Source organism: Papaver somniferum, chromosome 7 (genome assembly GCF_003573695.1).
Source record: "Papaver somniferum cultivar HN1 chromosome 7, ASM357369v1, whole genome shotgun sequence".
Lineage (NCBI taxonomy): Eukaryota > Viridiplantae > Streptophyta > Magnoliopsida > Ranunculales > Papaveraceae > Papaver > Papaver somniferum.
In genome coordinates, this window is record NC_039364.1 from 234395051 (window position 1) to 234467139 (window position 72089).

Sequence of the window (72089 nt, forward strand, 5' to 3'; positions counted from 1 at the left end):
AGCTCTTTTTGAAGAAGTTTTATTCCGCCCAGAGGAGAGTCACATCAATATATTTGGGAAGATGCACCCAGCGGGTTGGAGAAGAAATTGGGAAGTTCATCACTCGCTTCCGGGATTTCATACTTGAATGTCACGAGGACATCCTAGAAGAGCGCTTGGTGGAAATTAATATTCGAGGAATTGATGCAATCTTCCGGCTAAGTTTGACAAATTTCAAATTCCAAACTTTCGTTGATGTAAAAGAGGTTGCGGCCCGGATATCAGACTGCGCGGACGTTATGAACTCCGGAGCAGGTGGACACAACTGGAAAACACATTCCGTCAATGCTGCATCAAATGATCAGGGAGGTGACAGAGGAAAAGCTACTGCTTTTGGCCCTTATCGGAGAGGACAGTCGAGCAAGAGAGGTGGAAGAGCGGACGGAGGAAGACCAAATCCGCGACCACCACTACCATGCAGCAGGGAGAAGATAGTATGACTTATTGAGCAATGGATAACTAATAAAGAAGATACTCTGCCACATGTGGCTACAGAACCTACCGCGACAGATAAGTTGCATGAGCAGTATTGCCATTATCATCAAAGAGTCCATCATCCGACCGTGGAATGTTTCTCTCTACGTTATATAGTACAAAGAAAACAAGCCAGAGGTGAACCGAAAATAGGAGAAAAAAGCATTCAGAAATATCCGCTCCCTCAACATCAAGTCATGATGATTTCTCATGAACCCGTAGAAGAGGAAACCTGGCGACCATGGGAAGGCGAGAAATATGAGAAAGCGTATGAGGCGACTGATACGACCATCTTTTCAGATACAACCGGAGTTGCCAGCAAATTCTCCCAAACGGTCTTGGCCCATCAATTCTTTGATTCTCTTGGTTTCAGCAAGGATCAAATTCGCGAAGCATCTAAATTTATCGCATCAATCGCGTCCATAAAGGCGTATAACCCGTTTCCACGGGAATCTATCACCTTTACTAACGAAGATATATGCTATCCAGGAGAGCACCTCCGGACCTTGTACCTCACAGCCCATATCAACAAGCATCCCCTCAAGCGAGCTTTCATAAATGGCGGAGCATCCCTTAACATGATTTCCCTGCATATGCTGGAGTCTTTAGGAGTATCAAGAGCGTCAATCAAAACAGGTGCAACAACTGTAAGGGGATTTGGAGGACAGACTCAGACGGCAATAGGAATAGTACATCTGATGATGAAGATTGGACCTATCAGAACGCTTACCCCTTTTTATATGCTCGAAGATGATACCACCTTTCATGTATTGTTGGGCCGAGGATGGCTCTTGAATCATAAAGTAGTCGCGTCTACATATCACCAGTATGTCAAGACTAACATTGGAGGAAAACAATTCCAGATTCCAGCTACGAACAATCCGTTTGGACCGGAGGAGGCCTATATGGCGGATGCATTTTTCTATACACAACCTATCGTAGACCAAGGAGAACAGTCGGAGCAGTTCACCATCCTCCCTAAGTGGTTAGAATTTCTGCCCCAGGTGCAAACGAAGGGAAATACCAAGTCTGTTTTTAGCCCACCTCGGATGAGACCTGTTGTCGGGAATAAAAGGACTGCGGTCCAAACGAAGAATACCCAATTCAAGCGCTTTTCGCGACCGGAGGGCGAACATGTTTACCGCTTGTATAAATTAGCCGGGGAAGCTTCCAGTCAACAACACGACTGTGCCATGTCATCGACAGACTATGAAGACATGATGGAAGCTTTGGAGCGACCTGATTGGTCGATGGGAGTGGGGCCGACAAGTAGGGGCCCAACCACAACTTATGTGTGTGTGGCTAGTTTAGAGTGACTTGATTGGACGAGGGAAATATGGCTGGTTTAGGATGGGGTGTGGCCAATGGCAAATGGCGTCAGCTGGGCATGGCTACGCCTATCTTCGTCGATGCTCCTATCATGTGGTTCCTTGTTTTCTGATTCTGGGAAAGATTTTGCATCTACTAATCCATGGCAGATTAATTACCTAGTTTGCCTATACTTGATTTCGACAAGAAAGGTCTGATATATTGCGCAAGGCGCAAAATCCTAGCTTTTGCAAATTGGTCATGGTAATCGATTGAATTATATGTGTTGACACAGAGTTCTTTCAAGTTCATTGTCAGAGAGCAGCATGCTTTCTGATTGAATACCTTATGCAAAGACCTTATCCTTGATATTTGGAAATACGTGCTACTCTGCTGCGAGTGAACACAAATTGTCATGCCATACGAACATAAAGGGTTCAGCCGGGGAAGATAGCACAAAAAGCATTCAAAGAAACTTATATTAAGTGAATATAGGCAAGGCGCCGAAATTTACAGAACATGTGGGATGGTTGCTACATTCGCCAGTCTGGATAATTTTCATGTAAATATATTGAAAGGCTCAATAAATATGCATGTGGAGAGGTTAACACTCATGGCTCCGTTTCCTTACAGAGTGATGTCACATCAGATGCAAGGTTTTACGATTTTAACCATAAGCTAAAAACCACCATCAACAATAGGTATTGGACCTAGCACTTCTGCAAAAGTTGGTTGGACCAAAGCGTTTAAAGAATTGGATGTGGCACCAAATCTTGACTGGGCGTCTGTAATTTTTATTCCACATTGTAGATGTGCTAGTTACCTAAAATCTCATAGAACTCCCACTAGGATTCTCGACCGCTATATTGAGAAACTGGAACCTTGTTATGTATACTTACATACTAGACCAAACTATATACCTGAAAATAAATCTCAATTTTTAATCTTTCTCGGTAATATATTTGATCTCGAACCTGTCTAAATCAGGTCTTTGAATCACCTTAAGTTGTATAATGCCATAAAAGTTCATTAGCTTAAAATTAGGTCTTAATTTAGCTTTCATTGGAGCAATAATACATACTATTCAGTAATCTTATTAACGATTTTCAATTTTTCATCTTCTTGTTTTCAATCAAAATCTGTAAACAGGTAAATATAATGCGGGCCGCAGGCGGCAACAAAATTTAACTGCTTTGTAATTAAAATGACCAGCATTATCGTCAACAAGTCAAGAGCTTATTAATTCCTCAAAAATTACATACATAACCATAGACTCTTTCTGATCGAGAACACTCTCCCGGACTCGACTGAACTTACACAGTAGCGTGGATACCTGGGAGCTGGTAGTGCTTCATCTGAGAAGCATCTTTTTTCACACTAGGTTCACTAAAACCCAAACTTCCAATCTTTAGTGGAAGCAAAAATAAAAACTAATTTTCCCTTCATAAATGAGGAAATACCCACACATTCAAAATACAACAGAACCAGGGAATCCATTTTTTAAATGCATCAATAGACAATATGAAAACCATACTTGTGCAAGTGTGATTTGACTGCCGAATAAGCTCTTGCAGCATCCTGTCCATGATGACACCCATTTTTCCTACCAGTTATGTTGATGCTGCATGAGGTGTCTAACCGATGCCAATAGCTAGTTGCAGAAGTATAGCTTATTGAGCAACACGAATAGGCCACTCAGTGGTCGCTGGACTTGAACTATTAATGAAATAAATATCAATATAAAGCATACAACAAATCTTTTCGTAAAGCTTTCATTTACCTCGTCTTCTATCCTATCATGTGGAAATAATATATAGAACCCGTAATTTCTCTTCCTAAGCGAGGGAAGACCCACACTCTCAAAATGCAACATAATCCGAGATTTGTTTCTTTAAGTGCACCAAAACCTCCATCCTACGCCTTCAAGATTCGACATAACTACAATTTTGTCAAAAGTCCATTCATTCTGTTTTTCGAATCGAAATGGGTGGGAAAGTCAAAAAAATGGGCTAAAACAGCTCAAAATGGTTTGGAATTGAACGAAACAAGCTTCTCTTTATGCATAATAACACTCCGTCCAGATCATGAGATTGCCTACACGAAAGCTTAGAAGGGTGCCCGACAGGTACTTGAATAAACAAGAAGTTCAACGACAAAATACACAAAATGTGCATTGGACTGTGCATCCAAACCACTCAGAAAAATTCGCATCTTAGAGAACCGATGCTCCAACGAGAAAGAAATTAATTGATAATTCTAAGCCGAATAATGTTATTAACAAGAAAAACGAAAAGAACAGAAAAGAAAGCAAACAAAAGACGCAACAAAGAAGAAGGGCTAGTGCAAACACCCACAAAGTCCAACCAGCCTTACCGGCCTGACACAAGTACTAAGACTAAGAAAATATAACCAAAAGGCTAGAGTTTCGTGAGAAGATAATCTTGTTGATAAGGGATCTTGGTGCGGGATCCATTCGAGTCGGGTGGAGTCTATGAGTGTTTGTTTTTCGCTGACTCGGCGTCTGAAACTGACCTGGTCCCTGACTCGGCTCCAATCAGATATCAAACACATTGTTTTTTAGATTGACTCGAACTAACCCTCGATTCAGACTCATTTGAATAGAGGAAAAAAATGTTCTTGATTCATGGGACCAAGCCATATATTTTTGAGTCAGGTCTGACATAAAAAATAAACATATTGAATCAGATTCATTTGAGTCTGATGATATCAGTCAGATCCAAACGAGATAGACTCAGACAACTCAGAAATAACAAACAAGGTGATGTATAACTTTTAGGCAAAAATCAAAATGATAAACCTTATGATCCTGTCAAAGGTCCTCCAGTTGCACGGTAAAAATGTCAAATTTGGTAAATTTAACAGACTACTCACTACAATCTATTGGTAAAAACTATCGGGTAAGAATATCCGGCTTTGATTTTCCAAGACTACTAGTGGGGGTACCGTTTTGTTTGGGATGTACTAATATGCATGTAGGACAAAAAAATAAAGTAGAAACTCCTTTAATTAATACTCGATTATTTAATAAATTCTCTTAAATAATATTTTTAGCCGGTCCCGAGTCGGGGACAACGTGCCAAATTAATGATTCGCTAAAATTACTAAATAATATTTTTTGATTATCTATGTAGTCCCATATAAGTTATAAATTAATAATTAATAATTCATTATATATCTTCAATACATTAATGACTTGTGAAGATTTTTTAAAACCGATTCAGTTGTCTTCTGTTTTTTGTTAAAATTAATATCACATTGAATGTCATCCCTAAGTTTTGTTATCATTGTAAAAGTTGAATTTTATCCTTAAGTTTTGTTATCATTCAATTCTTGCCGCTTTAACAACCTCGTTTCGCGAAGGAGGGTCTCTTGTATAACCTTCATCATCTTTTTTCCCATCTATGTCAGTTTCATACCGCTCTCAATTATTTTTTTATCAGTCAACAATTGCGTAACTTCATTTTCTTCCAGATATTCGGGATATCTTGACATTCATTGAATTGCGATTACCCATCTTATTAATCAAATTTTGCAAGTCTTGAGTGATTTCACCGTCTAATTGTTGATCTGAATTGTCTAAACTTGTGTTATATGTTGATGGAAGTTTACAATTAAGCAAAGTGGGAGATTGAAGGGTGCTTTGAAGAATTTAACATTATATTTAGAAAATTATTTAATAATAAATTTCTCTATAAATTAATAAGCTATTAATTAGTATATAAATTAATAGTTATTATTTTATCGGTTAATTAATATCTCACTTAATTGGTAATTTTCAGTGGTCTCAACCATATTAATTTATGGAGTTTCTATTGTACTTGATTTTGGGTTGGTACACCCCCCATCAAAAATGGTCCCCCATTAGATGTCATTTCCGAAAGAACAACAACAAGCGACCTTAATTTCAAAAGAAAAGAAGGATTTTTATTGGACACCAAAACCATAAGAATGATTTTTATATCAAAAACTCAATCAAATTAACCATAAGTAAACCCATGATTAATTTAATGGAATAAGCAATAAAATAAACACAAAAGGTGATCAATTTAATTGATTGTGTCAACATAAGTAAACTTACGGAGCAACGACTAAGTTAACTATACGAGAGTGATTGGCTTAATCGAACATATACTCAACACAGGAAAAAAACTTATGGAGTAATAACTAAATAACGAAACAAGATGATTAATTTAGTTCAAAATGCTCAACATATAGTATCTTACGAAACAACCAACAAAGCTAATCATAAAATGATCAACTCGGTTGTATCGTTCTCAACATAAAACACATTACGGAGCCTTACAGTAATACATAAAATATGGATCAATGAAGATCAATATTGTGGAAAACACAAGGATTCATTCTATCTTCAATCATTATATGCATAACAATAATTAATAGACCTCATCCTTGTACACAGAAGATTTTAACATATCTTCCATCAAAGATTGACAATATAGGCTTAACTTTTGTGTTTGTCAAAAGTCCATTCATTCTTTAATCAATAAACGAATACCGATTATAAACGACTTTACCTTTGACAAAATATGGGACAACATAGTTCACGGGCGTAAACACCAATATCCCATAACAAGTTGCAATATAAAAAATAATAAAGATTAAATACTGCAAAAACATCATCCTCCAAACAGTTTTTAGAAATTAAACTAAAAACCTAAAAACATGAAGATGAAAATAATAGCTATGTGTAGTCACAATCATTGTTATTCCAAGCACTAGTTATTCTTCCAACTAAATAAAAAAGAAGACATACTAGGCAACAAAAAATAAACTCAGTTTTCCTTGATGATTTCATACCTCTGAAATGGTCCATCAAAATAGGAATTACTGATATCCTTGATCTTGTTAACAGTAGAGACACCATGTTCAAGAGTTAGAACGTTAGTTTTTCGATCGACAATGCGAGCAAAATGTCGAGCCTTAGCGCAGTCAAGGATAACTTTCTTTTGATTCCTAATCAAGATATTCTGAGTACCAAGGATTTTTGCCTGTCCATCAATAAGCTGGTTTATCTGCAGTTGAAGGTTAGGAATTTCGTTCTTTATTCAAGTGCACCCTAGATAGAAACCCTAGAGTTCCTCAAGGAGATATGGACATTCGTGGCCCAACCCATACGCCAAAATAAATGGACCCAATCAGAAACACTGCATACTGTGTTGATTTCAAAGATACTCCATCCCCAAAAGGTCACAGTGATGAAGGAAAGAAATACTAGAAACTTCATAAAATATCAAACATACAAAACGATGAAAACCAGCAAAATACTTGAGCATCTCTCAAACATCATCCTTGTATCTCTCAAGTTAGATACAAGAATGAAACTCTCAGATACTAGGTAGCAGAGCGAGACATAGTCTCACCATAGGTTTTGAGAGAATAGTTGTGATTTCCACTAGGATATCTGATCTCAGCATTTCTTGTCTTCCCTTGGCAGTTTCCAAATTTAGGGAAATGTCGCACATCCCTTCCTGGAATCACAGAAGAAGAACCCTTCTGATTATAAAGTCTAGGACCTCTAGAGATTGGTTCTAGGGGATTTTCCAAAATGGGTCTCCATATTCTAGACTTAAATTTACCAGAGTTGTTCTTATAAGCACAAGACATGCTTTCATTGGTAGCACAAGAATTTATACCACTAGAATGTACCAAAGTGCTGTAATGATTTCTAGGAAAGAGATTATTTTTATAAGATTCCTGGTTCCCTGTGAGCAAGAGGTTCACTGCAGTAGTCGTCTGACTATTTACTCCATTGACAGTGGAAAGAAGCAACACTAGTCCAGAATGCGTAATTTAGGACAGGCAAAATCTATCGTAAATTGAGTTATAAGACTAGTACAACCCGTCCTAAAATCTGTCTTATTTTTGGTGTACTATTTATTATAGGATGGTTCATATCGGTAAGAAATAAACAAGGTATTTTTTTTGTCCAAGAATACCGACTATTGGTGAGTGTCGAAATTTTATAATCAGATATTCAGTCGAATCTGGTTCAGGTGAGTCAGTTTCAGTCGAATCTGATTCAGGTGAGTCAGTTTCATCCAAATTTTCCTCAGCTGAATCTGATTGAGCTACAAGAATTTATTTTTTTCCTTTTTATTGTTAGATTAATACTACAGACAAAGCAATATATGAATTTTGTAAGCAAATGCAACCCATTTTATTAAAATTAACTTTGAATTCAATTAACAAGTTAACAACCCAAGCATCTCTGAATTCAACAATAAAAGCCGCGTCATGTTCAGAACAACAAAGAAGAAGAATAAAAAAACAGAAAAAAATAAATAGTAAATCGATTCCATATTTATTCCTTCATATTGTTGGAAACTTTCTTCCAATCTACAATCTCAGGTGGGACTACTTATCAAGCAATAATTCCAAGTCTGGTTCAAAATTTCTCTGACACAATGTCCATGGGTAGTCCATGCTATACTCCATTGGCATGAGATGATTTGAATTACAGATGTTGCCTGTTTTGTTTCTTACAGGGTCATTCTGCGATGATGTGTGAACATTACTATTCTCTTCGGCTTCGGAACCAACAAGCTGTAGTGATCCAAATCCGTAAGAGACGTTACTTGGAGACCTAAAGTTATCATCCATGGTTCACCATAAAGCAACAAAGAAACAACTGATGAGTCACCATACAAAAGGGATTATATAAGGCACATAGGTCCTGTAACAATTTAAATTATAAAATAGAAAGGAAACTGTAAACAAATTTAGCAACCAGAGTATGTTTTAGACTCATAGGTTCTAAAAGATACAAAAGGGAATTTTAGGAAGGGATTCTTTACGCCTTAAGCCTCATACATATGTAAGGATAGTTGGCTATCTCAAACAACAAAGATATTATAATAGCAAAACGGATTGTGAAGAAGAAAAGTCTTAATAAAAAGTTAGGATCCATACGAACTGTGAAGCTTATTAGTTTTCATGAACATGACATCCCAAAACTATAGCTCTAACTCGATTGTGTCCATGATTCATAGCATGTACAAATTCTAAAATTACCTCGTCTTTACTCTCGTGCCTACAACTTAACATAGAAGACCATGTCTTCAATTAGGGAACTTACACATGGCAAGCTGATCAGCTACCTCGTATTTCTCCACATCTCCTGTTCTTTCGACACTATAACGCAGGTTTTGTGTCTCCCTCATGGATAAACAGTAGACAAGTGGTAATGGTACGCAAACTCTAGATTGAAAAATTGGTTCAGGAGTTTCATTTCCCTGGCAGACGAAAACCCTTTCGACAACAAATTCAAAATTACCAAACAAAGCCTAAGAGGCAAGTAATCAATTACATGTGGCACGCATTGGAAAAACATAAGCAAGTTCTTATCAACATACCTTTTTTTTCTTTCTGAGATGCCATGTATATATCAAGCAATGGAAATTGATTTTATTTTGTTGGATTCAGTGTTTCACTACCATACCGATTAGGAATCTGTACATCAGAATAGAAAACCAGAAAAGTTACAGATAAAATTAATAAAATTTATCACGGCCGAACTAGACATACTAACTTGTAAATTCTGAGAACGGAGGAGGTTTAGCTACAAACACCTATAATTTGATAAAGAAAAAAACTACCACACAAAGAAGAAATGGGATCGTACTACAGATCTTGAAACATAATTGAATCCTCCCTTTCACATCAACATACCAAAAAGTTAGTAAAATGATCAGGATTTAGGCACGTAGCAGATTCATTATCTCAGGATTTCCTTACTTAGCAGATTTCTCAAGTGAATTATACGCATCAAAAAAAAAATCCCAGATCGATAATTTTGATTACACCGTAGTAACGAAATAATGATTTCTCCAACTTGCTGACTAAATCTATTCGATTGTTTAATCAATCTATTCGCATCCAGTCATAATAAAAATCAAAAAGATGAATCAAAATCCTAAACCCATAAAAAACCCTAACTTAATTTCTCAAAAAAAAAAGAAAAGAGAGGTAGATTAGACCTACAAAACATTGAGTGAATCACCAAAAAAATAGATTAATACCCTCGATTTAATTAGAAGTTCATAATAAACTTAGGTAATTCAATCAAAATCACAAAAACCCTTACCGATTTCGCCTCCAGATCTATCCACAATTTCTTCGCTTCAATATGTTTAATGATATGAGAAAAAGAAAATCATAAAAATTAGGTAGAGAAAGGTTATGAGAAGTGTAGGTGTAGATAATCCACGGGGCTAGGTGGCAAAATCCTAAGCTATGATACACCAAAAAAAAAAAGATCAGCGAAGCATTGGATAGTTACAAATGGCGCAAAGAACGAGGTATCACGTGGGACGGACGTGATGGCCCAGTAGGTGTCCGAGGTGATGTGACCCTTATTCTCTGACAGGTCGGGCGAACAATCAGAAAGCACTCGGTCAGACGAAGGAAGATGGTCAAACAAAGGGACGAGAAGAAAGAATGGCGATATCGTGCTAACCAGGCGATACAGACTCGGCCTCGGGTGAATAATTGTCGGTCAAACCAGGAAGTCGGGCTATCAGGGAAGGTCCGATAGAGAACAGCTAAAATGATGTAATGTGACCAACATTGTAATTCTGTTGTATGTCGACTTTGACCTATAAATATAAGGGCTAGTCGAGACAAAAAGGGGGGTCAGAGGGAGAGAAAACAAGGCATCCTACTTGAGTTGAGAGAGCATCACCACTAGAGAGAGGGAGTACAACTTGTAACCAAAGAAGAAGAGTAATAATACACATCCTTTCACCCCGTGGACGTAGGTAATCATACCGAACCACGTAAATCCTTGCGTCTATGTTTGTTTATGTTTCTTCATGTTGTGTGGAATCTCCCCATAATCCATTGGATGTAGTGTGTAGTTTCTGGCAACTACATTCTGGCGCCGACTAAAGGGAATGTCTAAGTTCTCCGGATAACTTGACTACATGTACCGGCAGAGACGATCCAAAAGGTCCTAAAAACACTTTGCGTGTTAGTTGATGCTAGGAGATGAACTCTGCTCGGCAAAAGTCTGTTTATCATCGTTTGGTTTAAGTTCTGCTGGTATAGTTAAATTTTTGTTGAGAAAGTTGAGTTGTTAGCAAACGTTTTCAGCTGGGTTGAATCTGAACAGTCGACTAGTCTTGTCTCTAGCCGAGTGTGTTCTCGGGTCTTAATTTTCGTTTTCGTAGCATCTTTCGTACTTCTCTTGATATTTTGATCTTAGTTATTGTCTTGTGAGTCCGACAGCGGAAAACTCATGAACTCCCAAGTAACATCTTTGATGTATGGTAGAAGTTGTTTTAGGTTCCATGTTGGTTTGGGAAAGCGCCGAAACAACAGCACGGCGAATCATACATCGCTGGTGAAAGAATCCAAGGAATCAAGGGAAGACATCCCTTTGCAGTTCCAAGGAAGTGCATAAGTCTTAGTTTAGTTTTTTCCACGGCGTGGTGACCTCATAAAAGTACGAGTTTAGACCTTTTTTACTCGCAAAGAACTAGGTGCTAATGGTTGGGAGTCTAGGGAATGTAGGACAAATTGTAGTTAATGCAGAGTCGTGGTACTGAAAGCGACGTCGTGCCCTTAAAAGCGACGTAGCAGGATACCTGTTTAAAAGAAACACTTAGTGTCGGAACGTGGCAAACTGGCAAGGTCAGCTCGGTAGGCCAGGGGGAATCGTACTTTTAAAACTCAGTCTTAGTGTCAGTCACCTTTTTCTTCCAAAAATCGTACGTGCAATAAAAAAATTTCAAAACAGGTCAAAGTAAGGTGTTGTCTGCTTTTGCTGACGTAGGGACGGACGACTCTCGGGCTGATAGTGTACCACGTCCGATGGCTAGAACGTCGGGGATGGGGAGAACTTTGAGGAACCGCACAGTTTCCGGTAGTAGCATGCAAGGGGGAGTAACTGGGACGAGGATAGGAAGTGACGGGCATCCACCACCAGAGGAATCACGAGCCGCTGCAAGAGGTGCCAACTGTGGATGAGGAGATGGGTCTAGGACGAGATGATGACCCATCGCCACTGGAGCGAATCGCCTCTCCCGCAAGGAGGGATGGTCAAATAGATGGACTCACCGCGTCAGACACAGAAGACGACGAGGAAGCATTGATCCTGCATGCTCAAAGACGAGACATCAGACGACAAGCTGAGTATCAAGAAGCCCTCGGACGAGAGAAAGAGCGGTTAAGGCGAGTACAACTGGGACGAGAAGCGGTTATCTGGGTCGATCCGGCGACATCAACTCAGACACCTCCCAATATATCACCTCCACCACCTGTGACAATGGCACCACCCCCTGCCCATCTAGGCCATCCGAATGGTCATTCCATCCATGATAGCACAGACCCAACACTTCTCGCGATTCTAGAAAGCCAAAGAAGGCAAGAGGCGGCTTTAAGAGATCTTCAGCAGAGGAATCTGGCTCTAGAGTTCGAAAACTATCAATTACGGAACTTAAGGCCGAGGTCGAGAGGATCCTCAAGTCGAGGAACATCGGGTCACCAAGGACGAATCGGGCTAGCACCATCTGCAGTGGGACCAAGCAATTACGATCGATCGGGACCACCCACGACACCACCTGTCAGGGGATACGGACCACCCGAGGAATCATCAACAGACGACGAAAGGCGTGAGAGGAACAATAAGCAGAGAAACACAAGGTCCGATAATGCGACTGAAGCCAAGCTGAGAGAGTTGGAGGAGAAGATAAGGAAGCTGTCAGGAACCGGCGAAGAAGACAAGCTCGTCGAGGTTATAAGCGAGGCCTAGAGGACCCCTTTCACCCAAGAGCTAGAACTAAGGGCATTCCCTCCTAAGTGCACGCTCCCCACCTTCCCATCGAGGTTCTACGGCACGGGAGACGCAGTCGAGCATTTGAAGATGTACACAATGTCCCTAATACAATGGAAAAACCATGAGGTGGTAATGTGCAAATTATTCCCTGCAATCTTGGAAAGCGAGGCAAGGAAATGGTTCTACAACCTCGCACCAGGAACAGTCAACAGTTATGAGACTCTAGTCGAATCCTTCCTTGAGACATACATGCACAACAGTAGACCTCGGCCCAGGGTCAACAGGTTATTCACCTTGGACTGACGGTTCAGAGAACTGCTCAGATCATTGACCGATAGATGGAGAAATTTGTGTACATAGATTGGGAAAGTACCCATCGACCAGCAGATATTCGGGTTTGAAAACGCACTCGGGATATCGGATCCCATCTGGGTAGCTATGTTCACTAAGAAACCACAAACGTTGAAAGAAATGAGGAAAATGCAAGAGCATTTCATCGCCCTAGAAGAAATCCAGGAAGAGTCAAGATATAGAGGAGTGCAAGAATCTAGTGCAGCGCCCGAGTCAACATTGGACGATACTCAAAGACGGCCCGAGAAGAGACCGAGTCCGCCCGTTCGAGGAAATGGGAAGAAGGAATGGATAGCTAAAGGGAAGAGGCCAAGGCATGAGGCGAGAACGTACACCCCTTTGAATGCTCCACTGGAGGAAATCTTCAATGAAGTCGAGAAAAGGAGTGACATCATATACCCGGCTTCAAGAGGGATACAGTTCGAAGAGACCAAGGATCACCCGAAATATTGCCATTATCATCAGTCGAGGCCACTCTACAAACAACTGTCGAGAAGTGAAAGACATCGTGCAACACCTTATCAGAGACGATTATCTGAGACAGTTCGTCCGACATCCAGCCTAGACGACCGCAACGCCCCATGCACCAGTCCATCAGGTTCGGATCGACAGATCCACGCAGTTTGTCAACACGATTTCGCATTCCGCCACTCAAGCGTACAATCTGAATCCCGGAATAGTGTCTAGAATACACAAGAGAGATCATAGTGGGAAGGAAATTTTTAGTGTAGCAAAAGCTTTGCCTATGGAACCGTGGATGGTGCGACCTATCTTTTCTCGGCCCAAGATGTCCCGATGAACGGCCAAGCTCACAGTGATCCTTTGGTTATTACCCTGATAATTGAGGAATGGGGGGTAAGAAGGATACTAGTAGATAGTGGAAGCTCTGTCGAAGTACTTTTCTACGAGACGTTCAAAAGGATGGAGTTGTCGGATGATATACTCGTCCCGTCAACATATCGTATATACGGTTTTAATGGGACGGTAACCATCCCGAAGGGCGAAGTAACTCTAAGGGTATCGGATAGAGGTGGCTACCTGGATACTTTAACTACATTTTGTGTGGTCGATGTCACCTCGCCCTATGAAGCTATTATCGGAAGACCATGGATCGCGGGAATCAAAGGAGTGGCATCGTCCTATCATCAAAGATTACGGTTCCCAACTTACAAGGGGATTGCAGAGGTCGTAGGAGATCCACAGGCAGCCCGACAATGTATGCAGGCCGACGCCCATATAAATGAGGAGAGGCGAGTACGACAAAGGGGAGAGAAGAAAAAGGCTAAAGAATCCAAAGTCGCAGAAGAACTGCAAAAGGTTATTTCGCAAGCGGTCATGGCTTACGAAGCACAAGGAAGCGAGCCTTCATAGTAATTAAAGGAGACGACGCCGGTGAAGGAATCAAGACCAAACTTCTCGGCCGTGGAACCTACTCGAGAGGTTAATTTGGGAACTCAAGAGGAACCAAGGGTGGTAAGGATCGGGTCCTTACTATCGGATGAACAGGTGAACCAGCTCATGGCGGTGCTAAAGGAAAACATGGACGCATTCGCATGGAGCATGCACGATATAGAGGGTATAGATCCAGAGGTATGCTGTCACCACCTAAGGATCGACCCAAGCTTCAAGCCAATCCGACAAAAGATGAGGCGACTCGCATCAGAGTTACAGGCGGCCGTCTAGAAGGAGTTAAAGAAGTTAAAGGAATCGGGAATAATTAGGAAATCGCACTACCCACAGTGGATATCGAACATGGTCGTGGTACCAAAAAGAAACGGTGGATTCAGAATCTGTATCGACTTTAGCGACCTGAACAAAGCTTGTCCGAAGGACAGTTTCCCTCTCCCAATATCGATCAACTGGTGGAATCTATAGTGGGGTACGAGGCACTAACGTTGATGCACGGATACGCGGGGTATAACCAGATCCCGCTGGCTCCCGAGGATCAAGAACACACCTCCTTCTTTACACCAAGGGCCCTATACTGCTACACCAAGATGTCGTTTGGGCTGAAGAATGCAGGCGTCACATATCAGAGGTTGGTGAGCGATATGTTTGAGGACCAAATACATAACACCATTGAGGTCTATGTCGACGATATGCTAGTAAAAAGTCGCCTAGCCAAGAATCACATCTGAGACCTGCGGGAAATTTTTCGAACGATAAGGCTAACTAGCGACTCACAGTTGGTAATCCGACAAATCACGGGCAAATATGCAATTCACGATCCAATTCTGCAAAAATACTGGGAGCTCGCCCAATTCTATATCAACCAGATCCCCAACATCAAATTCCTCCACATATGCAGAAAATACAATCACCACTCGGACGCACTGGCATACATCGCCTCCCAGCTCGCAGACCCAAGTGTGGAGGGAATTCGTGTCATGAGACTCCTCGCCCCGTCCATACCAGAGACACCCGAGATATCTATCGACGTGTCTATCAATACGGCCGATAGATATCCAGACGGAGATTGGAGAAAGTCGATTCATTCGTACTTGGAGACAGGCGAGTTACCCAAGGGGGACCCGAGATCAACAAGATCAAAAGCAAATCGGCCTCTTATGAGTTAAGAGATGGAATCTTATACAGAAAATCGTACTTGGGGCCCCTCTTAAGGTGTTTGAGCAAGGAAGAAGGCCAGACAATACTGAACGAACTACACTATGGGGCAGCCGAAAATCACAGCTCGGGACGAAGTTTGTCAGCGAGAGCGAAAACGATGGGATACTTCTGGCCGTACATGAATGATGATGCAAAACAAATGGCACGAGCTTGCGAAGAATGTCAGCGATTTGGTAAGAATATACATGCGCCATCTGTAACTATAAACTCGGTAGTAAGCCCTTGGCACTTTGCCAAGTGGGGGATCGACATCGTGGGGCCATTACATGTGGGATCGGGGTAGTGAGAATACTTAATAGTAGCGACGGATTACTTCACTAAATGGGTGGAGGCGGCACTATTGAAACATATCCGTGACAAAGACGTCTTCAGGTTTATTTGGGAGCACATCATATGTCGTTTCGGAGTACCCGCGACCATCGTCTCGGACAACGGAAAATAGCTCCAGGGAGAAAACATCGACCTACTATTTAACACCTACAACATCAGAAAAATCAAGGCTACCCCCATATACCCTCAAAGTAATGGGCAGGCCGAGATCACAAACAAAACTATCGCCGATAATATGGAGAAAAAATTAGATGGAGAGTACGGTAATTGGTGCGAAGAACTCTACAATGTTTTATGGGCCTATCGAACCACTCGAAGGGAAGCAACAGGGCTATCACCTTTCATGCTAACCTATGGAACCGAAGCGATACTACCAACTGAAGCAATGATACCCACCACAAGAACTGAAGCCTGGAGACAAACATATCGGCAGATCTAATATTGGCCAAGCTCGATGACTTGGAGGAAACAAGTGAGATGGCATTGCAAAAAATGGAGAATTACCAAAGGATATTACAACGAGAATACAACAAACGTGTTCGACCAAGATAGTTTTAACCGGGGCAGTTAGTGTTGAAATATCTAGCCGATTGGGAACATGACAAAAGGGGCGGTAAACTAGCGGCAAGGTGGGGCGGACCATACACAATCGTATCTCAAGATGGCGAGGGAGCTTATCGATTACTCAAACCTGACGGCACACCCGAGTCGAAACCGTGGAACGCTCAACATCTGAAACGCTATTACCCATGAAGGGTTCGAGGAAAACAGGAAAACATACTTGTCATTCATTTCTTTAAAACCGCGAGGGCAATGAAATATGACATGAGCGACCAATGGTCATTCGTATTCGGGGCAAAGCCAGTGAGGAAGTGCCGAGGTGACTTACACTCGAATGGTCATTCGTACTCGGGGCAAAGCCAGTGTGGAAGTGCCGAGGTGACTTGCAGTGGACTGGCTATTCGTACTCGGGGCAGTAGCAGTGTGCAAGTGCCGAGGTAGCCTAAGGGTACTGGTGGTTGGAAGCCAGATACCAAAGGATGTTAAGATATGATTTCTTCTCATCTAGGTAACCTACTTACATCTGAAAGGTTACCCCCATCGCAGGTGGTCGTGACCACTTGCCCGAGTTGGTTGGTCGATAACCGCTCGGGATTATCGGGCCTAGACCTAGCGCGACTATAACCTTTCCACTGAATCTAAAAGATAGTGATGAGATACCTCGGCTGGGACATGGCATCGGGCCCGATGACCCTCCTTGTTGAGTGTGTTCGACAGAAAAGGCACTAATAACCAATACATGTGACATTAAATGCAGGTGTGTAACATAAACAACAAGACAAGGCTGAAAACAGGGGCACGACAGCAATCAGATTATCAAAACGAAAACATCAGAACGAAGACCAGATTAGTAAGACCCGGAAACATCAAAACGAAGAGTGCAGACAAACCACTTACCAGATTATCAAAGACCGGCGCAATGTCAGGATACAGGGGCACGATAGAAATCATTTGCTCATCGGTGTAGGAACCAAACTCCTCCGAGTGTAATGCGCCAAGAGAATCACACAGAGGGCCCGATATGGTAAAAGATGTGTAAACGCTCGAGGAAGAACCAACATCCATTCGGGGACGCTTTTGGAGCGATGTTTCGGTCGGACCCTGAGCCCCAGGCTGCACGGTAGGAGTCACAATAGTGGTCTCCAAAGGAATCTCCCCTTCTTTCTGTCCAACACCATCCTCATCAAACAACTGATCGTCCCCGAATATATCGTCCTCATCATCTTGATAGGGGATGTCGATCACGAAGTCCGAGCTTTTCAGCATCACTCCCTTCGCCGCCACTCTACCCCGAGGAGGATTACTACTGGGAACCAAACCTTCACCTCCAACAGTATCGTACCCTCCAACATCTTCATCCTCGTGCATAGGGATTTTCTGCACAAGGTTCAGCGTCAGAACACGTGAAGGCAAAAAACAGGGGCAAGTACATGTACTTATATTAAAAGCTATATGTTTGTTACCTTCCCCTGGTATTCCTCGACCCTTGTGCCAGCGCTCCTCTTCTTGGAAATAGAAGCCGATTTGGTAGGCTCGCCCGGAGGCTTAACCTATAACAAGAAAGTAATCAATATCCTGAGCCGACACAACAGGAATCGAAGAAAATGGAAAGAAAGAAACATACCCTGTCATCATTAATCACCCAGAATGGATAAGGCTCTGCAGGAAATTGAGGAGGAGGAAAGATACAATGCAAAATTTGGCCGCGAACAAGAAGTGGAACTCGGTCCTAGTATGGGTCATTGGTGTGGCGAGCACGCTTGTTGGAACCTTTACCAAGGGGATCTGCATCTAGCATCAATCTTTCAACACCCTTAGGCATAGATTTATGACGGTGAGGGCTAGCAGCGAAACCAGCAAGGTCACAATTGGTAGCTGTCCCGCTCCGGTAGTTCACGATAAAATTGGCAGAAGTGTAATCGGGAGCGTCTCCAGGCTTATAGGTCGACCAATCGGCCGTAGATCCGCGACCCTCGCCTCGGTCTCTCCACTCATTCATCAGACGAAAATTGTTGCTATTCCACTGAGTCAAGGCCCGATACGGACGAAGTTGCGACAATACCTCATAGTAGAAAGGGCTGGCAGGGTTGTATAGAGGAAAGCGAAGGCCGAGTTCCAACTGCCCACGAGTGACGATGACCGCCTCGGACGACTGCTCATGCTTATCGACATCGGTCTTCATCAACACACCCGCCTGGCCCGAGACTAGGGTCACTTCATAGTTGTGAAGACCGAATTCTTCCTTCAACTGTTCAATAAACTCATCATCAGACAAGTCTTTGGAGACTCTCTTATCAGACCTACATGGAAAAGAGAGAGAATCATCAGGAAAAAGAGAATTTATAGCACGATAATCGTGATGGGAAGGACTCTCAAGCCAAAATAGGGAATCAAGAGAAACGAAATCTCCCTCGGAGAAGGTATCACTCACGCACCTTTTTTCGGTCATTGACGGAGAAGAAGAAGGCATGGCAAGAAAAACGAACATGGAGATACGAGCTCTGAGGAAGAGAAAACCGCAACCATCGCGAATCCCACCAACAGAAACAACTAGGACGAAGATTGAAAAGAGAAGAGAGTCACCGGAATTAATGGCGTCGGCAACAAAGGGAGGAAGAGAAGAAAGATGAAAAACACTTCGTTTCTCTGAAAAATGGCGAACAAGGGAGTGAGAACATAAGGGAGGGTATTTATAGGGTGCAGCGCCTCAACCGATGGCAATGGTTACAAGTCATAAAGGAGAGTTAGTGGGTGCATGGCGGAATTCCCGGCATGCTCGAGGACGTGGGAAGATGGAACGATTTTCTTTCCCTCTTGTCAAGCACACGAGCGAAAGAAGGGGCATAAATGTAGGTGTAGATAATCCACGAGGCTAGGTGGCAAGATCCTAAGCTATGATACACCAAAGAAAAAAGAGCAGCGAAGCACTGGATAGAACCAAACGGCGCAAAGAGCGAGGTATAACGTGGGACGGACGTGATGGCCCAGTAGGTGTCGGAGGTGATGTGACCCTTATTCTCTGACAAGTCGGGCGAACAATCAGAAAGCACTCGGTCATACGAAGGAAGATGGTCAAACAAAGGGACGAGAAGAAAGAAGGGCGACATCGTGCTAACCAAGCGATACAGACTCGGCCTCGGGTGAATAATTATCGGTCAAACCAGGAAGACGGGCGATCAGTGAAGGTCCGATAGATAACAACTAAAATGATGTAATGTGACCAACATTGTAATTCTGTTGTATGTCGACTTTGTCTTATAAATATAAGGGCTAGTCGAGACAGAAAGGGGGGCCAGAGAGAGAGAAAATAAGGCATCCTACTTGAATTGAGAGAGCGTCACCACTAGAGAGAGGGAGTACAACTTGTAACCAAATAAGAAGAGTAATAATACACATCCTTTCACCCCGTGGACGTAGGTAATCATACCGAACCACGTAAATCCTTGCGTCTATGTTTGTTTATGTTTCTTCATGTTGTGTAAAATCACCCCATAATCCATTGAATGTAGTGTGTAGTTTCTGGCAACTACAAGAAGATTTCGTCTTGATAAACCCACGATGGAGGAGACTACGGAGGCCATTATTATTTCTCAATATGATTCGAGTCTTCACTCAAGTAGTTTCGAGATGTTTAGGAGTTAGTTTTTAAGAGTCGGCCATAGGATCCTTTTATCAAAGGTCAAAGATTAATTATAGATTTTAATTAGACTACACCAATTCATTCGGATCTTAAAATATTTCCGACCCAAATATTAACCGTCGGATCTTTAATTATCAACGGCATATAATCCCTCGAAAGTTTTTTTTTTCCTTTTTTTGGTAGGAAAGAATTATCATTATTTTTTATCTGCTGGGTGGAACTTATGGGGGATGGGGTGAAATAAAAACTAAATAAAATGACATATTTAAAGTGTAGTTTATAAGATTCTTATATTTAACATATCCTAACTATAAATATTCAACGACACACTGAATCTGTTGTTTTTCGCGAACACCAAGTGTCCTAAAATCCTGATTTTGGACTAGTGCAAATTGCGAAATTTAGAAATTTATTTCTTCATGGAAAAACAATGTATAGCATAGTGATTCCTTTTCCCACAAAAGGTACAAGTTCGTGAAAGAGAAGCAACAACTGGCACTTGTTTAGATTTCATAGCCACCAGAGAAAACTATAAGTTATGAAAACTTTTCTTGACACAATCTTCTTATGGAGAAAATTTCATTATGTACTGTAACTCATGAGAATTAGTTTGTGCAGAAGAATTTCTCCTTAAGGTAGAGTTTTCCTTTTCCAAGGATTTGCACTGTCCATGGGATAGAACAAGTGATGCATCAATTTTTTCTTTCTCAACACGAAGTCTGTCAAGACCAGATGAATGCATCTTGATCAAAATTTTTTCTCTAATTGAGCCTTCTTTGATCATCTTTTCAAGATCAAAAATCTTTTCACGCTGTAGATTATTTTCTTGAAGCAGTTTCTCAATATCCTTAGAGAATGACTCTATGATGTTATAGAGTACATGTTCTCGATCAATAGACTTTTCAAATTCATCGATGAGCTGATCATGATTCTGAAGATCAACAAACTCAGTAGAATTTTTTGAAATTCTGGTGAGCTATATTTCATCTTTTTCCATTATGTCCAATGTCTCATTGGAGGAAGATTAGTCAACACGAGATGAGACAGTCTTCCTACCTGGGGATTCGGAAGAATCATATAAGGAGTAATCCTTTGAGGTATTTCCGAGACACTTGACACAGTTGAAAGATTTAAGAGGCATTTTGGTATGCGTAAGAGATTCTGTCCTCAAACTCAGATTGCTACAAACACAGACTTGTAAGGTCTTAAACGTGTTTGCCTGCTCTGTGATGAGTGCTAAAAAGTGCATATTTCTATAAATTTTTCTTGGCATTTAACTCATCTTTTGTGCATTAATTCTACATTTTATCCCATATTCTGTATTTTCTTTGTTTTCAAGAATAAATATTTTTATTAATTAATTTTGCATTTTTAGGTAATAAATAAAGTTTGGATGAATAGCGGAGCGGAAAAGAGCAGAAAAGCGGTGAAAATCCGGTAGGAATTACACAAGGAAGCCGCGAGGAATGTTGTGCACAAGACCAAAAGGCTAGAAGTGGGCTTGAAGAGGAAGAATTGTTCTTAAAGAAGATATGGGCTTGGCATACCCAATGCCCAAAACCCTCACCCAAGTCCATTTCCTATATCCATACATGTTTCCCTTTCTAGCCGTCAGATTGGATCATCTCAGCATCCTACGGTCGCAGCATCGCCATCACATCAAAGTCTGAAGCTCATGTCTAACACTACAGCACCTAACTCCATCTTGAGCCGTCAGTTTCGTTGTATCAGGCATCCAACGGTCGCTCATGATCTGTCTCCATCTCGCCGTTAGATCCGTCCCAGAAGATATTATCCCACGGCTCAGCTTCGCAAGACATCAAGATTTGCTGTACCCGCCTCACACTCGAACAACCTAACCCTATACCATCCCAACCAAACACCCCATACTCCAAAAATATCGAACCCATCCTCTTCTCCCCCCTTCTGTGCACAGTGACGCCATCACCACCACCTGCTCCGTCTGCCACCACCACCACCAAAGCCATCATGGCTCCTACCAACCCTAAACCCCATCATTACTACCACTTTCACCTACTTTATAGCCTTCTAATCTATCAATTTCACGCCTCACCGATATCAGAAACCCTAGAGGTGAAATTGGTAGATTAGGTTGGAATAGAGTTGCAATTAGAGCATGGGAAAAGCAGGAGAAGAAGAGAAGGAAGCATGGGTCGAGACTATTGAGATGAAATCAGAGAGTTAGGTGAGTGAATTTCGTTTTTGGTGAAACCCTAATTTTTGGGGATTTTGATTTTTTTGAGCTCGCATGTATAAATTGAAGCTTTGGGTGTTGTTATTAGGTATGCCTGGACTAGCCAGTGTGTCAATTAGGTTTAGTTTTAGATTTCTTTGTTTTCCAATTTCAACATATGCTTCACTGTTTAGTTCTTAGGTTTTTTTAAATGTTAGTTTCTTCAATTAAATATCAGTTTCATCATGTGAATGTATTTTTCATGTTATGTTTGTGTTAAGTTCTATGTATGTAATGTTTCTTCACATGATCCTGTAATTTCCCTGTTTAAATCTTAGAGAAGACAACTGAACTTTGTTGGTTAGCCATTTGGGTTAGACCCTGTTGAGCTCAAAACATTTAGGTTAGTAACATTCCAAAGGTTCACTGGCTTGTGATTAGTGGTGCTTTAAACAGACCATTAATGCTAGGAGTTAGTGATAATCTAAGGGATTCACAAAGCCATATTAGTTAGAGACCTAGACCCTAAATGACCTGTGATTGCCTATGCTTTAATCAGATAGGCAATGCTAGGGGTTATCCAAGGACTTTAGGTAGTTAACTAGCCACATGACAGGGATGTAACCAAGGTGAACTAGCTAGGTGAAGGAGAATTCTCATCCATCTCCATACACTTCATTCCCATCCACAATTTCTCTCCCATGTTCTGTTTTGGTTAAGTTTTTCTTATTCATTGCCACTGATTTTTCTTTGTTCCTTTGCCACTGTCATTCACTGCTTCTTTGGTTTACTGTCACTTGTTTCTTCACTTCAATACACATCCAAGTCTCTGTGGTTCGACCCGTACTTGCACATTTGCCACTTTCGACACTGTGCACTTGCGGTTATAATTTCTGTGACTCTTTTAGAGAGACACCAAGTTTTTGGCACCACTGCCGGGGATCGAACCCGGGTCACCCGCGTGACAGGCGGGAATAATTTGTAGGACCTTTTAGAAGCCTACCAAGTTTTTGGCGCCGCTGCCGGGGACTTGGCTGTTGTTTTGTTGAAGTTTTTCTTGTATCTTAGTTTGCTGTTTTTGCATAACTTGCTGTGCATCTTACTGTTTTGCATTGCATCTTAGGTTAACTGCATATTAGTGTAACTTGCATTAGCATCTTGGATATTGCATATTAGTTTGCATCTTAGTTTGCATATCACTGCTGTATTGATCCCTCATTGCTTCTTTTTCAAGAGAAACTTACTTCTCTTTTTGAGCCAACAGGTGTTGTTGCTGCTGCTGCTTCCTGTTGCTGCTGCCAGCCTCTGCTGTTGTGCTGTTGCTGCTGGGCTTGCCACTTGCTGCTGCTGGTGCTGAGCCTCTGGTGCTCTTGCTGTTGTTGCTGCAGCTGTGCTGCTACTTTCTTCTTCTCCCTGCTGCTGCTGCTACTTCTTCCTGCTGCTGCTGGTGCTTGGGCCATTGCTACAGCCAGCCTCTGGTGCTGCTGTTGTTTTCCTTCTGCTATTGTTGAGTTGCTGGTCTGAGCTTGTTGCTGAGAGCCAAAGCCCAACTGGGCCTCTCCAACAAAAGTTTAGGAAGATCCAAAGCCCAACTGGGCTTGTGCAATTTATGAAAAGGGATAAAAGCCCAACTGGGCTTCCCTCCAAAAAGGTAAGCCTAAACCTAAACCCAAATTTTTTGGGCTTGTAATTTTTTTGGTTTGTATTGTTATTCTCTTTTGGGCTTGTAATTGTAATTATCTTTTTGGGCATGTAATAATTATTTTAATTTTATTTCTTTTATTTTTTTTTATTTGGGATTGTAATAATTTTAGTTTTATTTTTATTTTCTTTTTTTTTTGTGGGTTTGTAATAATTATTTTTATTTTTATTTCTTTCTTTATTTGGGCTTGTAATTTAGTTGTTTGTTAGGCTTGTAGTTTCTTTTAAACTAAAATTTGGGCTTCAAAACCCAACACAAAAAAAAAAAATTGCTCCTAATCTCAAAAACCAAATTTTTGCTCCCAAATTAAACCAAATTTTTATCATCTCCCTTTAAAAAAAAAAAAAAAAAATCAAATTATGGGCCTTACTTTTTGTGATTTGTGTGATTATTTCATAAAACAAAGACATGTCTGGATTTTGGTCTGCCTCTGGGAATAAATCTATTAGAGATGCTTACGGGCAAGATTCACCTTATAAGCCTCCCACAGACCATGATGTCAATAGTTACAGGGATTATAATTATGGACCTTTTCAAGGTCATGAGCCTCAATATGCAAACCCGTATAACTTTTCACCCATGTATCAACCTAGCCAACCTAATATGCATGTTTGTACCTTTTGTGGTGGTTTAGACCACCCTGATGAATATTGCTATGTTTTGCATGAATTTAGGAAATCTAGGGGATACCATGAAAATCCAAATTATGAAATGCCCACAAATTGTGAGGCTGGTAGTCATTGGGACCATAATCAACCTTTCGAAGGTTGCGATCAATATTTTGTAAACCCTAATGACCATGCACACATGTACCATTCACCACAATTTGAACATGAAGAATTTTGTACTCCCATGAATTTAGACTCCACCGTAGAAGCTCTCAGACTCGGTGAGCAAAATTCTGATAGAACTATATCACGCATTCAGGCGAAGTTAGATCAGATTTTGCTTCAACTACAAAAGGAGGAAATTCATGAGGAAATGCATGTTGTCCCTAATGAAATGTCCAGTCCCATTCATATAAATGATATTGAATATGAACCTGATTTAGAGGAACATGAATCGACTAAGGACACCACCACTTTTAATGAGGATCAATATGCATGTTACCATGATGATGATTATGATGATAATGATATGTTAGAAGAACATGTTTTTGCTGAAAATATTGTGGAACCTTTTGGTTCAATAACATATGGCTTCTCAGCCTCAACCTTCATGAATGTTGTTTCTTCTGATACTCATTGTAATTCATATGATTTTGATTCTAATATGGGGCTTGTACAATTCTTCTGTGAAGATGAACATGACATAGGAATAGTTGAATCATGATACTGATTTAGGTCTTGATGTTTTTTTCAATGAATGTGAGCATGTTTTACCTGTTTCTGATTTAGGGAAAGTATGTGTTGGTACTATTGATCGTACCCATGAAAATAATTTAGATGTACCCACTTTCTTACCTAAATCTCAAATCGAGATTATTCCACCCAACCTAGATTTGGTTTGCAACAAAAATTTTAAACCAACTTTTCTGAAAATTCCCAATCTAGGATTGGAACTGTGTGCCTCCCAAGTCTTCTTGGACTATTTTGCTTCAAAATCTAACACTTTTAAAGAGCCACAGTTGGAATGCATTTCTTTGCCCATCCTGAAAACAGTCCATTATGAGTTAGACCTTTTGAATCCTGAACCCCTAAAATTAAAAGATTTTGTGCTTAAAAGTAAACCTGTTGAACAATTTAGGTTTAGGGTTGATTCATTCGGTTTTTCACTCTCACTCCCATTTAAGTCCAATTTTAGTGTTTTGAAACTTTCTATGTTTCAACACTTTGTCTTTTGGGTTGATCCTCAACTCTTTAGACTTTATGTATATAGTGAATTTTTTGTACATAATCTGGTAGGTAGTTTTTAGTTTCTTTTTCTTTATATCTTACTACCCCATGGCGATCGCGGCTGAAATACGTTGGATTCTAACCATGAATAATGGAGTTCGTTTATTTCTTTCGTCAAATCGGGTATTCTCCTTCCTTTCTCTCAAAACTCAACATGTTTTTCCGATATGTCCAAGTTATGAATATGTTTATCTTTAGAAACATTGAGGACAATGTTTAGTTTAGGTTTAGGGGTGAAAAGTAGGTACCACGATATCATGCTATAATCGAAAAATTGAACTCTTCCTTTTTGAAAAAAAAAAAAAAAATTAAATTAAAAAAAAAAAAATTAAAAAAACATAAAAATGGAGCTCATTTACCTTGAAATGTTGACTCTTGTGCAAATATGTATTTTTATTAGGAGTCTTAGTCTAGATATTTAGGCACCCTGATTCTAGCACAATTCACATAGTGATAAGAAACTTGCACGCGCACGATCTACCAATACATGTATAGCCTCATCCTTGAGGTGTTCTATCGGAAGTTTTAGTTGCCAATCACTTTAGAATACTGAACGAAACTTGACTAGCTTGTTCTTTGGTTGGTTGGGATAGAAGGTGGAGGTTACATTAAGAAAGACAACCATCGAATTTAACTGGGTGCATCAAAAAGGGCTACCTCTTGCTAAGTGTCATGTAATTTTTATTCCTTTCTCTCTATGTATCAAAAGAGTTACCATGTTGTAAATTCCATTCACAAAAAAAAAAAAAAAAAAAAAAAATCAAGTATATATCAATTCTATCCTCTCTTGTTCCAAAAATAAAAGAGATAGTCAATGTAAATAAGAGTCATGTAAAGAGTCATTTTGTTGTTTCATTGTAATAAGCAAGGAGGGTGTATGCCATTGATGTACAACGCGAGTAATTGTGAAATACCTCCAACTCATTCACAATTTTCGTAAAGTCCGGACAGCTAGCTAGATTTCGACCTCGGTTCTTAGCCTGAGAAACTATCTCTTGGTGATTAGTAGTCATAACATCCGATCTTTCTTTACACATGTGTAGATACACTTTACACTCTTATCACATGTCTTTATTTGTTATCAGTGCTAGGATTGTGCCTTTGATAGCTAGATTGACATCTCCATTTTGCTGTGAGCTTAAACTGACTTGCACATATCACATTTGATGGAATCTGAGCTTATATTTTGACCTAGAACTTTGTAGGTACGTTCTAAGCAAACCTTCACGAGACTTCACTCGTCCACTAGGGACACTTAGTGGTTTAAAAGGCTTAGTGCATACGCTAAATGCATTCGAGAGACCAGCGACAGTGGTATAGGTAGGATTTCCTTAGTTTTGTTTTACTTGAGGACAAGTAAAATTCAGGTTTGGGGGTATTTGATGAGTGCTAAAAAGTGCATATTTCTATATATTTTTCTTGGCATTTAACTCATCTTTTGTGCATTAATTCTACATTTTATCCCATATTCTGTATTTTCTTTGTTTTCAAGAATAAATATTTTTATTAATTAATTTTGCATTTTTAGGTAATAAATAAAGTTTGGATGAATAGCGGAGCGGAAAAGAGCAGAAAAGCGGTGAAAAGCCGGGAGGAATTACACAAGGAAGCCGCGAAGAATGTTGTGCACAAGACCAAAAGGCTAGAAGTGGGCTTGAAGAGGAAGAATTGTTCTTAAAGAAGATATGGGCTTGGCATACCCAATGCCCAAAACCCTCACCCAAGTCCATTTCCTATATCCATACATGTTTCCCTTTCTAGCCGTCAGATTGGATCATCTCAGCATCCTACGGTCGCAGCATCGCCATTACATCAAAGTCTGAAGCTCCTGTCTAACACTACAGCACCTAACTCCATCTTGAGCCGTCAGTTTCGTTGTATCAGGCATCCAACGGTCGCTCATGATCTGTCTCCATCTCGCCGTTAGATCCGTCCCAAGATATTATCCCACGGCTCAGCTTCGCAAGACATCAAGATTTGCTGTACCCGCCTCACACTCGAACAACCTAACCCTATACCATCCCAACCAAACACCCCCTACTCCAAAAATATCGAACCCATCCTCTTCTCCCCCCTTCTGTGCACAGTGACGCCATCACCACCACCTGCTCCGTCTGCCACCACCACATCCACCACCAAAGCCATCATGGCTCCTACCAACCCTAAACCCCATCATTACTACCACTTTCACCTACTTTATAGCCTTCTAATCTATCAATTTCACGCCTCACCGATATCAGAAACCCTAGAGGTGAAATTGGTAGATTAGGTTGGAATAGAGTTGCAATTAGAGCATGGGAAAAGCAGGAGAAGAAGAGAAGGAAGCATGGGTCGAGACTATTGAGATGAAATCAGAGAGTTAGGTGAGTGAATTTCGTTTTTGGTGAAACCCTAATTTTTGGGGATTTTGATTTTTTTGAGCTCGCATGTATAAATTGAAGCTTTGGGTGTTGTTATTAGGTATGCCTGGACTAGCCAGTGTGTCAATTAGGTTTAGTTTTAGATTTCTTTGTTTTCCAATTTCAACTTATGCTTCACTGTTTAGTTCTTAGGTTTTGTTTAAATGTTAGTTTCTTCAATTAAATATCAGTTTCATCATGTGAATGTATTTTCATGTTATGTTTGTGTTAAGTTCTATGTATGTAATGTTTCTTCACATGATCCTGTAATTTCCCTGTTTAAATCTTAGAGAAGACAACTGAACTTTGTTGGTTAGCCATTTGGGTTAGACCCTGTTGAGCTCAAAACATTTAGGTTAGTAACATTCCAAAGGTTCACTGGCTTGTGATTAGTGGTGCTTTAAACAGACCATTAATGCTAGGAGTTAGTGATAATCTAAGGGATTCACAAAGCCATATTAGTTAGAGACCTAGACCCTAAATGACCTGTGATTGCCTATGCTTTAATCAGATAGGCAATGCTAGGGGTTATCCAAGGACTTTAGGTAGTTAACTAGCCACATGACAGGGATGTAACCAAGGTGAACTAGCTAGGTGAAGGAGAATTCTCATTCATCTCCATACACTTCATTCCCATCCACAATTTCTCTCCCATGTTCTGTTTTGGTTAAGTTTTTCTTATTCATTGCCACTGATTTTTCTTTGTTCCTTTGCCACTGTCATTCACTGCTTCTTTGGTTTACTGTCACTTGTTTCTTCACTTCAATACACACCCAAGTCTCTGTGGTTCGACCCGTACTTGCAAATTTGCCACTTTCGACACCGTGCACTTGCGGTTATAATTTCTGTGACTCTTTTAGAGAGACACCACTCTGATACCAATTGAAAAAGCGGGGGTCTAACAATACCACCCAATATTTCGCTTAGCAATATGTATGGACAAACTCGAATATACTTTTAAGAGAATCAACAAGACTCAATCAATTAAAAGTATATCAACGAGTTTATATCTCTTTATTGATTTGATTTACTCAAGAAGGAACTGCGAGTTCTAATCAAATACAAGGAATAACTTGGATGGTACCAAAGACCAATATCCAAGGATCAATCAATGATAATCAACAACCAAAGGTTGGGTTATTCTAATTGATGATATAAACGCACAACCTGTATTATCTCAATTATAAAGATAAAACAATATAATGCGGAAATTGAAATAACACAGACACTAGATATTTTGTTAACGAGGAAACCGCAAATGCAGAAAAAACCCGGGACCTAGTACAGATTGAATACACACTGTATTAAGCCGCTACAAGACACTAGCATACTCCAAGCTAACTTCGGACTAGACTATAGTTGAACCCCAATCAGTCTCTGTTGATACATGAAAATAATTAATCCTAGAAACAGCATCCCCTTAACGGATCAAGGGTTCCCCTTTAGGAATAAGGGAAACTTGGGGAGTAGGCCTAACCCATTAAGATTGAAGTCTTAGTCCATACAAGAACATGCTAAGGAGGTTTGTCTTTGGATAAAAGAGAAATCCCTTTAGGGTTTGATATTAACTAAAGAAGAGGAAAATGGTAGTTTAGTAATATGTTAATCTTATGGGTGTTTATCCATAAGAGGGATACTATAAAAGGAAAGGAGGGTACACTTTTTGAGATCATCATTAATTCCTCATTACTTCTACCTATCTACCTTCTCCCTGGAGTACTTTGATAGACACATTTTTGTGTCTAATTTGATCTCAATACTATATATTGTTGGCACTCGATTTTGTACGAATTTTGTTATTTTATGTATTTATAGGTATTTTTTGGAAATAAATATTTTTGGAAAATTCGGCTCGAAAAGTTGATTTTGGCACCCGGAGGACACGTGTTATTCGGACTCTCGCTTTTGGATAAGGGGTAACCTAATTACTAAGGGGCACCCCCAGGACACCTCTTCTTCATTTGAATTTCGATTTTGGCGGGAAAAATATTCATAACACAGGAGAATTTTCGATCGAAGAAATGAAGTAGTTGTAGGTCGATTCAATGGCTGAATTTTGGCAGAAAGATGTGATTTAGCCTAAGGAAGATAGTTTGGGTGTCGAATTTGATCGGAATTGGCTGGAAATATCGATTTGATTCTCGAGCTCAAAACAGAGCTACACGGAGTGAACACGACCTGTACACGGTGTTGTGTGTGTTTTGGTTGTGCATGGAAGTGTTTTGGAGGAGTTGGATGACTTATGAGGCATGTATAAGGCTAAAAGAGCGTGCAGGATCAAATTTTACGTGTGTAGAAGCCAAAAATGGAAATTATTGTTAAATATGGGCAGCGAGCAATGACGGGATTAATGGGAGATTATACGGTGTTATGGTCGGATATTTTTGTTCTAAAACACTATAAATACAAGGCTAAAGAGTTGAGAAGGGTTGGAGAGTCTTTGGGATAGTTTAGGAGTCGAGAAGAATCAATACAAGAGTACACAGCGAAAAGCTTCCTGCTGGTGCAAGGAAGAACACGAAGAAGATTAGACAGTAAGAGAAAGTCGTTGAAAAGTGTCGCTTAAGTGCGACAGTTTCCAATTCCTTTCTCGCGACTTAGGAACAACAGCACTTCTGTTGTATCGTTTGTTTTGAACGCTTTATATGCGTCGCAAACACTGTTGTAAACCGTTTTTCTCCATTTTCTCTTGATTGTAAACAACTTTTGAGTATCAATGAATCAATTTGAGAGGTTTTTCATCATGAGTAGCTAAACCCAATCCCAGGGGTGACGGAGGAAGCCGTTCTTCCAAAAGTTATGTGGTAAAATTTATTTAAATTTATTTATGCAACTCTTTTATGATTAATTGCACCGAATAAATATGGAGTAAATGATTTTTATTAATCAATTGTGTTTTCTCTTGATGGAGTATGCTTAGTAAATTGCTTTTGATACTTCATGCTCGCGATTAACAATGGATGTTTTCAAAATCTAATTTAGGCAATGATTAGAATCACAATTTCCTTTTATTGGAGTTATATTGTCTAGAATTGCATGATAAGAACTGTTATTGAATCACATAAATTTTGGTGGATGGTGGAATCCTGACCCCCAGTAAAAATTCTCTCCCATATTTTGTTAATATTGTGCATATAATTTTATTTATTTAAATCTAGAAAAAAGTTACCTTCACAAGTTCGAAAGAACCTAGTTTTTACCACTATCTACAACAACATTTGAAAATACATCATACTTTCTGTGATTAGGGCTAGTTCCTCCTTCCCGAATTTTACCCATCAACACTGTGACCACAGTGGGAGGTTCTTAGCTTCTTTTCCAGCATGATACTCCCAAGTGTGAGCCAAGAAGTACCAGCGAGCGGAGCAATACCTAACCCGAATGGTGTTTTCGTAGAAGACGTGCATGAGCGATAATGAGATACACTTCCAAGCGGTAGTCATGACACCCATAGTACAAGGAGCAGGAGCATCCAAAAATGCAGGAACACTCCAAAAGAAAGGAGAATCGCCTAAAGAGAAAGCCGCGGCAGATACCAGCGACCAAGAGATGTACGAGTAACAAGAGGAATTAGATGCATCCATTAAGAAGCAACAAGAGCTACGGGGACGACTGAAGCGAGCAAGAGAACAAGGCACGGTAACAACTAAAACTTCCAACACAAAGAACACAGTTTCGAGCATGACAGAGGATGTGATCGCCAAATATCTAGAGGAAAATTATCGAGTAACAAAACACAACGCCTACGATTTATTAGAGCCATTGTACCCTACGAAGGTTGCTGATTACTCTTATCCTGAAGATTACATATCACCAAAATTCAAGACGTATGGAGGAAAGGGAAATGCCCGCGAGCATGTGAGTCATTTCATCAACGATGAATGCATATGCTCAGGATGAAAGCCTTTGTATGAGGGAATTTCCTAAGTCACTTACAAACAATGCTTTTACCTGGTATGATAATTTGAAACCCGGAAGTATCAGTTGATTTCCCTCTATGATACAACTCTTTTTGAAGAAGTTTTATTCCGCCCAGAGGAGAGTCACATCAATAGATTTGGGAAGATACACCCAGCGGGTTGGAGAAGAAATTGGGAAGTTCATCACTCGCTTCCGGGATTTCATACTTGAATGTCACGAGGACATCCTAGAAGAGCGCTTGGTGGAAATTAATATTCGAGGAATTGATGCAATCTTCCGGCTAAGTTTGACAAATTTCAAATTCCAAACTTTCGTTGATGTAAAAGAGGTTGCGGCCCGGATATCAGACTGCGCGGACGTTATGAACTCCGGAGCAGGTGGACACAACTGGAAAACACATTCCGTCAATGCTGCATCAAATGATCAGGGAGGTGACAGAGGAAAAGCTACTGCTTTTGGCCCTTATCGGAGAGGACAGTCGAGCAGGAGAGATGGAAGAGAGGACGGAGGAAGACCAAATCCGCCACCACCACTACCATGCAGCGGGGAGCAGGTAGTAGGACTTCTTGAGCAATGGATAGCTAATAAAGAAGATACTCTTCCACATGTGGCTACAGAACCTACCGCGACAGATAAGTTGCATGAGCAATATTGCTATTATCACCGAAAAGTCCATCATCCAACCGTGGAATGTTTCTATCTACGTTATATAGTACAGAGGAAACGAGCCAAAGGCGAACTGAAAATAGGAGAACAAAGAATTCATAAATATCCTCTCCCTCAACATCAAGTCATGATGATTTCTCATGAGCCCGCAGAAGAGGAAACCTGGCGACCATGGGAAGACGAGAAAGATGAGGAAGCGTATGAGGCGACTGAGACGACCATCTTTTCAGATACAACCGGAGTTGCCAGCAAATTATCCCAAACGGTCTTGACCCATCAATTCTTTGATTCTCTTGGTTTCAGCAAGGATCAAATTCGCGAAGCATCTAAAGCTATCGCATCAATCGCGTCCATAAAGGCGTATAACCCGTTGCCACGGGAATCTATCACCTTTACTAACGAAGATATATGCTATCCAGGAGAGCACCTACGGCCCTTGTACCTCACAGCCCATATCAACAAGCATCCCCTCAAGCGAGCTTTCATAGATGGCGGAGCATCCCTTAACATGATTTCCCTGCATATGCTGGAGTCTTTAGGAGTATCAAGAGCGTCAATCAAAACAGGTGCAACAACTGTAAGGGGATTTGGAAGACAGACTCAAACGGCAATAGGAATAGTACATCTGATGATGAAGATTGGACCTATCAGAGCGCTTACCCCTTTTTATATGCTCGAAGATGATACCACCTTTCATGTATTGTTGGGCCGAGGATGGCTCTTGAATCATAAAGTAGTCGCGTCTACATATCACATGTGTGTCAAGACTAACATTGGAGGAAAACAATTCCGGATTCCATCTACGAACAATCTGTTTGGTTCGGAGGAGGCCTATATGGCAGATGCAGTTTTCTATACACAACCTATCGTAGACCAATGAGAACATTGATGAGTGCCTAATATTGTATATATTTATCCCTTTTTGTTGGCATTTTAACTCATCTTTTGTGCATTAATTCTACATTTTATCCCATATTCTGTATTTTCATTGTTTTCAAGAATAAATATTTTTCTTACTTAATTTTTCATTTTTAGGTAATAAATAAAGTTCGGATGAATAGCGGAGCGAAAAGAGCAGAAAAGTAGTGAAAAGCCGGGAGGAATCACACAAGAAAGCCGCGAAGAACGTTGTGCACAAAACCAAGAGGCTAGGAATGGTCTTGAAGAAGAAGAATTATCCTTAAAGAAGATATGGTCTTGGCATACCCAAGGCCCAAAACCCTTACCCAAACCCATTTTCTCTATCCAAGCCCGTCTCGGATTTCAGCCGTCAGATCGAAGCATTTCAGCATCCTACGACCCAGATCGCATAACATCTTCACTCGCTGCAACTGCCCAACACCCTAACATCCGAACCCTATACCCCCTAGCCAAACAGCTCCCTACCCTAACCCCCATCGACACCATCTTCCCCCCCTCTCTGCAACAGTACCACCATCTTCTCCCCAAATCACTCCACCATCTTCTCCCCAAATCACTCTACCACCACCACACCTAAACCCATCATTACCATCACGTCCAATCTCTTTATCAACCACTGATTTCTCCAATTTCTCATCTTTCTTCTCACTGAAACCCTAGGTGAGAAATTGGGGATATAAGTGATGTTAAAGCAACAATTGGAGCAGGAGATGAACGAGGAGAAGTAATTGGAGAGTGGGTCGACGAGATGGAGTGAGTATCTCATCAAAATTAGGTAAACCAAATTTACCTAATTTTCTGTTTTTGGGGAAAAGGGGTTGTGAACCCTAAACTGATAATTGGGGGGTATAAATTGGTATTATGTGGTGTGTGTGAAGGACATGGTGTATCTCTCTGGATTAGCCAGTAGAGAATTGAGACAATTTTTATTTTATGCAATTCCAATTTCAGTCTTCTTATGCAATTAACAGTTGATTGTTATGTTATGTTTGAATTATTTCTGTATGATGAATGCTTGTGTTTGTAACATGTTGAGCATGAGCTAAGTAGCACTAAGCTAAGGCTCTGTTGAAGCCTTGTGTACTGTCAATTGACAGGTTGCTAGGATAGTTCTCCTGATGTATGTTTTGATTGAGCAAATGGGAGATACCAATGCTCATAGTGCCTGTGATTGGATGTGCTGTCAAAAGACAGCCAATGCTAGGGGCAAACTATTGAGCAATTTAGTATTCTTCTATTTCTAGATGTATGCATAGGATCAAACTCAACCTAGAAACATGTTGTTTGATTAGGACACAAGGTGGATCCTAAGCCTTGGCTTAACCACCAATCCCTTTGCAGTCACCTCTATTCAGTTCTATTTTGCTTCCTGATCATTTATTCTCCTTGCATGTTTTTCTTGTTTAAATTCCTGCAATTTGTAGCTGTTTCAGTGCACAATCCTCACCTTGCCCTTGTCTTATAGCCTTGGTTCCCTGCTATTGTTATTCTGTTGTGCTGCTTTGTTGTGTAACTGTTTTAGTTCTTTGAATCTGCCACATTACCTTGCTTTGCTCACTGCCATAGTGCCCTGTCTCCATTGTTAGCTTAGGTTTCTCTCTAGTTTGCTCCCACTCCCTGTGGACTTTCCCCTGCTTACCTTCTATATCATAACTTGGCCTTGTATACTTGCAAGCTTCTGTGCTTCTTTGCCTGTCACACCAAGTTTTTGGCGCCGCTGCCGGGGAGTGGTGCTGCCATCTGCTGATTTCCTTTGATGTCTTTCATCTACCACTGCATAATCTGCTGAAAGTGCATCTTACCTTGCTGTGCTTGAAGCTGTCTCCTGATATCATTGCACTCTTGTTCACTTGCAGGTGCCACTGAGTTGCTGCTGCTGTTGCTGCTGTTGCTGAGTTGCTGCAGAGCTGTGTTGCTAGGCCACCTGCTGCTGTTGCTGCTGCTGTAGCTGCTGTTGCTGCTGCTAAGCCAAAGCCTGCTGCTGCCAAGCCAAAGCAACTGGGCTGCTACCTGCTGCTGCTGGGCTCTGCCTTCTACTGGTGGGCTTCGTTGCTGTTGCTTCTGCTGGGCCTGTGTTGCTGAGTCACTTCAACTGTTACTGGGCTCGTCCAACTGAGGTGGGCTTCGTTGCTGTTGCTTCTGCTGGGCTGCTAAACCCAACTGTTGTTGCTGGGCTTGAGCGTGAGCTGCTTAGGACGATCCTAAAGCCCAACTGGGCTGTGCAACTAAAGGGAACAAAAGCCTAACTGGGCTTCCCTCCTTAACCAAGTAAGCCTAAACCATGAGTAACCCACTTGGGCCCTATTAAATATTCAATTTGGGTATGTAATAATTAATTTATTTTTAATTTGGGCTTGTAATAATTTTTTTTTTTTTTTTATTTTTATTTTCTTTTTCTTTTATTTTCTTTTATTTTTCTTTTATGGGCTTGTAATTATTATAATTGTTTTTATTTTCTTTTATGAGTTGTGCTAAGTTGTGCTAATTTATGCTAGGTTTAGTTCAAAATTTTTTCCAAAGCCCAATTTTAAACCAAAAAACCAAAATCCCTTGTTAGTCCAACACCCATTCAAAACCAAATCTTCGTAACCCTTGTGGGCCAAAACTGTTTCCGATTGCTCTGACTAAAATGTTAGTTAAGGTACCTACTAGGACATGATTGTGACCTACAGAGACCAAACAAACAGACTTGTTAGAATTAACCCAGACGAATCTATCGAAATTCTAAGTTCTGAGGTAGACAATCCAGATCAACCAGAAACAATGGGAGAACCCCGTACCCTCAAGGATTATATGTACCCAACTAGAGCCAGTCAACCTTCTTGTATTGTGCTACCCGAGGCTAATGGCCATTATGAGCTGAAATCAAGCACAATACAGATGCTTCCTATTTTTAGAGGTGTTGAGAATGAAAACCCGTACCACCACGTGAGAGAATTCGAGGAAATTTGTGGAATTCTGCGTTTCACTCAAATGTCCGACGAAACCCTGAAGTTAAGGCTTTTTCCTTTCTCCCTGAAAGATAAGGCAAAGGCCTGGCTCTATGCTTTACAGCCTCAATCCATCATGACATGGGATGACCTCATAAAGGAGTTTTTCAAAAAGTTTTTCCCGAACCACAAGACTGCGACAATTCGTCAAAGTCTGAATAGCTTTGTGCAATTAGAGGGTGAAACCTTAGCTAGATACCTGGAGAGATTCAATGAATTATTGCTCCAATGTCCCCATCATGGTTTTGAAAAATGGAGACTTGTGCAAATTTTGTATGAGGGTCTAGATGTGTCCACCCGAACAACGGTTGAGTCGATGTGTAATGGTCTATTCGTAGACAAAACTGCTGATGCGTCTTGGGACTTCTTGATTGAAGTAGCTGAAAAGACGCAACAGTGGGAATCCATCCGTGAAACCAGAAAGACTACATCCGAAGCAAAGGCTTTTAGGATTGAAGCGGATTTTGAGGGAAGAGCAAACATGGCATCAATAGTTAGGAGATTAGAAGAGTTAGAACTACATAAAAATTCAAAACCTTCCACCACTACTCTCCGAGAACATGTCGCTTCGTATGTTTGTGCTACTTGTAACGACCCCAACCATCAATTCCAAAATTGTCCCGATTTGCTTGCAGTCCAGGAATCTAGGCTTGAACAGGCACATGCCATGTTTCAAAAACCAGAGCATAACCCTTATTCACAGACCTACAATCCAGGATGGAGAAACCACCCTAACTTTTCATGGTCAAAAGGACCCACTCAGGGAGGACCATCTCAACCCAATCAGAGCTATCAAAACAATCAGGGATATCAGAACAATCAAGGTTATCAACACCCGAGAAACCCTCAACAACAATCAAACTCTCAACAACAATCATATCCTCAACACAATACCGACAAGAGATTATCCACCTTAGAGGAAATGTTTCAGAGTTTGATGCAAAGTCAGAAAAATCTAGATCAAAAGATGGATCAAATGTGTGAGAGAGAAAAGGGTAAACTTCCGAGCCAACCCCAACAAAATCCAAAGAGGATATTTCAAACAGGCACAACATCCTGCACTGAAACCTCACCCGATCAAGTCCATGCCATTACCACCCTCCGAAGTGGTAAAGTCATCGAGAACAACGTGGGCGAACCTAATGAATCTGATACAAATTCCACGCTGTCTCCACAACCCCAGAAAACCAAAGAATCTGAGCAAGTTGGAAAATCTGACAATTCTACTGCTGTGAATGTCCCTTTGCCAACTCATTCTCCTGTTGCCCCATTTCCTCAAAGATTGATCTATCAACAGAAAAGTACCCATTACAATGAGATGTTAGATCTGTTCAAGAGAGTCAACATCAACATTCCTTTTCTTGAAGCAATCAAGCAAATCCCTGCTTATGCCAAATTCCTCAAAGACTTGTGTACTCAAAAGCGCAAGCTCAATGTGCAAAAACGTGCTTTCTTAGCTGAGCAGGTGAGTTCCATCATTCTGAACAAAACTCCACCCAAGTTTAGGGATCCAGGATGTCCAACAATTTCTTGCACTATAGGAGAACACACGGTCAATAAAGCGTTATTAGACCTAGGTGCAAGTGTTAACCTACTGCCATATTCTGTTTATGAGCAGTTAGGTCTTGGGGAGTTGAAACCAACATCTATCACTCTACAACTGGCAGACCGATCTGTCAAGATTCCTCGTGGAGTGGTCGAAGACGTTTTGATCAAGGTTGACAAATTCTATTTTCCCGTAGACTTCATTGTCTTAGACACTCAACCTGTACAAAACCCAGACTGTCACATTCCTGTCATCTTAGGACGTCCTTTCTTGGCTACGTCCAACGCGATCATTAATTGTCGTAATGGAGTGTTGAAACTGTCTTTTGGTAACATGACGGTAGAATTGAATGTGTTCGATATTAGTCAACAACCTGTGAATCTTGATGATGATGATGTGCATGAAGTTAATATGATTGAAGGATTAATGCAAGATTCGTTGACTAACATTCTATCCGTCGACCCCTTTCAAGCATGTATGGAGAACTTTAACCCAGATTCCTATGATGATGCATACTGTAGTGACGTCCTATCTCTGCTCGAATCTGTACCTCAAATGGACATCACTGAAAGGAAATATGAAGTGGAACCACCCTTACTCTCTGATTCCAAGCTTATTCCATCCATTGTTGAGCCACCCAAGCTTGAATTGAAAACATTGCCTAGTACGTTGAAGTACGCATTCCTAGGTTCTTCTGATACTTTACCCGTCATTATTTCATCATGTTTAGACACGGAACAGGAAAGTAAGCTTTTAGAAGTACTTAAGGAACACAAAGAGGCCTTAGGATGGACCATCTCAGATCTCAAAGGAATTAGTCCCACCATTTGCATGCACCACATTAACCTTGAAGAGAATGCCAAACCATCTAGGGAAATGCAAAGGAGACTTAATCCTAACATGAGAGATGTAGTCAAAGGAGAGATCCTGAAACTACTTGATGCGGGTATCATATACCCAATCCCGATAGCAAATGGGTTAGTCCCATTCAAGTTGTGCCTAAGAAGTCAGGCATTACTGTAGTTCAGAACGACAAGAATGAATTAGTCCCTACTCGTACAACCACAGGATGGCGAGTATGCATCGACTACAGGAAGTTGAACACAGTAACAAGGAAGGATCACTTCCCGCTCCCTTTCATTGACCAAATGCTAGAACGTGTGTCTGGACACAGTCACTACTGTTTTCTAGATGGCTTTTCCGGTTATAACCAAATTCACATTGCTCCGAAGATCAGGAAAAAACTACATTCACGTGTCCATTTGGGACGTTTGCTTATAGACGTATGCCCTTCGGGTTGTGTAATGCACCTGCTACTTTTCAGCGTTGCATGATGAGCATTTTTTCTGACATGATAGATAGTTTTCTCGAGATCTTTATGGATGATTTCTCTGTTTTTGGTTCCTCGTTTGACGAATGTTTGAAGCATCTTGCCCTCGTGATATCCAGATGTAAAGAAAAGAACCTTGTTCTAAATTGGGAAAAATGCCATTTTATGGTGAATTCAGGAATAGTTCTAGGACACATCATCTCAGAAAAAGGAATTGAAGTGGATAAAGCTAAAGTTGACCTCATTCAACATCTACCACAACCTCGCTCTGTGAAGGAGATCAGATCATTTCTAGGTCATGCTGGTTTTTACCGGCGATTCATCAAAGATTTCAGCAAAATCTCCAGACCTCTGTGCAGTCTTCTCTCCAAAGATGTTGCCTTCAATTTCGATGCTGCTTGTGTGAAGGCATGGGAGGAATTAAAAACCCTTCTCACCACCGCTCCTATAGTCCGACCACCCGATTGGAAGCTTCCGTTCGAACTTATGTGTGATGCCTCTGATTATGCTGTTGGTGCTGTTTTAGGACAGCGAGTTGATAGACTACCATATGTGATATACTATGCTAGCAAAACCCTTAATGATGCCCAACTCAATTATTCAACTACCGAGAAGGAATTGCTTGCCGTCGTTTTCGCATTAGACAAGTTTAGATCTTATCTGATAGGGTCTAAGATCATCATATACACAGACCATGCGGCTTTGAAGTATCTTCTTTCCAAGAAGGATGCTAAAGCTCGCCTTATTCGATGGATACTCTTATTACAGGAATTCGATCTCGAAATCCGTGATAAGAAAGGTTGTGAGAATGTGGTTGCTGATCATTTGTCTAGATTAACTTTAGAGTCTATTGATGAATTTGAGCTGATTAGAGAATCATTCCCAGATGAACAGCTGATGTCTATCTCAGACCTTCCTTGGTTTGCTGATATTGTTAACTACCTCGCTACAGGTAGGATGCCCTCACGTTGGTCGAGACAAGACCGCTAAATTCTGGCTGAAGTTAAACATTTCCTTTGGGATGACCCATATTTGTTTAAGTACTGCCCAGACCAAATCATTAGGAGATGTGTCCCCAACACTGAACAGAAAGATGTGATATCTTTCTGTCATGACCAAGCATGTGGAGGCCATTTCAGTGCCAAGAAAACCGCTGCAAAGATCTTGCAGTGTGGATTCTATTGGCCATCATTGTTCAAGGATTGCCATGATTATTGTGTTGCTTGTGAACGCTGTCAAAAGCTAGGAAGCATTTCGAGGAGAAACATGATGCCATTGAACCCCATTTTGATTGTGGAGATTTTTGATGTTTGGGGGATAGACTTCATGGGTCCATTTCCCATGTCTGACAGCAAGTTGTACATCCTAGTCGCAGTTGATTACGTTTCTAAGTGGGTAGAAGCCATAGCAACCAGAACAAATGACCACAAGGTGGTACTTTCATTTCTAAAGGAAAACATATTTGCACGTTTTGGTACCCCTAGAGCTATCATCAGTGACGGCGGTTCACATTTTCGTAACAAGTACTTTGAGTCTTTAGTACGCAAGTATGGCATAACTCACAAGGTTGCTACTCCGTCCTACTTCGCTTCTCTCCCCTACCACCCTCAGACTAGTGGACAAGTGGAAGTGTCTAATAGGGAAATCAAGCACATTCTGGAGAATACGGTCAACCCGTCAGGAAAGATTGGTCATTAAGATGAATGATGCTTTGTGGGCCTATAGAACAGCTTATAAGACACCAATTGGCATGTCCCCCTATCGTCTAGTGTATGGAAAGCCGTGCCATCTACCTGTGGAATTAGAACATCGTGCCTACTGGGCAATCAAGAGCTGAACTTTCTCTGGACGAAGCTGGAATTCAAAGGAAACTTCAACTCAACGAGTTGGAAGAATTGAGAAATGAGGCTTATGATAGTGCCAAGTGTATATAAGCAGAAGATGAAGATTTTCATGACAAGCGTATTCTGCAAATCCTTCACTCCTGGTCAGAAAGTCTTGCTGTATGACTCCCGATTACATCTTTTTCCAGGAAAACTGCGTTCCAGATGGAAGGGTCCGTACCTAGTACGCACAGTTTTTCCTCATGGAGCTGTAGAGCTGGAGGATGTCTCCAACAAGAACGTTTTCAAAGTCAACGGGCAGAGATTAAAGCCATTCCTTGAGCCATTTCCACCCGACATTGAAACAACCAACCTGGAGGACCCAGTCTATGTGGACTAAACTGGTCCACTCTTTCCCTAAATAACCAAAAAGTTTTCCAAATGTTTCCCTAAAAACCAAAATTTTCGTTTTCCCATCAAAACCAAATGTTCCCAACAAAACCAAATTTTTCCAAAAAGTCCAATCCCATTAAAAACCAAATTTTCTTGTAGATAATGTGTTAGTTAAATTTCCTTTTGTATATATTTTGTGCTCATCCATTGTGACTCCTAATATGATGGATTTTTGCCTTGAATAACGGAGTTTTAATCGAGCTTCCGCCGTACAATCGGGTATTCTCTCTCCTTTTACTCTACTCAGCATGTTCCTCTTCATATATTGTTTTATAATTCTTTCCATATTTTGAAACATTGAGGACAATGTTTAGTTTAGGTTTGGGGGTATAGAGTAGATACCATGAATATGCTATAATTGAAAACGAACTCCTTCTTCTTTTGAAAAAAAAAATTCGAAAAAAATTCAAAAAAAAAAAAAAAATGAAAAATCATAAAAATGGAGCTCATTTACCTTGAAATGTTGACTCTTGTGCAAATATGTAATTATTAGGAGTCTTAGTCTAGATATTTAGGCACCCTGATTCTAGCACAATTCACATAGTGATAAGAAATTTGCACGCGCACGATCTACCAATACATGTATGGCCTCGATCTTCAAGGTGTTTGATAGGAAGTTACGATTGCCAATCACTTTAGAATACTGAACGAAACTTGACTAGCTTGTTCTTTGGTTGGTTGGGATAGAAGGTGGAGGTTACATTAAGAAAGACAACCATCGAATTTAACTGGGTGCATCAAAAAGGGCTACCTCTTGCAAAGTGTCATGTAATCTTTTTTTCCTTTTGTATTTATCAAAAGGTTTCTTTAAAAAAAAAAAAAAAAAAAAAAAAAAAAAAAACGATGTATATTCAAAAAAAAAAATATCAGAAAAATACAAAAAAATCAAGTGTTTATCAATTACATTCTCTCTTGTTCCAAAAATAAAAGAGAGTAGTCAATGTAAATAAGAGTCATGTAAATAGTCATTTTGTTGTTTCATTGTAATAAGCAAGGAGGGTGTATGCCATTGATGTACAACGCGAGTAATTGTGAAATACCTCCAACTCATTCACAATTCTCGTAAAGTCCGGACAGCTAGCTAGATTTCGACCTTGGTTCTTAGCCTGAGAAACTATCTCTTGGTGATTAGTAGTCATAACATCCGATCTTTCTTTACACATGTGTAGATACACTTTACACTCTTATCACATGTCTTTTTTTGTTATCAGTGCTAGGATTGTGCCTTCGATAGCTAGATTGACATCTCCATTTTGCTGTGAGCTTAAACTGTTTTGCACATGTCACATTTGATGGAATCTGAGCTTATATTTTGACCTAGAACTTTGTAGGTACGTTCTAAGCAAACCTTCACGAGACTTCAACTCGTCCACTAGGGACACTTAGTGGTTTAAAAGGCTTAGTGCATACGCTAAATGCATTCGAGAGACCAGCGACAGTGGTATAGTTAGGATTTCCTTAGTTTTGTTTTACTTGAGGACAAGTTTTGTTTTACTTGAGGACAAGTGAAATTCAGGTTTGGGGGTATTTGATGAGTGCCTAATATTGTATATATTTATCCCTTTTTATTGGCATTTTAACTCATCTTTTGTGCATTAATTCTACATTTTATCCCATATTTTGTATTTTCATTGTTTTCAAGAATAAATATTTTTCTTACTTAATTTTTCATTTTTAGGTAATAAATAAAGTTCGGATGAATAGCGGAGCGAAAAGAGCAGAAAAGTAGTGAAAAGCCGGGAGGAATCACACAAGAAAGCCGCGAAGAACGTTGTGCACAAAACCAAGAGGCTAGGAATGGTCTTGAAGAAGAATAATTATCCTTAAAGAAGATATGGGCTTGGCATACCCAAGGCCCAAAACCCTTACCCAAACCCATTTTCTCTATACAAGCCCGTCTCGGATTTCAGCCGTCAGATCGAAGCATTTCAGCATCCTACGGCCCAGATCGCATAACATCTTCACTCGCTGCAACTTCCCAACACCCTAACATCCGAACCCTATACCCCCTAGCCAAACAGCTCCCTACCCTAACCCCCATCGACACCATCTTCCCCCCCTCTCTGCAACAGTACCACCATCTTCTCCCCAAATCACTCCACCATCTTCTCCCCAAATCACTCTACCACCACCACACCTAAACCCATCATTACCATCACGTCCAATCTCTTTATCAACCACTGATTTCTCCAATTTCTCATCTTTCTTCTCACTGAAACCCTAGGTGAGAAATTGGGGATATAAGTGATGTTAAAGCAACAATTGGAGCAGGAGATGAACGAGGAGAAGTAATTGGAGAGTGGGTCGACGAGATGGAGTGAGTATCTCATCAAAATTAGGTAAACCAAATTTACCTAATTTTCTGTTTTTGGGGAAAAGGGGCTGTGAACCCTAAACTGATAATTGGGGGGTATAAATTGGTATTATGTGGTGTGTGTGAAGGACAGGGTGTATCTCTCTGGATTAGCCAGTAGAGAATTGAGACAATTTTTATTTTATGCAATTCCAATTTCAGTCTTCTTATGCAATTAACAGTTGATTGTTATGTTATGTTTGAATTATTTCTGTATGATGAATGCTTGTGTTTGTAACATGTTGAGCATGAGCTAAGTAGCACTAAGCTAAGGCTCTGTTGAAGCCTTGTGTACTGTTAATTGACAGGTTGCTAGGATAGTTCTCCTGATGTATGTTTTGATTGAGCAAATGGGAGATACCAATGCTCATAGTGCCTGTGATTGGCTGTGCTGTCAAAAGACGGCCAATGCTAGGGGCAAACTATTGAGCAATTTAGTATTCTTCTATTTCTAGATGTATGCATAGGATCAAACTCAACCTAGAAACATGTTGTTTGATTAGGACACAAGGTGGATCCTAAGCCTTGGCTTAACCACCAATCCCTTTGCAGTCACCTCTATTCAGTTCTATTTTGCTTCCTGATCAGTTATTCTCCTTGCCTGTTTTTCTTGTTTAAATTCCTGCAATTTGTAGCTGTTGTGCACTGAAATCAGTGCACAATCCTCACCTTGCCCTTGGCTTATAGCCTTGGTTCCCTGCTATTGTTATTCTGCTGTGCTGCTTTGTTGTGTAACTGTTTTAGTTCTTTTAATCTGCCACATTACCTTGCTTTGCTCACTGCCATAGTGCCCTGTCTCCATTGTTAGCTTAGGTTTCTCTCTAGTTTGCTCCCACTCCCTGTGGACTTTCCCCTGCTTACCTTCTATATCATAACTTGGACTTGTATACTTGCAAGCTTCTGTGCTTCTTTGCCTGTCACACCAAACATTCAGAGCAGTTCACCATCCTCCCTAAGTGGGAAGAATTTCAGCCCGAGTTGCAAACGAAGGGAAATGCCAAGTCTGTTTTTAGCCCACCTCGGATGAGACCTGTTGTCGGGAATAAAGAAACTACAGTCGAAACGAAGAATACCCAATTCAAGCGCTTTTCACGACCAGAGGGAAGACATGTTTACCTCTTGTAGAAATTAGCCGTGGAAGCTTCCAGTCAATAACACGATTGTTCCATGTAATCGACATACGAGGAAGACATGATGGAAGCTTTAGAGCGACCTGATTGGTCGATGGGAAATGGGGACGACAAGTATGGGCCCAGCCACAACTTATGTGTGTGTGGCGAGTTTAGAGTGACTTGATTGGTCGAGGGAAATATGGTTGGTTTAGGATGGGGCGTGGCCATTGGAAAATGGCGTCAGCTGGCTTAAGGAATGGCCACGCCTATCTTCGCCGCTGCTCCTATCATGTGGTTCCTTGTTTTCTGATTCTGGGCAAGATTTTGCATCTATTAATCCATGACAGGTTAATTACCTAGTTTTCCTATACTTGATTTCGACAAGCAAGGTCTGATATATTGCGTAAGGCGCAAAATCCTAGCTTTTGCAAATTAGTCACGGTAATCGATAGAATTATATGTGTTGACACAGAGTTCTTTTAAGTTCATTGTCAGAGAGCAGCATGCTTTCTGATTGAATACCTTATGCAAAGACCTTATCCTTGATATTTGGAAATTCGTGCTACTCTGCTGCGAGTAAAAACAAATTATCATGCCATACCAGCATTAAGGGTTCAGCCGGGGAAGATAGCACAAAAGGCATTCAAAGAAACTTATATTAAGTGAGTATAGGCAAGGCGCCGAAATTTACAGAACATCTGGGATGGTTGCTACATTCGCCAGTCTGGATAAATTTCATGTAAATATATTGAAAGGCTCAATAAATATGCATGTGGAGAGGTTAACACTCGTGGCTCCGTTTCCTTACAAAGTGACGTCACATCAGATGCAAGGTTTTATGATTTTAACCCTAAGTTAAAAACCACCATCAACAATAGGTACTGGACCTATCACTTCTGCAAAAGTTGGTTGGACCAAAGCGTTTAAAGAATTGGATGTGGCACCAAATCTTGACTGGGCGTCTGTAATTTTTATTCCACATTGTGGATGTGCTAGTTACCAGAAATCTCATAGAACTCCCACTAGGATTCTCGACCACTATATTGAGAAACTGGAACCTTATTATCTATACTTACATACTAGACCAAACTACATACCTGAAAAGAAATCTCAATTTTTAATCTTTCTCGGTAATATTTTTGATCTCGAACCTGTCTAAATCAGGTCTCTGAATCACCTTAAGTTGTACAATGCCATAAAAGTTCATTAGCTTAAACTTAGGTCTTAATTTAGCTTTCATTGGAGCAATAATACATATTGTTCAGTAATGTTATTAACGATTTTCATTTTTTCATCTTCTTATTTTCAATCAAAATCTGTAAACAAGTAAATATAATGCGGGCCGCAGGCGGTAACAAAATTTAACTGCTTTGTGATTAAAATGACCAGCATTATCGTCAACAAGTCAAGAGCTTATTAATTCCTCAAAAAGTACATACATAACCATAGACTCTCTCTAATCGAGAACACTCGCGCAGACTCGACTGAACTTACACGGTAGTGTGGATACCTGGGAGATGGTAGTGCTTCATCTGAGAAGCATCTTTTTTTCACACTAGGTTCACCAAAACCCAAACTTCCAATCTTTGGTGGAAGCAAAAATAAAAACTAATTTTCCCTTCATAAATGAGGAAAGACCCACACATTCAAAATACAACAGAACCAGGGAATCCATTCTTTAAGTGCATCAACAAACAATATGAAAACCATACTTATGCAAGTGTGCTTTGACTGCCGAATAAGCTCTTGCAGCAGCCTGTCCATGATGACACCCATTTTTACTACCTGTTATGTTGATGCTGCAAGAGGTGTCTAACCGATGCCAATAGCTAGTTGCAGTAGTATACTTATTGAGCAACACAAATAGGCCACTCAGTGGTCGCTGGACTTGAACTATTAATGAAATAAATATCAATATAAAGCATACAACAAATCTTTTCGTAAAGCTTTTATTTACCCCGTATTATATCCTATCATGTGGAAACAGTACACAGAACCCGTAATTTCTCTTCCTAAGCGAGGGAATACCCACACTCTCAAAATGCAACAGAATCCGAGATTTGTTTCTTTAAGTGCACCGAAACCTCCATCCTGCGCCTTCAAGATTCGGCAAAACTACAATTTTGTTAACAAAATATCACAATCAATCTACAATAAGGTTTTTTGTGATCTCTGAGTACTCCAAAGATTTACTAAGAAATAATAAATTGTTAATTGTAGGTTCTTATATTCGAGACATACATTGGTTTGAGCATCCTTCTGAAAGTAAGTTTCAATAATATTAACTCAAGATACTCAAACAAACTAGAACTTTAAAAGAGACAATATGATAAAGACTTGTGCTTTGACAACATTAGCAGCATGTCCATCAAGACGCCCAATTATCCTAGCGGCAATGACACTTATGTTGATGTTGCATGAGGTGTCTAACTGATTTCCAATATCTAGTCGTAGTACAATAGCTTATTGAGCAAAAAGGATAGGCCATTCAGTGGTTACTGGACTGGAGACTACCAATGAAATAAATATCAAAACATAGCAAAAAACAAATCTATTCGTAAAGCTTTCATTTACCCCATTTTTCATCCTACCATGTTGAACCAGTACACATAACCCGTATATGCTTCATACGATGCAGTAGTCGTAAATAAACATATGTGCTAACAAAGATTCAAAGAACTACATCATTATATATATTCTTCTACTAGTTGTTCATACAAAAGTGGTCGCACAAAAAACATGCATAAACCAAAAGGTACTAACGCTGTAAATATTTGAGTTGAGATGACCAACATACCAGTGCTGCGTATTCATCTCATAAAATCCTTCAGTTCTAAAGTAACTGTTGGTAATCCATCTAACCTTGGAATATCTTCAATAGTTCAGGAACTTGTTTTTCATACCTTGTCACAAATTTCCCCATAAAAAGCTTGTCTACTATTGTCGACATTGTGCTTATAAGAACTTTTTCCTTGATCAGACCTCTGGAGACTAAAATCTTGATAACAGAACACCTTGGGATAATCCTCTTCTTCAAGCTAAATTTAACAACTAATGACTAAAATCCTCTTCTTCAGCAATACACAAAGACTCGTAAACCGTTTCATTCACAAGAAAATTCATCACCGCCATAATCTTCTTCTCGGACGCCACTATACAACTAGGAGTCTTCCTAAATGTTGTTTGAATGTGATCCTCAGACCAACCCCATCTCCTGTAAACATCCATCTTATTTTTCCAATTGGCTTCGCTTATTGTTGTCAATCCATTTATACCTCTGAGAAATGTGGTTTGTAAATGATTAAACCATTTCTTTATTAAATCTCTGCCTGAGGATCGATGAGTCTTTTAAAATGAAGTTGGCAAGGGTTTAAGTCCCTAAAACCCTTTGGATTTGAGAAAATCTAATTTTGGTTTAAGGGTTTTGTATCTGGTTTAAATGAGAGGATGGCTGGGTATCTAGGGATTAATTTAGTAATGTGGGATTTAGTAAATCCGTATGATTTGAGTAAAATTCAGACTGAATCGAGATTGGAACTGGTTTTGAACTTGATTTTTTTAGAAGCTGTAAAAGCTTCATTTTGTGATAATCCACATGAATTAATCAGATAAGAAACCACAAATGATGATGGAGAAGATTCACAAGTACTACTAGTAGTGGAGAAGGAAGTAACCCTAGATTTTGAAATTAAAACACAAACATTTCGATTTTGTATTCTGAAGAGAAAATACTTAGCTGTTGGTGCTAATGATGAAGAAGAAGAGAAGATTCTCCATTGATGACCGCCGTCTTCAGAGTTGCACCTAATTTACACCAAACTGATTAAAACATTTGATGAGCTTCACCACAATAAGAAAATGAACAAGGAAGAAGAGAGTTTAGAATTTGAGACTGGCTTTTAGTAGAAATGGGGGAAGAAAAAGTTAAAGCAAAAACCTAAAGATTTTTGTTAAAAGGAGAGAAAAATACGACCTGAGGAGTGCAAAAATCGTGGTTGACTCATTGGTTTGCTACGATTCAAAATTTTTACACAATTCGGACTAAAGTAACCTTGTTAAATACAGTTTCAAGGCAAAGCCACCATCCAACATTAATGATTAACCTGATGGAAGATGTTTGTTTGGACCAAAATGATCGACTATTGCTTCACAAAACAATTTGAGATACCTAAACGCAGTTGTTTTCCCAATACGGATGTAATCATCCGTGGAATCCGCGGAGCGGTACCCTGTAACATAGTAGACGGAGGGCCGCGATGAACTTTTTTCGGGACTAAAGCCTCATACATAAAGGTTGTACCTGACAAAGCTCGACAATAATCCTTTGCGTCAAGTTGCGTCCCATGCGGAATCGTCGCTGAAAATCCTCATCGGAATAGACACAAATCCAAATCCAAAGCTCTTTTCCAGTAGCAAGTACCAGGTCGAGCAAAAATGCACCGCGTAACGATCTTATCTCCAGAGATGCGGCGAAGTTTTTACACCGGCTGCCTGCAAGCCGAGACACAACTTACCCGAAGGTAAGAGTAATCCTTGACACATTCCGTGTCTCGTTGTGATGAGCAGGGAGTGAGAACACCGCTCTAGTTGGGTTTATGGAATAGACACAATCATGATTAAAATAATCATGTATCATCTTTTCGTGGTAAAAATGTCGATCGCGCCACGTCCATCTTCTAGTCGCAATTTCATATCGCTCTAAAGGCTTTGGTATGATCCCGGTTTGTAATTGCAACATAAAAATTTACCTTCTTCTATCTATAATTGCATCTTCATCCATTTGACGCAAAAACTCCATACACATTTCTTCCTCTTCTTCATACAATATGTCATCCATCTCCATATCTTCCTCAGAAGAAACAAAATCAGAATTAATGGTTGAAAATTGAAAGCAATTGAAATTAAGAAAAGATTGATCGGATGAAGGATTGTTGTGAATTTGTGGAATCAAACTCGAGTCGTATTTATGGAGGTAGAAACTAGCCGTTGGCGGGCATGATTTACACGCTAGCGGCTCTGCTAAGCACACTAGCGTTTTCACCTGGAGCGCCAGCGTTGGTTCTTCAAGAGCCAACGTTTATACCACGAGCGCTAGCGGCAGCACTTCGTCCTACCGCTTGAAGGTCAACCACCCACTTCTTTCCTATAGTGGAGAATCCCCTTTGACCATTCACCTGGATCAACAAAATTTTGAGTTTGAACATTACTATAGAAATTGTCCTAAGTTAGTCTGTCTTTGAATGCATTTAACTTACGAAAAGAAAAAAGAAATCCCATAAGAGAAAAATATGATGACAATTTTTATTATTTTAGATATAATTTAAAATACTAATTAAAAATAGAAAAAGTGATGAAAAAACGGGAAACCACTATATTTAATCCAACCGATCAATAGGGCCAGAATGCGCATTGTGGTTTTAAAGAGGTGCACATATTTAGACTCCTATACGTGTATTTAGAATTTTGAAACTGTAATAACTTAATTTTTATTTTTGCTTTTGTTAATGAAGGGAATAACTTATGGATCGTTGGATTCACGAGGCAAACGAAATATCTCAACCACTCGCCATGCCTATATAATCGTATTATCGATTCCTAAAAAACCCTAGAAACAGTTGAGCCTCGCAGATTGTGCAGTATAGATGGCTGAAACAACGTTCGGCCGTCGCGATCCAGCATCTTTCCCTATGCCTGGGATTGAAATCACCCATTCAGTTGCTCGACCTAGAGAGAAGAAGCCCTTCAGAGTTCCTGCTGAAGCTAAAACACCAGATGAACTTGAGGCATCCTTCATACAACTATTTAAAGATTACACCAAAGCAGCAGCAGCAGCTCGTAGTGAGGAGAAGAATGATTGTGAAAAGAAACTTATAAAAGTAATCAGATATTTCAGAACTCTCAAAATATTTTATAGTACTGTTCGTCATTTATTTCCTCAGGTTATAGATCTTAAGGAGGCTGTTCCATTGATGATTAATTTATTGAAAGATGATAAATGCGGGAAGCGTTTAGCTAGTAGTATTCTTTGGACATTCGAAGAGCTAACTCATGTGGCTTATGAAGTTCCTAGTCAGAAGGAACAAGTTGCCAAATTGGTTAAATCTCTATTTGAAATGGAAGCCTTACAAGTGTTTGTTTCTACTCTTGGTAAGTTTTCTGAAGATGATGATTTACGAGCAGTACAAACTATTGCGCAAATGTGTTTTCACGGAGGATCAGCTGTAGTAACAACCGCGGGCAGTAACAGCAAACTGATGAATTGGGTGTTTGAAGCAACTACAGGTACCAAATGGGATGTAAAAGTGTGTGCTGTGGGGTTTTTACATACTCTTTTGTTTTGTAGTTACAAAAATAGACTTGTATTGGGAACGGGCACTCTACCTGTTGTTATAGAGCTCTTTCAGCTCTTACAAGTCCTGGAGAAGAAAAAACAGAAGAACAGGAAAGAGAAGAAGAAGAAGAAGACCTCCCTTGTACTTTTTTTTGATTTTATTTTTTTCTATTAGAGCATTTGGATAATAAAATACATTTTGTCAACTCTGGAGGAGTCGAGGCAATGATAAAAGTTTTACAGGATGGGCAAGAATTGGGTGATTATATTTATGGGTCTGCGATTGCGGTACTTGATATAGTGAAAGATTGTGCTTCTGACAGTTTGAGAATGAGGATTTGGGATTGGACATTGCAATATTCCCTGCTTCCATGGATATGGTAAGTCTCTTAAATTTTATTACAATAATCCGACATCATGTCTGAAAATTCTTCTAAGTATATAATTAGGTTGTGAATAATTCTGCCTATTATGTTATTATAATTAGAAGGTTCTGAACATTGTAATTGCATGCTCAAACATGGACATTGCAAGGTTAGTAACACTGAGCCAAAAGTATATGGCAAGTGGAATTATTATCCATCACCTTCCTTTAGTTAGAGACAATGATTTGTGGAATTATCATCCAACACAAATGTAGTTTGTTACCAAGGGGTTTAAACTAGCATTCGAGGATTTCGGTATGCATATGTTTTTGTGGCTTATGTTGCTGGAAGTTTTATTAGTACTAACTGGAAACACATGATCTTGTATAAGATTGTTTTGCCGAAATATATCTAGTATATTTACTTTGGTTACTTTCTCAGATTCATGGAGTACTATGCATGTTAAAGAAGAAATTGAAGAACGTCTTATATCGCTAATCGAATTGTTAACTGGTAAGCCAAGCACATTTTGTAGCTTAACTGACTTATTGATGTTTTTTTTTCTGTTGGTTAGTCTTTGAGTGCCTAGATTTCCGAGATATAGTTGCATATCTTAAAGATTCTTGTTTTAGTCCATGGTCTCCTTTGGATACCTGTTGTTGCCCATTTAAATGTATGATTTACCAGTCCATTAGACAAAAAGGATAAATCAGGGGTCAGACACATTGACGGCTCAGAAAAAAATTGTTACGTTTGGGTGTTTAGGCCTGGATTATGAGAAGCATCCCTTTGGATCCTACATCCCTACCATAAATCTAGATGTCCCTTTCTCTAAGTTTCTAAACAATCTGTCAGGCCTTAGTAATATGAATATGAAAAGCAGGTATATAACAGATTGAGAAAGTTTTTGGGAACAATGAGCGCGCACTCTCTTCTCTTTAGCGAACACCTCCACGACCTAATGGCCCATCACACTATTCTCTTTAGTCAACTCCCCTCTCACGACTTGATAGGCTCGTCAAACTTTTTATTTTATTTTTTTAACTATTAAGAGTTGCTTCAAATTTTGCGAATAAGTTGGATCTACTCCCTTGTCAAGGTGTAACTTCTGGAGAATATATCTTTGACCAAAGCTCTTCACATCTAAACAGAAAGAAATTGGAGTCCTTAAGAAGAAAAACAAGATGATTCTCTGTGTACATGGCCTGATTGAGTATGCAACTGCATTTTATCTACTCAATTCAGTCCGCAATCTGTATGATTTTTCTGTGATGGGGAGTGTCTGCTCATTTTTTCTGGAAGTCGTGTGATATTCTTGGCGGGGTATTTATAAAAAGTTCAATTAAGCTTGTTGATTCGGCAGTTAGTTATTTTCTAGTGATGAGCTATCATCTGGTCTTATATTTTTTACGTATTTTTTGTCTATATGAAGAACCATTGATTTGTATACCTTCCTGCTTTCATCCTCACTGAGAGCTGCTTCGGTATAAGATTTGAAATTCACTGATGGCTATCTTATTTTGTTCAGGTGGCATTAGCAAGACGAAAAAATATACATTGTTAAAAAAGTTTGAGGAGAATGATTGTGAAAGAATCACTTGGCTTATGGAGCTCTTCACACGGTAATGCACCCTACCTGTTTGGTTGTCTAAGTCGCACTTTTCCTTTATCAAAGCTAGAAGCTGTATTTTGAATTTATTCTTCTTAAGTTATTAAAAACACCGGTTCCAGAGATGTCGGACATTCCTTAGCGGGCTTCTGATTGACTTAATATCTTGCAGATATTCCAAAAATGTTGGCGCAGTGGCGAATCATCCCAAAAGCAAACAGGTTGCTCACATTTTCATGTCGCTTTTTTCTCATGATATCAGCTTGAAGTTTTATCTGTTTTGATGTCAAATATCTTATACGCTTGTTTATCTCTTCTGCATATAATATTACAGCTGATCTCGTCTGAGCTCTACAAGGAAAAATTGCAAAATGGATTCTCCACGCTTCAGGTCAGCATTGATGTTGTCATAGTTATGAATATTGCAAACAAATTTGATAAAGTAATCCTTTTACGTCTTATGCTTTTTGACGAGTAGAAAATAAAAAGATCTAAGAAGAGTTGGAGCTTTGAAGTATTTTGGCAAAATATTGTTGATGAGAGACAGAAATGAAAAACTATCCGCCTTTGCTTTTTAGTGAATGATCTTTTTATCTTTTACATCTTATATCTCTTTTCTTTCGAATCTAATGTTTTCCTATTATGGATCTGCAGTCGATTGCTGTTATTCTTGGTTATCTTTGGTTGCCCGAGTGAGTGTTCCCATCTACTTCTCTTGTTTTGATCTTTATCTGTATAAAGCCACTGCATGTGATATTTAACACAAGGTTATTATACTGGATTTGTAGGATGAAGGCTAAGATTGAAAGTGAATTGTCTCGTCACCAGATAGAGAAGAAACATGTGCTGGATGTTCTCTCAGTATGTGCTCAAAAGAGTCCCGCTCATTTGTGTCAAGTATTTGCATCATGTGATTGCTAATTTATATGGCATTAACCTGTTTGGAATTGATTAGCAGTGATAACGGTTAGGAGTGTAGTAGGAAACTTCCTGATGGGAACTTTGTTTATCTTTCATTCATGACAGGCATATCGTGACAACACTGGCAACGCGGGTGGATCAGAAAGTACGAAGACGGTGATCGAGGAATACATCGCTCGCCTTGAGGTTATAATTGTTCATTAGAGGCTAAAACCTTCGATAGGAGTTAAGTACCGAATATACTCATCTGAACTTTTAATCTTGAATGTATGACAGGAAAATTGTCACCAGAGTATGGAGCTGGGTGCACAGGAAAATTCTGGCCAGAGGATGGAGCTGGATGTACCGAGAAAGCCTGACCTGGGGAAAATACAAGCAATACGCAGATGCACATATGCACAGGAAAATTCTGGCCAGAGTATGGAGCTGGATGTACCGGAAAAGCCTGACCAGGGGAAAATACAACCGATGCGCAGATGCACACATGCACAGGAAAATTCTGGCCAGAGTATGGAGCTGGGTGCACAGGAAAATTCTGGCCAGAGTATGGAGCTGGATGTACCGGAAAAGCCTGACCAGGGGGAACTGGAGGATGTACATAGCAAGCGGCGACGGACTGGCATCGATATACTCGATAGTTAAAGTTTATTTGAGGTTAAATCCTTTGTTTGGTGTTAGGTACCGAATACACTCGACGTCGCTGTTTTTTCTTTTATCACATGTATGAAAATATTGGTGATTGGATAACCCTGAAGAAAGTGACCAACGCAGCAACATTTTTGGTTTTTATTCTGTTTACATGCACAGATTGTTGAGCCAGCAACTTCTTTCAATCATCTTTAAAGGGGAAATGTTATGAACAACCCAACTATCCATGGGTTTTTCACAAATACCCTTATCCATACCCCTCATCTCACCAAATCGTATAAAGATAAATGAAAAAAATAAATAATATCTGTATGTTTGTATATATAAAATTCCTGTATTATAAAACCCCCATTACATTCAACCCTGATCTTTATAAGTCTTACAACATTGCACCGACATTAGTTACATGCAAACATAAGAAAATGACTTTAAAGCTACTCCAAGTGAAACTGGATTACCTTAGGTGAAGCTCCCCCACCATCACTAATAGTTTACCTGAACTAGTACTTGGTGCAGCTCTGCCACGACCTCCCCTAAACCCACCTGTCATGACCTCCTCTTGATGCAGCGGTGATAGTAGAAGCAGCAGCTGGTCAAGTTGAACCTCTGCCACGATCACCTCCATCTACAATACATCCACAAAAACTTACACCATGTTTATTTACTTCGGACTCATCTGAGTCGTCTGGATCTGAATCATCTGGATCTGAGTGGAATCATCTGGATCTGAGTGGAATCACCTGAATCATCTGGATTTGAATCGATATGTTTGTTTTGAGTCAGATCTGACTCATCTGACTCGGAAATATGTGAATCAGTTGTTTGGTCCCATGAGTCAGGGGTATTTTATTACCTGACTCAAATGAGTCCGAGTCAGGGGTTATATCTGAGTCAGAGGTCGCGTCAGATCTGACTCAAAATGGAAAACAAACGGTCTAACTGCTGACTCAGCCCGAGTCAGGAGTTGACTCAGATTCAGACGCCGAGTCAGCTGCAAACAAACAAGTTCTACTAAGCAATTATCTTATTTATTCTCCCATATTCACCCATGAAACCAAATCTGTCGGGCTTAAAATTCGCCTTACAAACAGTATCTTTAGAACATCACATGACCTACCGTAATCCAAAGAAAACCCATACTTTAAAACTCCATCAAATACAGTAAACAAAACAAAAAAAATCATTACAGAATATTACCTACTGAAAGATTTTATTCAAAGAATTAGGTCAAAATAAAGCAATAACAATGAAAACAAGTAAGAAGATCAGGGTTATACCCTGCGTTACACGGATACTTCACATGCATGCTCGTGTCTCGTATGGACATGGATACTGACACTGGCACTCTTTGGATACAAAGCAATTAAAAAAATTAATATTTATGTAAGTAAAACTTTTCTGTGGGTGTAAATAGAAGGTTAAAGTTGCAACTCGTCACTCCTTGGACACTCCTTGGAAGATGTTGTATTGTCTTTGGAAGAGCCCGATTTAGAGCCTTTCATTTTTTATGAAGATAATGCAACTGTTGAGGTCTAGGCAATCATCACTATTATTCCTATCGATATCGAAGTAAGACGTCAGTACTGGCTTATTATGGCCAACTTTTCGTAATCAAAAATTTAACTATGTTAGTTGTCTGCAATCCTAGACTTTTGTTGAGTATTCACTTTTGTTCACGAGAGTACTAACTTATGAATGGACAATTCACATTAAAATTGTGTAATCATTTGTGTTTTTGTATATCTTATGAAATTAGTAATATTTTTATTTATATGTACTGTCGTGTCCTCGTATCATGAATTTTAAGAATTTCCGTATTGGACACACGTATACCTGTCTGTGTCAGACAACCGTGGCGGTTTCCATGTAACGCAGGTTATACCCTACAAGATCTATTAGTTCACCACCATAGAAAGAAAATTCAGGTTGGATCCAAGCACATATTACAGAATCATGTAACCTTATAGAAGAAAACTATTTCTAGGGTTTAAGTAATTGAAAGATTGGGTTTGATTTCCAAAAGATGAGTTTTGTTATGAGATTAGGGTTTAGGAAAAATGGGTATGGATTTCTGAAAACTTGGGTTTAATTCGAAGATCTCGATTTAGGGTTAGAAAGAAGAAAAAAATGAGAGGAGAAAATAAGGAAATTGAAAACAGAAGAGAAATAGAGGATAATAAGGTTGCAATAGACATTTAAGCCCTCAACTAAAGGCAAGTTTAGTTAGGATTTAGTGCAATGCATGTTTAGTTATGAGCAACAGATAATTGTCTGCAACGAATATATCCATTGTGAACCTGAAACAGGAAAAGTTGCAAAAATCTGGATATGGTGTAGTAAATGTTGTGCGTTATAAGTCTGTCAGTCACAAAAGCAGTCAGCGAAAGGGCAATGAGTTTATTTTGAACTAATTTTGGTCTACTAGCTAACAACTAAGAAATGATCTTATAGGCTACATTACATAGGCTAATTGGTATAAAATCTACAACATTTTTAGGGCAAGACTTAGGGATTAGCGATGTAAGTTAGGATTAACTTATTTAAGCAGGAATCTAGAGTGGAAAATGTTCTGAACCATCTTGATAACATCAGGACCCACAGTTGGCCACATTTCCTGACAGAAACCAGGAGGGAAACCATCTGATCATGGTGTTGTCCATGGTTGCATGGCAAAAACAGTTTGCTTAACCTCTTCAACAGTAGGAATTTCCACAAGCATAACATTTTCATCATAGAAATGCAAGATTGAACACAATTCAAATGGGAATCAGTAGAAATATGATTAGTTGATTTACTCATACTAGAAAAGTGATCAAGCGATTCATTAGCAATATCAGTCATATAGCTAAGCCAAATTCCAAATTTATAGTGTGAAGAATCTATTTTAGTTCTTCTCTTCCTAAAACTGGATTTATTATGAAAGTATGTCGTGTTTGTGTCATCAAGTTGCGTGGTTTCATCTTTTACTTATTGTTTCCAAAAGTCTTCTTCTATGTCTAGACAATGATTGAGAGAATCAGACAGATCTTTTAATACTCCATCAGTTCCACTTTAGATGATGTTTTAGGAGTTTTCATGCAGATTAAGAAATGGAAAGAGATATAAAAAAATTCTATTCATACTCATGAGAAAAGTCTCCAAGCATTAATTGCTATTAGTGTATTTAAAAATAAATTTTATAGTTCCAAGATAAAATGTTAGGGTATTGTTGGTAGTTTTGTGGGAAAAATATGAAAACTAGTATTATGGAACAAAAAAATAACCATAAACACTCATCTAAAATGGAACGGAGGGAGTATATCACTGCTATTATGGGTTCCTGAGATAGAAACATTACTAATCTGAGCCTTGATTCTAGATATTTGAGTACTAATGTCAACAAAGTGATTGTTGCATCCTGCAAATCCTAATGAGTTTGAAAGCTGAGGATCCATTTCTCTTGTCCGACCAACTAATCTTAATAACATCGGAACAAGATGGGTCTCTAAACCAGGTTCTATTTAGCCTAAATGGTTTCTTTGTTGAGTTGTTGTCTCTAGATGTCACCAACATAATCGGACAATGGTCGCTCCTTAAGTGAAAGAAATGATAAAAGTTTAACATTAGGGAAGTGAGGAAATAAATTCAGAGTAGCCACAGCCTTGTCAAGCCTAACAAAGATGAGCTCATTAACTGACCTTTTATTCGACACAGTGAAAGGATTCCCAATATAATGCATGCTATAAAGACCAGAATTATTAAGAAGGGAATTTTCATCATCAGACAAGATAAAATTTAAGTCTCCTACAGAAATCCAATTGTCTTCATAATTCTGGATAATGTCCGTTAAATGGGAGCATTGGGTAGCTCTATCAATAGGATTTAAAGTGCCTTATGAACAAGTCAGCAAGTAAGGGCTAACTCTTGCATCAAGCTTAATCAAACAATTTATCATATTCAATTGATAATTCCATAACCTTCCACAACAAACATAACCCACCAGATAAACCTATTAGCTCTACATACACAGCACTAGAATACCCATATGTAGCAATGTAGAATCTCATTTTATTATACTTTGTTTTTAGTTTCCCAAAAGAAAATCAAGTCAGGAAAGACCATTTGATCTAATAAGATCTTTCAGGAAATTCCCAGTAGTGTTATCTTCAGATTAAGGGTTAGGGATTGAAAATTTAGAATTCAGTGAAAACCTAGTTCGTGAAAAAACCAAATCTAATAAGTGAAAATTTTAATTGGAAAATTGCATAACTTGCAAGAAACTACTTCCAAGCAAATCAAATGTGCAAGTAGCGAAATCAAGAGAGAAAGGGGGTAATTGTAAATTAAGTAAACTAGAGTTTTTTTTTTTGGAGATCAAGATTAGAATTACTGACCTCATTTGCAGCGTTCCTTTGACCTTCATCCGAGTGATTTCCATTAGCAGCCATTTGAACTTTCTCTTGTTTCATCCTTTATCTTGAAGGGAAGGATTTTACTGCTATTAGGGGATAAACGATATACGGTGTTTTGGTAAGTAGTAATGGTTTTGGTTTAATTCCTAGGGAGAACTTTCTCTTGTTTCTTCTCCCACAGTTTTCAGCGACAGATGTTCCACTATGCATTTTCCATAACTTCTTTGACCATTTCCGAGTTTTTGAATGTTTGATATTTGGGATTGGGAGATGACCATTTCCGATTTTTTGAATGTTTGATATTTGGGATTGGGAGTCAGCACATTGCGACCTAGGCAAGAAATCAGACACATCAAATATATTTTCTTGCATAAGAACATTAGTGTCAACAGAAAATTCAACCTTACCTAAGTCAGACACAAGTTGTCTGTCATGCTCTCTTTCACAAAACAATTGCACAATACCCAAATCAGCATCAACATCACATGTATATGCATGTAGAATACTAGAAGAAACATCATTCATGAAGGTCGAGGCAGAGAAGGTCTCTGAACCCAAAGTTTCCACAATATTTTTAGAATAAACATGTTCTTCTAATATAACATCATCATCATCATAACGGGAATGCAATTCCCTATTCACAATCATAGTGTCTCTAGTCCACTCATTTACCTCTAGACTAGGTTCATGTTCAATATTAGTATCCTGAGCAGGAACATAAACACTATTTTCAAAATTTATTTTAGGACTAACAATCATTTCACCCTGAAATTCCTCCCTTCCTTCATTTTGTAAACAAATCATATTCCTTTTTAGGAGTGTATTATATTTAGGAATGAGAGTATTCAACAATGGGTATCCTCATTTAATATGGATATGTGTATTATTTTTAGGAATGAGAGTCTTCAACAATGGGTATCCTCATTTCATATGGATATTGAATACATGGTTGAGCATGAGGGTCACTACAGAAAGGAAATTCAGAAGCATTGCTATATGGTTTGTCATGCAATAAATTCAACTCAGACCTAGCATTATTTTGTTCGATGAGTATGAAATTTTCCTCCACATATTGCCTAAAAGAGGTCGGGGAAGTACAAAATTGTTCAACTTCCCACCATGGTGCATTACATGTGTGCATGGTCATTAGGATCTATAAAATGCTAATCTGTGGGCATCACAGTAGACTATGTAGATCTTTACTACTTCGTAATTTATCCATTTCACAAAATCAATAAGAATTTAATTCCTTAACTAGAAACATCCATAAAAAAAGTAGTTTCCACTGAATTTATTAGTTTGTTTGGTTGAAATTTTACCTATAATAAAAGTTAAAACATACTAGAGAACATTCCTAGCTAATCAATGAAGAAAGTATTTTTACCTAAAACAACGCGCTGCAGCAATCAACTGGATGGCGCACCATCCAGATAATACACATTCACCAACAAGATCATCGTAAGTTTTCAGTTCAACCTTAGCACTCACCGCACTAACATATTTTGGAACATACTTCCTGGTTACATGGCCAAAATCTCCCTTCAGACAGAGAGTGTCAATATCAAGTTCATGAACAGGTTCCTGCCCCTATGAGACGGGTTTTGTTGTAATTTCCAAGTTTGTAGTAAATAGTGGTAAACAATGGTTCTTTTCGAACTTTTGAAGGGAATAATAATTTTTTTTAGATTTTTAATAAATAAATTATATACATAAATATTGACAAATTGGGCGAGAATTACTGGGACTAAGGATTCGCCGAATTCATTTTTTAAGGTTCAAATAATATTTCTTTTATCAATTATAGCTTGAAAAATATATTAAATATATTGACTCTAGTTTATTGCCAAGATTGATTCTCAAAATATTAGGTGTGAATGTTAAGCATGGGACATCAAATCATCTAAGCTAAGCATGATCCATCAAATCAAATCACAACTAATTAATTTAAATCATAATTTCAATTAAAATTAATGCAAAAGTCATGAAAAGAATTAAATATAATACCCAAGTGTGAAATAAGGCTTCCTCCGTCGCCCCAGTGCCATGGTTTAGCTCATCATGGTGAAATACCTCTCAAAATATTTTATTAAGCTCAAATGGTGTTTACAATGAAGAGAAAATGGTAAAAATCGGGAAACTGCAATGCTTATAAGCGTTACAAATCACTGTTACAGAACGATAAACAGAAAGCGTGGAAAACACTGTTGTGAAGTCGCTGGAAAGGTGTTGCAAACTTTCGAGAAACTACGGCAGTTTTCAATGACTTTCCATTGTGCGTCTTATGTTCTTCATCGTCTTCTTCACCAGCAGAAATGGTGAATCTCTGCAACTCGACTTCCCTTCATTCCCTTGGCTCTGCTAGCTCTCCCAAAAGCTCCACCCTCTTCTCTGCCACCCCAAGACGCTATTTATACACAACAGGCGATGAAAATCTCTTGTAATAACTCGTAATAATTCTCCTTAACTCTGCCAGCCTCGGAGATATTTTTATTTCCTTTTTCTTCTTCTTCACGCGGCTCTGGATTGTCCAGTACTTCCTAACTTCATGAGAAAATATCTTCACATATACCCGTGTTTATCTTCTCCCAAGTTCATACGTAACTTTCAAATATATCTTCCCATATATAAAAAAATTCCAAAAATATCTAGGTCCATGTTTAGCCTTCGATCGAGTTATCCAGCCCATTCCGATTGATTAAATCGTTTGCATATGATCTGTTAAGCCTTAACAGGCCTAGCCCAATCGAACTGAAATTTTGTCAGAGTGAAAACAACTTTCCCACCAAAACTGGAAAATTTCTGATTTCTTCAAACTCTGATTCTAGCCCAACTGGATCGTAATGAAGGTCGTTATCATCTCTGTTTGGACGCATAATATTATAAGTTTTTTCCACTGATTCATTAAAACTCTTGAGAGCCTCTTCTAGAGAATTAGATGGAACAGGTTCAGAAGTATCATAATAAGGACTAGTTTTGAATGTATTTTTGAAAGACGAGTGATAGGTGCCAAATATTGCATTATTTCTTATCATTTCATTGGCACTTATCCCATATTGCATACCATTAATTCTCTTTTTGTAATGAATTCTGTATTTTACTCTCCTCAAGGATAAATACTTAATATTATTTAATTTTATATTTTTAGGTTCTAAATAAAGAAAGGATGAGTCGCGGAGCGAAAAGAACAAAGACACGGGAGAAAGCCGACAGAAACTCTAGCGAAAAAGAAGTGAAGAATGTGGTACGGAAGACTCAAGGATAAAAGTGGGCTTAACAAGGAATAATTTGTTCTTAAAGAAGAAGTGGGCTCAGCATTTCCCAAGCCCAAACTCATTTCCCAAACTCAAACCTGTAAAGACGCTCGAGCTAGTCAACGAGATTAGACTGGTCAAGAGACAATTTAGCCGCTAATGACTCGATTAGTCAATATAATATTAATTATTAGAAATAAATATAACAACGATCTAGATACGAAACTAGTTCCATTAGATAGATCTCGAAAAGTTATGCGAAATGGACTACTCGAACTGGTCATTCGGATATTAGACGAAGAAGATATCACCGGATGAGTATGAAGGGTAAAAGAGTCTTTTCCGATTTGACCTCCCCTTAACGTTTGAGGGAGTTCCTTTATCACGGGACATTGGTCGTGTCATCACCACGACGTGTCGAAGAGAATACACTTCTCTTATTCTTCTTATTCTTCTTTCATTTTCTTTCTCCTTCTTCATTCCTTTCTCTTCTTCTGTTCTTCGCCTCTGGCGATTCTTTGAGAGTTTTGTGAGTATAGAGTGAGAATTAATCGATGAGAATCAACTGATAAAGATGTATAGATGATGGATAAGATTGTATGGTTGTTAGGTTTAAAATACAACAGTCGGAGTTGAATTTGAGAAGATCAAATTAGGGTTTATAGATTTGATTGTTGTTCTGAAGAGTTAGAAGATGTTATTTAGAGCTATGGATAGATGAGGAATCTTGGGTATTCATTTGTTTGGAGTTATGAAGTGGATGCAGTGATGAATCGAAGAAATAGAAGTTAGGTTTTCTGAGAAATTGATTTGGAATTCGGTTAAGAGTAAATTTAGGAGTTAGAGAATGGATTGAAGATGGGTTTGTTCTTAATTGATGTTTGGTTGAAGTTCTGGTGTTGATTGATGATTGAATCATAGAATTAGGGTTTCGTGTTCTTCCCCAAATTAAGAATTAGGGTTTGAAGGTCGGATGAAGTTGTACAGGATTTTGAGAATTGAATCAAGAGCAGATGTAGGTGTTGGTGTTGATAAAGAAGTTGTAGCAGAAAGATTGAGATTAGGGTTTGTAGAGTTGATATTCCTGGAATTGAAGTATGAAATAAGGAAGAAGCAATTTCAGTTAGGGTCTGTGGGTTTGGATACTAGATGAAAGATATGAAATTGATGATGAAGAAGAGTTTGATTTCAATTTCTCCAGCAAGACTAATCTGAGGTGGAATGGGATGGTGATGTTGATGGTGTTGTAAGAAAAGGGTTTATGTTGTTTGTTCTTTAGCTGTCAAAGTACATAGAGTTTGGGTTGCAAGCTGAGTTGAGTTTGAGTGGTGAATTAGACCTCCAGGTGGCTGTAGTTGTAGTTTAGGGATGTACTTGAGTTACAAGGCATGGGTGTTTGATACAAAAATAGGGTTCTGTTGAGAATTGAGCTGCAGGATTGAATGTGTTGATGCACTGAAGAACTAGAGATGATTTAGTGAGTTACAGAACATTGGTGTAAAATTGAATGGGTAGTGCTATGGACTGCAGTTGTATGTGTGAAGTAGCAACAATTTGTAATGTTGCTAAGTTGAATTTGGATATAGCAGTTACTGCATTTGCAGGTAAGCTGAGTTTACATTTGTATATCAATTTTGAGAGATATCATGGAATGAATGTTGATGTGGAGATATGCATTATACTTGTAAATTGTTAGAACTGAATTGATATAGTTATGTATTTGAAGTTGAATTTGAATTTGAATTGTAGAATTAGAGTTGTACTGCACAATGATTGTGCACTTGTGTTATTTGGCCTGAGCATTGGTTCTGGCCTTATGCCATTCAGCCTAGTCAGTATCTGACTCGTTCTGTTTGGCTGACTCTGTCCATCTGACTGAGTTAGTTTAGCTGAATCGGTGTTGACTCACTGAGTTACACATCTTGACCCGATTTGACTCAGTGGTTGACCAATTTAGTCTTTGACCTTTGACCAGGATTTGGCTTTGACCCTTGAACGGACGTTGACTGTTAGTTGACTCCTTTGACCGTTACTGACCGTTAGATGTTTTGGACCTCTTGTGGTTCGAATTCGACTTTGGTTCTTTCTACAAATTTGTAGATACTTATAAGACATTGTAGATACTTATAAGACATATTTAGTGGACTATAGAATCAACTTAATTGGTAAACTCTTAGTTATGTTAAAGATAGAGAATGAGGTACCTTAATGGGCTTAGAATCATTAGATAAACTTGTATGAATTATATTACGAACCTTGTGTGGGCCTTTTGGCTAAACTCTTAGAGTGCTTGTATGATTAACAATTAGTTATTAACAACGATCGATTCAAAGGATGATCCAGTGGATTGTAGATATCAAGGTAGGCGAGGCTTGTCATCAACAGAGGTGGAAATACTTTTAACTCTCTTGTGACTATTATTGTTTCTTGTACAAAAGTCTTTGTTTAACAAATTCATGCATCATCTGATTGTGTATTCCATGCATGTTTTATTTTAAATTCCGAAGGCATATGAGATATGTTTCCTTCATTTTGGTATGTAAGGAATTGATCGACACCAACATTGATGTGGAAGGAATTATCGACATCAATGCAAAATGTTGGATGTGTAAGGAATTATCGACATTCAATATATATATATTTCATTGCAATGTTTACAATTGGATGTGTAAGGAATTATCGGCATCCAATAATTCATTGTTTTGAAGAAGGAGTCAGTTCTATATGGCATGTTTGTTTATTTCCGTATTGTGGTTGTCTTTTAGTGTTTTGGGAAAACATGGATTGTTTTCCAAATCATTTCAATGATTACTTGAAAGCTAGTTGTTATTCCTACTGGGCACCCCTTTTAGGGATGATGTGCTCATCCATTCCCACTTTCAGTTGCAGTGACAGATCAGGATGTGCATATGACGAGGAAAGCTTCGAAGATTTATTTACGTTAATTAGTTTCCGCCATGATTAATTTGTATTTGTATATATTTTTTTGTAAATCAACTCACTATTGTATATGTATCATTTGGGAGGAGTTCTTGTATTTAATTCAGAGCGGGTTTAGATTTCGGGTTAATCTTTGTTTAGAATTTCTTTCTTATTGATTAAATAGATGTTTTAGATTTTAGTGCCTCTGTATTTAGCTAAATCTCTTGGTTTAGTCAGCTGCTAGCTTAGGGGGCGCTACAAAACCCATGTCCCAAGCCTAAACTCTAAACCCAAACCCGCTTCCTTCTTTAGCCGTCAGATTGGATCCATTACATCATCCAACGGTCGCCTCATCACCGTGCATAAAACCTTGAAGCTCCTAACATCATAGCACCTAACTCCGATCTCAGTTGTCAGTTTTGATGTATCAGATATCCAACGGTCACTCCACACCTATTTCCGTATTGCCGTCGGATCGGTCCATCATCTTTTCATCCTACGTCTTATCTTTGCTTAACATCAAATTCAGCTGATCCGCCCAACACTCTAGTACCTAACCCTATTCCTACCCATCCAAACACACCCCACGCCTAATCGAACCCAACTTCATCTCCTACCTCTCTTCTCTGCAAGTCCCTCTCCATCGCAACAACCACCACCACCTCCACTGTCTCTTCTCCAACAACCACCACCTTCATCATAATCACTTCCCTACCAAAACCCATCATCACTATCACATCCTACATCTTTTTAAACAACTAATTTCGTCAATTTCACGCCTCTCCTCTCACTGAAACCCTAGGCGTGTGAGGTTGATGAAATAGGTTAATGAGAAAGAAGCAATTGGAGCAGAGGAAACATGGGTTGTTCGACTTGAGCAGAATCAGAGGAGTGGGTAATTTCACACTTTTTGAAAACCCTAATTTCTGTAAATTGGGTGATTTGGGGAAAAATTCTTGTAAGTATAAATTGGGTCTTTGGGTGTGTAATTGGGTATGCCCGGATTAGCCGGTGCACCCACTGGTAGTTTCCCTAGCCTCCAAAATTTCAAAAAAATCAAACTTTTGAAACAGAACTTCAGAGACCCAACTGAACTTTTACAACTGACCCAAACAACAGTGGGCCTAAACTAAATTTCTAAAAAAAAAAAAAAATTCAAACACAAACAGTGGGCTTTACAAACTTCAAAAACCCAACTGGGCTTCTGTTTAAAAACTGACCCTACTGGGCTTCATCTAAAAACTGTTGGGCTGTTTTTCAAAACTTTGGGCTTCTGTTTAAAATCAACTAAGTGGGCTGCACAATCCTTCACCAACAGTGGCCTTGCTCAAAACTTTCAAAATCAAAATTTTGAAACCCATTAAAACCAAAATTTTGTTCCAAATTTTAAAAAACCAAAAACCCAACTGGGCTTTGTTTTCACAAGCCTAAAACCAAATTGATCCTCCACCAATGTGGGCTTTGCTCCCAATTAAAACCAAATTTTTGCTCCCAATAACCAAAATTTTGCTCCCATTTTAAAACCGAACTTTCAAAACCCATTCCAAACTTTTGTAACCCATTAAATCCAATTTTTTCAAAACCCTTTTAAACCAAATTATGGGCTTTGTCCCTTCCCATTAAAAACCAAACTTTTATAACCCATTAAAAACCAAACTTTGGGCTTACCCTTTTTCTTCAATTGTGGGCTTGCTTTGTTTGTATAACATGTTTGATGGGCATCATTGATTTTATTGCCATCCATTTAAAAGCATCATCTCGGCCCTGAATCTAATTGTCACTCAAAAAATGTCTGGATTTTGGTCTGCAACTGGGGATACTACTAAGTCTATTAGAGAACTTGCTTAGGGGCATACTTCACATTATGAGCCTCCCACAGACCATGATGTCAATAGTTATAAGGATTATTCTTATGGACCTTTTCTAGGTCATGAGCCTCAATATGCAAACCCTAATGACTATTCACACATGTATCATCCACCATTGAGTGAAAATGAACATTTTGCCAATACCCATCTCACACAATCATCACTTTTGGATCAGTTAGAGGCTAGAGTCACTGCTTTAGAAATGTGAATACATGAGAAATCTGTCGCATCTAATTCATTTAGGCAATCTAAAATCCATGCTTGTGATTTATGTGGTAGCTTAGGCCATCCTGTTGAAAATTGCCATATTTTGCATGATTTTAGGCAATCTAAAAAATACCATGAAAATCCAAGATATGAAATGCCTACAGATTATGATGATGGTAGTCATTGGGACCATAATCAACCTTTCGAAGGTTGCGATCAATATTTTATAGATCCCAATGACCATTCACACATGTATCATCCATATAACAACACATCTGAATTTCCCTTCGGTAGTGAATCTCATGCTCAGCCATGTATTGAGAACTCATATGCTATGAGGATACCTACTGCTGAAGACTCCTTCCATGAAAAAGATTAGTGCATATTTAGATCAGATTTTGCTTCATGTACAAAAGGAGGGAAGGGAGGAATTTCATGATGAGATATTTGTTAATCCTAATGAGGTAAATGTTGAAAATAGTGTTTATAGTCCTACTCATGCTAGTGAAATTGAACATGAACCTAATTTAGAGGTAAATGATTGGATTAGAGACACTATAGTTTTGAATAGGGAATGGCATTCTGATGATGATGATGATTATGATGATGATGATGATAATGTTATGTTAGAAGAACATGTCTATACTGAAAATATTGTGGAACCTTTGGGTTCAAATACATTAGGCTTTTCTTCCTCGACCTTCATGAATGATGTTTCTTCTAGTATTCCATATACATGTGATGTGGCTACTGATTTAGATATTGTGCAATTATCATGTGAAGAGCATGACTTAGGTAATGTTGAATCTTCTGTTGACACTAATGATCATATGCATGAAAATATAGTTGATGTGTCTGATTCCACACCTAAGCCACAATATATTGCTTCTTTTGATGTTGATTTGGATATTTTGGATAACCATGATTCTGAATTAGGACTTGTGCAATTGTTTTGTCATGATGAGCATGCTACACAACTTGAGTGTGACTTAGAAAATGGTGGTGTGACTGATAATATTGGTACTCTTTACCTCATGCATGTGAGAAACTTAGATGTCACCTTCTTGCCTAAGTCACATTCTGATAGCCTTTCATCCAACCTAGATTTGCTTTGTAACAATATTGTCAAACCAACTTTTCTGAGAATACTTAATCTAGGACTGGAACTGTGTTCCTCCCAAGTCCTCTTGGACTATTTTGCATCTAAATACAATACTTTTGAGAAGCCACAGTTGGAATATGCATGTTTGCCTGTCCCTAGCAAAGTTCATTTCGAGTTAGATCTTGTGCATGATGAACCTCCAAAACTGCGAGATTTTGTATCCAAAAGTATATCTAGTGTAAAATCCAGGTTTAGGGGTAGCTCGTTTTGTTTTTCACTCTCACTCTCATTTCAGTCCAATTATAGTTGTATGAAACTGTCTATGTTTCAGCACTTTGTTTTTTGGGTTGATCCTCAACTCTTTAGACTGTATGTATATAGTGAATTTTTTGTATATAACCCGTTAGGTAATGTTTAGTGGAATCTTATGTTTCTTTTATAATGTGCTAATCCAATATGATTTCAGTTGAGTTAATGTTGGGTTTTGCATGAATACTGGAGTTCAAAACTTGCTTTCGCCAATATCCGGTAATCTCTTTCCTTTTTCTACACTTAGCATCGTTCTCATGGTATGTGTTATAATTATGTTTATCTTTTGAAACATTGAGGACAATGTTTAGTTTAGGTTTGAGGGTGAAAAGTAGATATCCTGATAACATGCTATAATCGAAAATAGAACTCTTCCTTTTTGAAAAAATGAAAAAAAATAAAAAATAAAAAATGAAAAAATATATATAAAATGAAAAAATTTAAAAATGGAGCTCATTTACCTTGAAATGTTGACTCCTGTGCGTGCATGAAATATTAGGATTCTTAGTCTAGAGATAGAGACACCCCTGATTCTAGCACAATTCACATAGTGATAAGAAAATTGCACATGCACGATCTACCAATACATGTATAGCCTCGAACTTCATATCTTTCTTTAAACATGTGTAGATACACTTTACACTCTTATCACATGTCTTTAATTGTTAACAGTGCTAGGATTGTGCCTTTGATAGCTAGATTGACATATCCATTTTGCTGTGAGCTTAAACTGTCTTGCACATGTCACATTTCATGGAATCTGAGCTTATATTTTGGCCTAGAACTTTGTGGGTATGTTATAAGCAAACCCTCACGAGACTTCAACTCGTCCACCAGGGACACTTAGTGGTTCAAAAGGATTATTGCATTCGCTAAATGCAATCGAGAAACCAGCGACAGTGGTATAGGTAGGATTTCCTTAGTTTCTGTTTTACTTGAGGACAAGTAAAATTCAGGTTTAGGGGTATTTGATAGGTGCCAAATATTGCATTATTTCTTATCATTTTATTGGCACTTATCCCATTTTGCATACCATTAATTCTGTTTTTGTAATGAATTTTGTATTTTACTCACCTCAAGGATAAATACTTAATATTATTTAATTTTGTATTTTAGGTTCTAAATAAAGACCGGATGAGTCGCAGAGCGAAAAGAGCAAAGACACGGGAGAAAGCCGACAGAAACTCTAGCGGAAAAGAAGTGAAGAATGTGGTATGGAAGACTCAAGGATAAAAGTGGGCTTAACAAGGAAGAATTTGTTCTTAAAGAAGAAGTGGGCTCAGCATTTCCCAAGCCCAAACTCATTTCCCAAACTCAAACCCATGTCCCAAGCCTAAACTCTAAACCCAAACCCGCTTCCTTCTTTAGCCGTCAGATTGGATTCGTTACATCATCCAACGGTCGCCTCATCACCGTGCATCAAACCTTGAAGCTCCTGTCTAACATCATAGCACCTAACTCCAATCTAAGTCGTCAGTTTTGATGTATCACACATCCAACGGTCGCTCCACACCTATTTTCATCGTGCCGTCGGATCGATCCATCATCTTTTCATCCTACGTCTTCTCTTCGCTGAACATCAAATTCATCTGCTCCGCTCAACACCCTAGTACCTAACCCTATTTCTACCCATCCAAACATACCCCACGCCTAATCGAACTCATCTTCATCTCCTACCTCTCTTCTCTGCAAGTCCCTCTCCATTGCAACAACCACCACCTTCATCATAATCACTTCCCTACCAAAACCCATCATCACTATCACGTCCTACATCTTTTTCAGCAACTAATTTCATCAATTTCACGCCTCTCCTCTCACTGAAACCCTAGGCGTGTGAGGTTGATGAAATAGGTTAATGATAAATAAGCAATTGGAGCAGAAGAAGCATGGGTTGTTCGACTTGAGCAGAATCAGAGGAGTAGGTGAGTTTAATTTCACACTTTTTGAAAACCCTAATTTCTGTAAATTAGGTAATTTGGGGGAAAATTCTTGTAAGTATAAATTGGGTCTTTGGGTGTGTAATTGGGTATGTCCGGATTAGCCGGTGCACCCACTGGTAGTTTTTAGGTTTTACTTTTGTTTCAATTTCAATTCCAATTCATAGTGCATTTTTATTCCATTTTGTTCATCATGTTTTAATTTTCACAACTAGGATGTAGATGAAGCCTCAAAATCACAGTTAGTTAGTGATGTTCTAAACCTATTCTTGCAAAATGAACTGAGTTAGGTTAGTTAGTGAATTAGTGAACTAATTCACCTATGATTGGTTGTGTTGTAGAAAGACAATCAATGCTAGGGGTGAGTTAGAGAAACTAGGTGATTAGCTAGCCATTTGAGAATTCCCTGGAACATTAGGCAGGCTTGAACCTCCACCTATGTCCAGTTGGACAGTCAGTTGAGCCTAGAAGCTCACTGATGTCTATACAAGGGTCAAGAATAAACTTAAACTAAACTGACTTAGCTAAGGTTAGGAGGTGGATTCAACCATCCTAGTAATCCCCATATCCTTTTTTAGCTTAACTTTTGACATTGCAACTTTAGAATTCAATTAGGAAAGAACTTAGATTTAGCACTACACCCACCTTGTCCCTGTGGACACAACCCTGCTTGCATACTTTCTACAATAGACCCTGTATACTTGCAGGTATAACATAAGTTGTAGGTTAGTTTATTTTCCTACCAACGAGTAACTAGTACTAAAATGTTCCTGATT

At 39.2% G+C, this 72089-nt stretch overlaps 3 protein-coding genes across 3 annotated transcripts; all 3 read left to right on the top strand.

Moving 5' to 3' along the window:
- The first annotated feature begins 13783 nt into the window (after positions 1–13783).
- On the top strand, positions 13784–14359 carry LOC113296136. The gene has a single exon (XM_026544466.1). It carries the CDS (start codon positions 13784–13786, stop codon positions 14357–14359), a length of 576 nt encoding a protein of 191 aa, XP_026400251.1.
- Positions 14360–32018: 17659 nt separating this feature from the next.
- LOC113296137 lies at positions 32019–33804 on the top strand. Its single transcript, XM_026544467.1, has 2 exons — positions 32019–32195; positions 32374–33804. Exons 1-2 carry the CDS (start codon positions 32019–32021, stop codon positions 33802–33804), a joined length of 1608 nt encoding a protein of 535 aa, XP_026400252.1.
- Positions 33805–52133: 18329 nt separating this feature from the next.
- Positions 52134–55484, top strand: LOC113299880. The gene is made up of 10 exons (XM_026548979.1): positions 52134–52163; positions 52590–52661; positions 53677–53770; positions 53930–53978; positions 54092–54148; positions 54412–54449; positions 54546–54618; positions 54784–54864; positions 54955–55080; positions 55207–55484. The coding sequence occupies exons 2-10, from the start codon at positions 52604–52606 to the stop codon at positions 55318–55320; spliced, it is 690 nt and encodes a 229-aa protein (XP_026404764.1). The 5' UTR covers positions 52134–52163; positions 52590–52603; the 3' UTR covers positions 55321–55484.
- Positions 55485–72089: the final 16605 nt, after the last annotated feature.

Coding starts and splice junctions, on each gene's coding strand:
- LOC113296136 (XM_026544466.1), top strand. CDS start 13,784: ATGAACGGCCAAGCTCACAGTGATCCTTTGGTTATTACCCTGATAATT.
- LOC113296137 (XM_026544467.1), top strand. CDS start 32,019: ATGACAGAGGATGTGATCGCCAAATATCTAGAGGAAAATTATCGAGTA. Junction 32,196..32,373: donor AGGGAAATGCCCGCGAGCAT/GTGAGTCATTTC, acceptor TATTCCGCCCAG/AGGAGAGTCACATCAATAGA.
- LOC113299880 (XM_026548979.1), top strand. CDS start 52,604: ATGCATGTTAAAGAAGAAATTGAAGAACGTCTTATATCGCTAATCGAA. Junction 52,662..53,676: donor GCTAATCGAATTGTTAACTG/GTAAGCCAAGCA, acceptor TATTTTGTTCAG/GTGGCATTAGCAAGACGAAA. Junction 53,771..53,929: donor CTTATGGAGCTCTTCACACG/GTAATGCACCCT, acceptor AATATCTTGCAG/ATATTCCAAAAATGTTGGCG.